The 69,605-nt window shown below is 58.1% G+C and overlaps 1 protein-coding gene across 4 annotated transcripts; it reads right to left on the reverse strand.

Moving 5' to 3' along the window:
- Positions 1 to 424: 424 nt before the first annotated feature.
- Positions 425 to 38,510, reverse strand: SLC9A3 (solute carrier family 9 member A3). Of its 4 annotated transcripts, XM_086362339.1 has the most exons (17): positions 38,167 to 38,508; positions 15,057 to 15,359; positions 13,191 to 13,351; positions 11,870 to 11,948; positions 11,096 to 11,273; positions 10,388 to 10,608; positions 9,187 to 9,389; positions 8,653 to 8,742; positions 8,499 to 8,569; positions 7,625 to 7,754; positions 6,481 to 6,596; positions 5,919 to 6,048; positions 5,558 to 5,734; positions 5,358 to 5,430; positions 4,835 to 4,945; positions 4,333 to 4,576; positions 425 to 3,503 (listed from the first exon to the last, which is right to left on the reverse strand). In XM_086362339.1, the coding sequence occupies exons 1-17, from the start codon at positions 38,381 to 38,383 to the stop codon at positions 3,500 to 3,502; spliced, it is 2,508 nt and encodes an 835-aa protein (XP_086218465.1). In that variant the 5' UTR covers positions 38,384 to 38,508; the 3' UTR covers positions 425 to 3,499. The 4 variants fall into 4 exon arrangements, 3 of the variants coding, with proteins under 3 accessions (XP_086218465.1, XP_086218467.1, XP_086218466.1); XR_015149104.1 differs by lacking the exon at positions 5,358 to 5,430 and having other exon boundaries at positions 38,167 to 38,509; XM_086362341.1 differs by lacking the exon at positions 4,333 to 4,576 and having other exon boundaries at positions 580 to 3,503; positions 38,167 to 38,510.
- Positions 38,511 to 69,605: the final 31,095 nt, after the last annotated feature.

Genomic DNA, 69,605 nt, shown 5'->3' on the forward strand with positions numbered 1-69,605 from the left:
CACACACACCCATCCAGACTCAGGCTCTGCCTGCAGGCTTTGCACCAGACCTGAGCCTCACACATACACACACACACACACACACACACACACACACACACACACACACACATATCTGGTGCTCAGCCTGTGTTCTCAGCCTCTGCACTAACCCTAAGCCTCACGCACACGCACACAGATGCCTCCACATGACCCTCACTCATACACACAGCCTGTGCTCTCAGCCTCTGCACTAACCCTGAGCCTTACGCGCACACACACAGATGCATCCACATGACCCTCACTCACACACACACACACACACACACACACACGAGGCGCATGCATGTTAATTTTAGTGCCAGAATACTATGCCTGCAGGAGAGGCGGCCCCTCAAGACCTTCTTGATACGATCTCACTTGTAAACAAAGTTTTCACCCAAAGTATCTTGTAATATTTTTAATAGACTTGATCAGGCTGCTGCAGGATCTGGGTGGGCTCTGCCCAGACACTTTTGACAGCACACGGGCAGTGCTTTAAGGCACGTGGTCGTGATGAGGGTCACACAGCTTGACAGGGTTAAATTCACAAAACCAGCATTCACAATTTTCACCACTCATGATGTAAAATACATTCCCATTCCAGCTTCAATGAAATTTCTCCATTAAATCTCCTCTGACAATAGAAATCAATAGTTCATTGAGCACTGCACTAAAATTATTTTCAAGAAAATGTAGAAGTGAGAGAATGACTCCTAAATTTGTGTACTTTGTATCACAAAGTCGGCCAAAGTTCAGTATTAAATAAATAATCTTCCTAATAAAAAATTTTACAACAGTTTTCCTAAGGAAATACATTCATAAGACTGTTTACATTCTGTTTTACAATGACAAGAACAGCTCAGATTCTCATTTATGAAATGTGTCCACAGTACTACGGTTTATAACGCTGTGTCACAGACCAAACACAGTCTCTCGGGCTGGATGTGTCGCTGGAACCTCGGACACTGCTCAGCCTGTGCATGTTGACAACAGGCAGTGCCTGCTGCCCACGGCACAGCTGGCCCAGGGGAGGTCGGCCAGGCAGAAGTTTAGTGTCTACAGTGTCAAGTGGTTGTCTCAGCCTCTGGCCCTGCAGTGAGGAACCAGATCTGGGTCCAGCGGTCCAAGAGAGTTGTTAAGGCAGCTGGAGATGCTGGACGGCTGGGCTGTGGCGCCTGGACCAGCCCGCCTGCTCCGGACGAACCACCCTTGCAGAAGTGGATGGAGAATGTGCCTTCCGCCAGGTTTGTGGGACAGATGAAGGCTGGCTCTTGTACTCAAGAGAGTGGGTCAAAGTGGCTGTGAATGTGAGAACAAGCATTGCAAACCACGTCACTCCTGTCCCGGTGACAGCTGAGCAAGCAACTTGGGTGGTGAGCAGACCTGCACATCAGCCTACAGACCGTCTCTGGGTTACATGGGCCACAGCCACCCTCCCTGCTGCTCCCGGTTTCCCTCAACAGCTCAGTGTAGACTTTACACCAGGGCCACTGGGGCCCTGCGAACTGCCATGGTCGGAGTGGCGGGGGGGCGGGGGGGTGGGGCGCTGCAAGGACCCACAGAGGACGTGGTCACAGCACAGTGAACAATTCCCTGAGCAGGGCTGAGCTGCTGCACAGAAGCTTCCGGGAGCCCCAACCCTCTGCTCCTTGACTGCCTCCAAACCCTCCTGAGAAGCGGGTGAGGACCAAGGCCTCTGTTCAAGGCCACGCACCTGAGCCCCTGAGGGTGGGGTGGGTGTGGTGCAGGGGGTCCAATCCCCCTCATTCCCTCTCTGTGGTGAGCAGACTCAGGGCCTCCAAGGGCCAGCTGTGACTCTAAAGAGGACTGCTTGCTGACAGGCCCACATGTCTGCTGGGGCTGTGTGGGCCTGCCCACTGGGTCACTGCAACCCCTAACCCAGCCTGGGTCATCGTCCAGCATCAGGTGAGGCAGCTCAGGCCACAGACCAGGGGCTTGGGGAAGTTTGGGGCCTGGTGCCCAGAGGCCCCCATTCTGAGGCTGGGTCTGTGCTGGGTGAGCAAGCATCACGCTCTGGGAATCTCAACATGAAAAGGACGAGCAAACAAAAGATGCTTCTGCAGCCGTGCCTACGGTCCCTAAGGTGACAGGTAGTTCAAAGACCTGGTCAGTAGTCACATCCCACCCTGGGGTCAGGGCTCCCCCCACCCTGGGGCTGACAGTCCAGGGGGGCTTTGGGAGAGGCCAGCCTGGGTGGGTATCACGGTGGGCAAGTCTCATCTGGGTCGTTTTCCCAGCAGAGCTGATGAGAATGGACACAGGTGGCAGGAACTGAAGCAGAAACTGTCCCTGAGTCAGGGGTGACCATGGAAACAGCAATACACAAACACCGGCTCAGCTCAAATCCAGGACAGGTGGACAGAGGGCCCACAAGGGAGCCTCCCAGACGGTGGGGAAGGCTCACGCCCACTTCCCACCCGCAGCAGGCCTCTCCACAGGAACCCCAGGGAATGCCTCGGCTCAGATCTTGCAGCTCATTTGGTCCCGAGTTCAGCTCCTGTACATCCCAGCACCTAACCGGATCAGTGATTGTCCATGGCTACTCCAGGTCACCAGAAGACCCCTTGGGAGTGAGGCTACGGAGGGCACAACCCCAAGAAAATATGGCCATGCGAGCAGACCCCCAGATGGGCAGCTGTGGCAGGAGTGGAGACCATGCGTGGGGGCAGGCAGTGACGGTGGCTCGGCTGGGAGGAGCAGGTGGAAACCCCTAAGAGGCGAGGTCGTGAGGGTCAAGGTCATCCCCTGGGGCGAGGTAATGGGTGCAGATCCTAGGAGGGTGGCCGTGATTGGGGCAGAGCCCCCCGGGGAGCGCGGCCGTGGCGGAGTGGAGCCCCCCGGGGGCGCGGCCGTGGCGGAGTGGAGCCCTCCGAAGGCGCGGCCGTGGCGGAGTGGAGCCCCCCGGGGGCGCGGCCGTGGCGGAGTGGGGGCCCCCGGGGGCGCGGCCGTGGCGGAGTGGAGCCCTCCGAAGGCGCGGCCGTGGCGGAGTGGAGGCCCCTAGGGGCGCGGCCGTGGGGGTCACCCCCGGGGGCGACGTCAAGCCTGCAGACCTCGGAGGGGGAGGCGGGCCAGCAGTCATAGCGGCGTCTCCTCCTGCTCCAGCGCGTGCGGCGGCGCGTGGCATGACGGCGGCAGCGACGCCAGCTTGAGCAGCGCGGGGCGGCGGCGCGCGCGGGGCCGCTGGAACGAGCGCCGGCTGTGTACGCGGCGTGCCGCCGCCGACCGCGCGTGTGCGCCCAGCAGCCCGCGGCGCTCCGGCCCCGCCCCCTGCGCGGGCCCCGCCGCGGGATCGGGCTCGGGCGGTGCCGCGGGCGCTGAGCTTCGCGGCGTGGGCGGGGCCTGAACGGGGCTGGGCGGGGCTGGGCTGGACGGGGCCGGGCTGGAGGCGCGCGCGCGAGAGGGCTTCTCGACGGCGGGCGGGGACGAGCGTCCGGTCAGCGGCGCGTCGGAGCCGGTGTCACCTGCGGGAGGAGCCGGCGTGAGCGCAGGGCGGCGCGACGCCCCCCGCCTAGTCAGGAAACGGGGGTCACGCCCCAGGCCCAAGTCGGGTGCGAGGCCCGGAGGCGAAGCTGCGGGAAGAAGACGGGCGCCTGCCTGAGGCGGCGAGCCGGGCCTCGGGGACCCCTCCCTGCTCCGCCTGCTGCACTGCCCTCCGAGTGAGGGTGTCTGCCGAGCCCGCTTCCTCCGGGCTTTCCGGGGCCGCGGGCCTTGAGGGAGAAAAGCTCGTGCCCTTCGGTGCCAGGGTCCCCGAGCCAGCGCTCTCCTAACCGACAGCCCGGAACAGGCGACCCTCACACAGCGGCACCCTCACACAGCGGGGACCCTCACTCAGCGGCACCCTCACACCCTCACATAGTGCGGACCTCACACCCTCACACAGCGGGACCTTCACACAGCGGCACCCTCACACCCTCACATAGTGCGGACCTCACACCCTCACACAGCGGGACCTTCACACAGCGGCACCCTCACACCCTCACATAGTGTGGACCTCACACCCTCACACAGCGGGACCCTCACTCAGCGGGACCCTCACACCCTCACATAGTGCGGACCTCACACCCTCACACAGCGGGACCCTCACACCCTCACTCAGCGGGGACGCCCCGCCCCCCGCTCGCGGGAGAAGCAGGAAGTCAGATGCGCCTGAAGAAAGAAGCGCGGCTGGAAGAGAGGCTGAGGCTGGTGAGAGCAGAGTGAAGCGGAGGCGGCGGTTGAGAGAGCGACGCGCGGGGCTGAGGCGGCGCTGAGAGGAGCGGGGGACAGAGCGGGGGCCGGCGGGCCAGTTACATGTGTGTGGACTCGGGCGGGGCGGCGTGCGGCTGCTCCTCGGGGCCGTCGGCCAGCAGGAACGAGTCCACGGACTTGCCGCTGAGGCGGAAGGGCGCCAGGCGGTGGAAGTTGCCGGGGGAGTGGGGGATCTGCAGGCGGGCCCTCTGGGAGGGCACCACTGCCTCCCCGGGACACAGCCAGGGCGGCACCCCAGAGAGGATGCCCGGGCTCTCCTCCGGGGAAAACGCAGGGTTGTCAATTCCTAGGAGAGAGGGCGGCGGTCGTCAGCTTCCCTCGCTCACCGGAAGGGCAGAGAGGGAGGCAGCGGCCCTGGGTCAGACAGCAGCTCGTCCTCGGCCACACGGAAGGTCACCTGGAAGGTCTCGGGCCTCTGGGGTTCAGGCCCTGCGCCGGCTCTCGCTCTCCTCTCTCAGAGCGGAGGCCTCTGCCTGTGCCCGCACACCGCCTGGGCCTCCCGCCAGGGATCACCTGTGGGTAGCGGAGGGCCGTGCCCCCTCACCTGAGGGGGAGTCTGTCGCTGTGTCCTGCGCGATGTTTGCCAGGAACTCGATCCCGCCACTCATCTCATCATCATAGTTGGGGGCTTCCTCAGTGTCTGAGAGTTCCAAATCTGGTGACAGGGAAGGGACAGCGTAAGGGCACAGGCTGGAAGCGCAGATGACCTCGTCCGAGCCCTTGACCAGCTGCCCCGGACCCGTTCACTGCCACCCGCCCCCCCCCCCACCTCTGGGCAGCTCAGTGGACCGTGGTGCCCACCTGGCCACACCACGATGGAGCTGGGCAGAGAGGACCACGCTCGGTCTTCTCGAGGAGGGGCAGGAGCAACTGGAGAAGGGGGCGGGCCACAGAGGAAGGGGATGGGAAGCCCAGGTCGCGGCCCTGCCCCCAGAGTGGCTGCAGCCTGTGGGGACAGCCCTGGTGCTGAGGGGGCGGGCTTCCTGGAAGTACAGCTGTCGGCACCCGGCTGCCCTCAGGTGCCCCTCAGCTCCTGCTGACCAGCGTCCAGCCATGGCCCAGCCTACCTTTCTCCTTAATGGTGAAGTCCTGCAGGGAGCTCACTATCGGCAGTTTCCCATTGGGAATGCTGCTGTTTCTCTGAGGAGCAGAAGGAAACCGCTCACAGCTCTGGGTCCTGTCTGATCTGCCTGTCCACCCCAGGGAGGCCTCTGCCCTGCCGCCAGGGTGCCCCCTCGGTAGTGCCTGCCCAAGTGTGCCCTCTCACCCGCTTCTGGGCACGCTCCCTCTTGAGCAGCTTAGCGGCCTTCTTGTGGGGGTTGATCCCCAGCTTGGCCGACTTGAAGGACTCCAGGCGCTTCCGCATGGTCCTGTGGAAGATCTCGGTGTCCTGCTTCTCGTCCTCATCTGCGGTCAGCCCGTGCCGGCTGTAGAGATGTTTGTACTGTGCAGGGGGGGTGGGGGAGGCAGGGTGGTTAGGGTGAGCTGGTCGTGTCCGCAGGGCCTGGGCTGCCCCCGGATGCAGGCCTGAACCCCTAGTCTCCCAGGAGCAACCTGCACTAAGTAGGGACGTGCTTTGCCCTGGGGCAGGACGGGTGGGGTGCCGGCTCTGGCGAGGGCACACCCACCTCCTGCCGGGGCTTGTACAGGTACTGCTGCAGCGTGTGGTGGGTGATCATGTCCTCCGCGTCCCGGATGCTCTGCCGCCGCTGCTCCAGGGACTGCATGTCCAGGCGCACAGCGCTGACGTTCTCCCTCCTGTGGGGGCCTTGGTGAGCAAGTGGGCACAACCACCTGCCCTCCCGCCTGCACCTCTGGGGCCTGGGGTCATCCCGGTGAGACCTTCTCCGCCTCCGGTTTAAGACTGACCCCACAGCGTGCCTGCCCCTCCAAAGCACCAGCAGTGATGCCCAGAACTGCCCTGCACTGGCAGGACAGAGGCTGGAGGCCTGGAATCTGGGACCAGCACCCCTGTCTTTGGTGGTGGGGGAGGGGGCGCTCCTTAAGTAGGCTGCTGGACCCTGGCTTACTGCCTCACTCCAGCCAGCCAACTGACACGACAGGTGACAGACGCCACCGGCTCTGGCCCTGTTTCCCACGTGGGCAGCCCTAAGAGGCCCACTGGCCATGCCTGTGGCTTGGTCGGGGAGCCTGGAAAGAGCTTGGCCCACAGCGGCTCTGGGGACCTACAGGAGGTAGGAGACAGAGGCCTCCACAGTGGAGGGGCGTGGGGTGCTGAAGTCCACGTTGACCATGTTGTCTGTGCTGGGGGAACGGATGAAAGCCAGGGACCCACGGCGCTCTCCCTGCAAGAGGAGGTGGCCTTGTCAGTCACTGGCCTGGCCCCAGGGAGCCCCACCCTGGGGTGCTGTTCACTGACCCCGAGGCACCTGGGAGAGCCAAGACCCCAGAAACCACGGTGGAGGCCTCGCTGGAGCTGGGAGGCTCACAGAGGCTTGTGCAAAGGACTTGGTGCTTTGGGAAGCGTGGGGAATCCCCACAGGATGGGAGAAGAGGCCCTGTCCCCATGGAGGCTCCAAACCAGCTGCCCTAGTTTTCCCCAGAAGAAAAACCCCAGCCTCCAGAGACAGACGAAAACCAGGCAGAGCAGAGTCCACAGGCGTGGAGGTCACACTGCCGAGTGAGGTGCCCTAGGAGAGCAGCTGGCCCTCCAGGGAGACGGTGGAGCTGGGGAGGGCAGCCAGGTGAGGGCCAACCTGCTATGGCAAAGCTGGTGCTGTGGGGATTGCTCACGGGCACAACCACGGTGCAGAGGAGCCCACAGGCTGCATCATAGGCACCAAGGTGGCAGGCGGCAGGGGGGGAAGGGAGGCTGGTGCCCTGCTGGGAGCCTGTCACCAGTGGGGACTGGGAGCCATAGAGGGTCCCCAGGAGAGGATGCAGCCAGCAGGGGTCACCACCCACCTTCCCAGCCCCAGGGAGGCAGCGAGGCCTCAAAGGCTTGTGGTCAGAGGGGCTGGGATTCCTGCTCTGAACTTCCTCAGCTGGTCGGAGGTGCAGAAGACAGGCCTTCCACCCATGGCCTTGCCCCGGCTGGAGCCTGGAGCTTGTGCTCACTGGGGTCTGTGACCTCCGACCCAGCACCGCAGAGCGGGAGCTGTGGTGAACCCCACTTTCAGGGTGCCTGAGGGCCCTTGAGCTCAGGTGAACTGCAGCTGGGGCAACAAGAAGACCGTGTGTCGCCCACCAGCTGCCCCCACCCCTGCCCGGGCCTCAGGGTGCAGACCCCAGCACTGTCCACACACGGGTCTGTCTCGCCTCTTCCCGCCCTCCCCCCACACTCCTACAAAAGAGCAGACGAGACGGCCAATACCTCGGCCACGTAGCTGATGGCATCCTTCAAGTTGAGCTCGTGGAAAACGTTCAGAATCCGATCTCGAGACTTCTGAGCCGACCTTCTCATGAGGATTTTGCTGAGGAATTTCCTATCAAAATTGGACCACCTGCGAGGACGAGTGGGTCAAACCAATAGTGGTCAGCACTTGGACGGGTCCGGGTGAAGCCCTGGGATGGAACCCTAGCAACATCCAGACTCGTGGTGGACACAGCATTGTAGCTGCTGGGTGGGATACTCAGTTTCTATTTACTGTGACAGCCACACAGGCAAGCTTTGAAGTGAAAGAGATGACCCTCCATGTGCCGCTGAACGCTGCCTCACGGCCCTGTGGCCGCTCTACCTTCCTGTCCGACGGCAGGGTCATGGTGTGTGCATGAAAGTGGGATTAACCTTCTTCTGTAATGCGGTCATGCAGATTTCCTCTGACTGCATAACCCTGTAGGAAGATGGGAGGAGGGGGGGATTTAAAGGGGGGAATGGGGTCCCAGGAGGAGAAGTAGGATTCTAGGAGGAGAAGGGGTTTAAGGGGCTCCAGGGGCAGGAAGGCGGAAGGGGAGTCCCAGGAGGAGAAGCAGAAGTATTTAGGAGAAGGGGCTTGGGGGGACTCCGGGGGCAGGAGGGGAGAAGCGGGGACCTGAACAAGGTGGTGAGTGGCTCTGGGTCCTCCGAGGGCAGTATTCTGAGGTCACTGGGGCTCAGTGGGGTTAGGGTCATGGTGATGCCAGAGATTCGCTCTATAGCCTGTGGGTCCTACAGTCGCTGGTTAAAGAAGAAGGGGACTAACAACTGAGATGAACGTGCCTCTGAATTTTCCTGTTTCAGTTTGTCAGGGGCCACTGCAGCCACTCACTTATCTCTCAGATAATTGTGTCCAATTTGCCCTGATATGTCCTCGATGGCCGAGAGGATGTGGTCGAAAGCCTTTGGAAGGAGAGGCAAGTGGGTCAGCGTCACCTGGACAGCCCCTTCCTTCTCCTCCCTCCTGCCTCGGCCCTTCTCCCTACCCGGCCGTGCAGCTTCTCGTTGAGCTTGGGGTCTCGCTGTTCACTTCTCTTCACCTTCAGCCACTGCACCAGGGGCTTGATGGTCAGGCCCTGGAAGATAGGCACCCTGACCCTGAGGCTGGGCCAGGCCTCACCCCAGACCCACACCCCACTGTGGCCCACTGATCCTGAGCCCACCTACCCCAAAGGGGCAGAAGGGGCCACCCCTTGGCCAGGACCCAGGTGATCTGGGCCCACCTCCTGGCAGAGGAGGCCCTGCCACCTGCGGGTCACTGGACGTCCTTGGACGCCCCTGGCCAGCTCCTTAGAGTAGCCAAGAGCCAGGCAAAGCGGGGCCCTTTCCTTCCTGGTCAATGAAACATTAACTGGGGCTCTGTTAACCAGCAACGGCCAAGGAAGGAGGTTTTGAGGCCAAATCGTGCTGTACCTCCTGTGGGGCCACATGAAAACCTACAAAACTGCACCTAGTTACTAAAATTATCAACCCAGTTAGGCCTGGCACCTGGGAGGGTGAGGCCTCTCCACCACCTGTACCTGGAAGATGACGGTGAAGAAGATGACAATGATGGTGGTGCTGACAAACAGGTTCTTCTCCTTGACCTTGTTCTCGTCCAGGAGGACCACCAGGGCATAGGCCACAGCTCCTCGGAGGCCGCCATAGGACATGACCACCTGGTCTATGATCTCCAGCTGCACCATCCGGTACCGATTCAGAATCCAGGTCTGCAGGATGACCCCTGTGGGTGCAGCGTGCACTCAGCACTTGGGGGAGATGCAGCACCTCTGTCCCCGCCATCACCCCCTGCAGCCGCAGTGGGGGAGGAGTCACACTGGGAAGCTGCCTCCTCCCACGAGCGAGCAAGCAAGAGAGCTGGACCAGCAGGCACCACCGTAGCCCCGCCCACAGGTCCCTTGTCCTCTTTGGAGCTCTCTGGGCCCCCACCTGCCTCTGCACCCCAAGCTGTGCTCCAGCTGCTCTGGAAATTCCTAGGTCTCAGTGTGACCATGTATGTGACTGCCCAGCAGCTCCAGGACAAGAGGCCACCCAACCACAGGGCCTCTGTTTCCCTGAGCCCTCAGTCCAGCGACTGCAGCCAGAGTAGGTGGGGGTCACCCAACTGCCTTCTCCCCTCCCCAGCCCTGGGTCAGCACTACACACCAGGGACCAGGGACCAGGGCTGGGTGGGGCCGCAGGGGCTCCTGCCTCTCATGTGCCATGGTGACTGACACTGTCCCCAAGTGACCACATCCAGAATAAGTCAGTGGGAAGCCACGTGGGTTCCCCTGGCTTCTGGAATCTTCCACTTGTACCTCAAGATGGTCTTATTTCAGTGATGAGGCTATAAGACTGAGAAGGCCTGTCCATTCACTGAGGGTGACCAATGTCCTGGCCAGCCTTAGGTTCCCCAAGGTCTCCTGAACCTGTCATTCACTGTGCTATAGGGCTGGAGGCTGGGGGCCAATGTGTGTCCCTGGTTCTGCAGACTCCCCGTGGCCAATCCCTGCTGTTGGCTGACTATGTCCCTTCACCCCTCTGTCACCCTCCATCGTCCCCCCATCCCATCACCCTCCATCATCCCCTCATCCCCATCACCCTCCATCATCCTCATCATCCCCCTCATTGTCCCCACTATGCTCATCACCCTCCTTTCGTCCCCTCATCCGCCCATCATCATCATCCCCCCATCATTCCCCATTGTCCTTCCGTCACCCCCCATGCTCTGCACACCCTCACCTATGGCCCTGTACACGGAGATGAAGAGCAGTGTCAGGAGCACGAAGGCTGTGTTCCACTTCCAGATAAGAGGGTCCACAGCCGAGATGCCCAGGAACATGAAGATGATGGTCTCGGCCCCACTGGCCAGCATCTTCATGGTGTAGCGCACGGTGGTGGCTGACTGCTCTGAGATGTTGGCCTTCACGTACTTCTGACAGCAGATGCCACAGAAGGTGATGCTGCACATAGGACAGCCTGCCATGAGCGCTCAGGCCAGGGCTAAGCTCCCACCAGACCCCGTGGGGCTCAAGCCCGTCTCCCGGAAGGCAGCACCCTGGGGCCCCTGCATCCGGGGCAAGCATCCCCTGCTACTCATCAGCACTCCTCTTTGTGAGCACAGGGCTCCTCCTAGGGCCTTGGTGCCCTGGACTGGCTACCCTGACACTGTTTGTGGGCCTCTGGGGGCCTGGGTCCCACACTGGAGGGAAGGGGGGCAGCTCTGAGGGTTAGAGCCCTGGGAAGGGCTGTGTGGGGGCAGAGCAGGCGCTGCAGCCCCTGGACCGCTCTATGAAGACGCCAACTCCTTAATTAAAAGACTAAATAGATCAAATTCTTCTCCCCCATAGGGAGTTCCCGCCCGCCCGGGGAAGTGGCCAGGCCTCCCCTGGGCAGGTCCGCCGGGCACGCAGCGGCTGGTGGGTGGCGGGCCAGTGAGGGGGCACTCACGCCAGGATGGCCGACAGGGACAGCATCTCAGACGTGAGGTAGGACAGGTAGGAGAGGACAAACACAAAGCCAGGCTCGATGATGCGCACGTGCTTGGTGAAGCGTGTCACCAGGGAGAGCAGGAAGGCGAACACGATGCCCACCAGCGTGCCCCCCAGGCTCACCACGAAGAAGGACACTGCAAGGACAAGGAGTGCCGCTGGCCTCTGAGCGGCCCTCTGTGGCTGCGGCGTGGGCGAGCTGGCCTGACTGACTGACCGTTCCCCATTGAGGTCCCGGGTGACCCCAGAGGCACCAGCAGCTCAGCAAACAAGAGGCTGATTCTTTCAGCGGACAGAGGCTCTGGCTCCACGGGGAGGGGAGAGCACTGCACCAAACGAGGCCCAGCTGCCCCACCGCGGGGGCAGTGCTGAGACCAGGAGCATTGGTGGGGGGTTGACAGCAAGGACCAGGCCCTGGGCTCCCAGGAATGCCATCTGTAACTGTCCCTGCCCAGAGGGATTCCCAGGACCCCGGAAACAGGATCCACGTCCTCCCGTGGGTCTGTGGGGGCAATGATCCTCGCCGCCCAGGGTGGCTGGGGCCTAGGAAACCAGATTAGTGGAACCTGCCGGGGAGGGAGGGGGCCTGTCACCGAGACTTTGAAATGGAAGCATGTTTCCCTGCACAGGCTGTGGGTTCCAGCCTGGCACAGATGCTGCCCCATGGGGTCCATGTTCCGGAGAAGACACTGGCCCTGGCTCCCCGCTGGAACACAACCCGCCAGCCACACACCTATTCCTTTCACGCAATCCACGCCGGTCACCTTGTCACCACCCAGCGTCACAAAAGATTCAAACACGTTGTACAGGACCTGCGGGGACAGAGACAGACAGGACCCCGTCAGCCTGCGGTCAGCACTGACTCCTCCCCGTCTTGGGCCCCAGGCCTAGTGAGACTTGGGCCGAGTGAGGAGACCATGGCAGCAATCTGAAGGGAAACTGAAAACCGCTGGGGGAAACTCATCTGGGGCAGTAGTGTGGGGTCTGGGGCGGGAGGACAGTCTGGGAGGAACAAGAACTCTCAGAGAAAACCTGGCCTTTCCCGCCCTCAGTGAAGCAGGGCGGCCACAAAGCCAGCCTGCTGTGATGATCTTTAGTTTGCTTCCCAAGACACACCCAGAGTTTCATTTGCAGTGACTTTGCCGTTATGTGGCCCCCGTCAGTGGGGAGGCACCCCTGGCATCTTTGCCTATTGACATTCAAACCTCATCCTGCTATGACGTGGCGATAAATGCCAAACACCTCATCCAAGGCTGCGGGGCTGTGTGTGTGGGAGGTGCCCGCTGTGCTCTGAGCAAAGCTCCTGAAGGATGCACTGGCTCCATGTCCAGGGGAGGGGCCTGGGGGCGACCCAGGTCGGGGGGCTGTGGGGCCCTTGGGAAGAAATGTTTCTGTGTCTCCAGGTCTGTGCTCTCCAGGGGGGAGAAGGCCCTCACGGGACAGATCGCAAAGCTGTGTTTATGGAAGGAAATCTGGTGGTGCTGCATGGGGACTGTGTGGGAGGGATGCCACAGCTGTGAAGATTGGGGGAGCAGAGCACAGCGCCCTGCTTCTCCCGCTTCCTCCTTCGTAAGGAAGACGAGCCTCATAGGAGCCAGGGAGGAGCTTCCTGGCTTGAGCAGAAGTTCACGCGTTTATGGGACGTGGAGGCTGAAGGGCTTTTAGAGCAAAGAGGAGACTGGACGCCCACTAAGTCTGCGAACCGGCAGGGCTGAGGAGACCCCAGGCAGGTGCTCAGCCACACCGCTGACCGGCCCTCTGTGCTGCCCCTGGGACCGCACTGCTCCAAAGCCCATGGCCAGCGTGGGGAGGATGGCCTCTGATATCCGGACAGGCTGCCCTTTTCTCTGGGCTACCCAGAGCCGACATGGACCGCCAACCTTCAGGCCGCGGGCACACTGGGCCTGGCTGAGTTCCCCTCCTTGATCTCCATGACACCGTGATCACCCACAACTCCACAGTCAAGGGCAGACACCCGGTCTGCAGCTGAAGCTGGGATGCCAGCAGTGAGACCCTGAAGCAGGACCGGGAGGTGCATCCTGCTGGGCACTCACCACGGTGACAGCGTCGTTGAGCAGGGACTCCCCAAAGACGATGATGAACAGCACCTCGTTGACGTGCACCTCCTCAAACACGGCCAGCACAGCCACCGGGTCCACAGCGGCGATCAGGCTGCCGAACAGGAGGAAGTCCAATAGCCCGATGTTCAGGTCTCCTGCAAGACGAGTGGACCGTCAGGGGGAGCCCTCCTCCCTGGAGGGCCAGTCCTCCCTGCACCGGCCCTGCCAGGAAGGTCCCAGGGACGGGACTGTGGGCTCAACGGCTGCTGGACTGCGTGTTCCAGGACCCTCCCCCACTTCAGCCTTGCCCACCCGTGGGGCCTCTTGGTGGCCCGGGGTTTCTGGGTGCTGGGCTGCTGTGCCCAGATGCCCCTAGGACGTCTGCTGCCTGGCCCACCTGTGGCCACCCAGGCTGACCCTTCCTTGGTGGTGTGCCCCAGCCTTGGGGCAGACCTCAGAGCCGGGAGCGGGCTGACAGCAGAGACCAATCCCTGTCCACCGGCTGCAGGGCCGGGCTCCGGGTGTCCCCTGGGTGCTGCCCTGCTCCATGACGTTGGCTGACACCCAGCCGTGACCACTCCATCCCAAGGACGGAGCACAGGCCTCAGACGGCTGTGGCCCCTCAGGGAGCCAAACCCCAGAACGTTCCCTTGGGCCTGGGGGCCAGAAGTGGCCTTAGGTTGTCCCAACTACCTGAGGGCTCCACCAGGGATGGCAGTCTAATGTCACCTGCGTGGCCCCTGTGGCCCGGGCGTTGGGGAGAACTGGCCAGGTGTGTTTGGCATTACGCCAGCCTTGCAGGGCTTCCATGGCTGGGCTTGGGGGTGGTGCTGGATGGCTGTGGGGACTTGAGGAAGCCCGCACTGTCCAGAGGTGAGGACAAAGTCCTAGGTGACTCCTGCAGATGGGGTGCCTTAGCCCTCAATGTGTTTCTCAATGTGTCTTCTTTGTCACTGTGATTTCAAGGGAGGTCGTGAGCCCCACTGGGAGTGCTGGGAGTGCATGCTCTTCTGTCAGAGGGCCTGTCCCTTGTCTGGTTCAGCTGGTGGAAGTGTTTGAGGCCAAAGCTGAGCCAAGACTGCTGCCCAGGGAGGTGCCAGCACCCCCACCTCCCTTGTCACCCCCAACACCAGGAGCTCAGCCCGTGGAGCCCAGAGGCACATGGGAACCAGGCTGAGTTCAGGGCCGTGCCATTCGGCACGTATCCTCGGCCTTAGTGAGCAGGGCCCCACCTGCTCATTTCCCGGGTGGATAATGACCGACTCCCAGGTGGGTGGGGTGCACCTCAGAGGTACGCCAGGGCTGAGGTTAGTAACCAACTGGCAGGAAACACAGGCAGGGGAAGAGCCGCAGACACAGATCCCACATGATGGAGGAGAGGCTTGCCCGCCTTCTCCCCGCCGGATTGAGTAGAAACGATACCCAACCTTCTGCGCAGGGGCAGGTTTACCTGGGCTCCATGGGCGTGGGGCTCAGGTGTTGCCCTCTGCCAGAGGTCGCCTCCTCCTTCCCTGGGGTCTGAGGCTGGACCCGACCTCCCTGTCAAGGGGGAGGGACAGCAGCCGGCTCGTTCCCAACACCCCACCCACCAGCCAACCTGGTCGGACCAGACTTCATTCCCAAGCAGGACACATGCCTCGGCCTGAGGATGGGCGTGGACTGGCTGTTGATGAATTAAAACCCAGGAGGGTTAAGTGGCCACTGGTGACATCTCTGAATGACCCCTACACTCACTCTCCTTTTAAGTCTGTGTTCTTTGTCTTGTGCTTTATTAGACGCAGCTTCTGGGAGCCTACCCCGAGGACCCCCAGGACCCTCCAAGAGCACCCCACCCCTGGGCGGGTGGTGGTACCCACTCACCCATCAGGCCACTGAGGAAGACACCGTAGAGGGACAGCCCAGTGGTGGCCGCGTTCCACACGGTGCCGATGACCGCGTACAGCAAGATGGTGCCCAGGTTGCCAAAGAAGAGCCGGTTGGGCATGAAGTAGCCAGCGTCCAGCACGATGGGTGGCAACAGGTAGAAGAAGAACACCGTTGGCGTGAGTGAGAAGGAGGCGATGTGGTCGGCTGCCAGGACAATGCCGCCCAGCAGCAGGCCCAGCACGATGAGCAGGGCACTCTCAGGGACCACACTGGTGACCTTGTGGGACAGGTGGAAGCCTGTGGGGGGAGCGAAAGTCAGGGGGCCAGCCTGGCTCCACGGAGAGGACTTGAGCTCAGGAAACAAGGCCCCAACCTGGGGCTGTGGCCACCTCCCTCCCGCCCGCGCTCATGCAGCTGAGAGGCCCTGCTGGTCCACCCAGCCCTGGGACACTGTCCTCAGAGGTCTCCTGCCTCCTGCTCAGAAAATGGCCCCCTTTCACAGGGAGTCCCCCTGGTAGAGTCAGGCTGGAGGGGCTGCGTGGCTGCTTTGACAGAGGCCAGGTGAGCAGAGCCCCCACGCCCCAGGCCCCACGGACCCCCTCTGACCTCACCCCCCATGCTGTATCTGGTGCCCTGGACCCCCACCCTGCCTGAAGCCCCACCGTATCTGCATGGGAGTACCCCCATGCAGGATGTCCCCCTGCCCTCCAGGAAGACAGCCTATAAGGCCAGGCACTCCAGGGCACCCCAGCTGCAGTCACCCCCACCACAACAGTCATGTGCTTGGGGACAGCAGGACTCCAAAGGTCTGCCCACGAACAGTCAGACCCCTCGGCCCCCTTGCCCATCAGCCCTGCCAGGACCTCAAGGAAGGTCCCACTATTGGGGCCACTTCTCCTTTGTTTTAAGACTCCAAGGAAAAAGTGGTAAGAATCTTGTGTTAAGTCTGATTTCAAAATAATTGGAATATTGACAGAAGAGATGGGTGTTTGAGATAGTTCTCTTTTTCACTCATGCTCAGATCAAAACTCCTTCAAAATTCGACTTTAATTGAAAAAAGAAGGGAAAACCACTAGACCATTCAGGTATGACCTAAATCAAATCCCTTACGATTATACAGTGGAAGTGAGAAGTAGATTCAAGGGATTGGATCTGATAGACAGAGTGCCTAAAGAACTATGGATGGAGGTTTGTAACATTATACAGGAGACAGTGATCAAAACCATCCCCAAGAAAAAGAAATGCAAAAAGGCAAAATGGTTATGTGAGGAGGCCTTACAAATATCTCAGAAAAGAAGAGAAGTGAAAGGCAAGGAGAAAAGGAAAGATATACTTATCTGAACGCAGGGTTCCAAAGAATAGCAAGGAAAGATAAGAAAGCCTTCCTCAGTGATCAGTGCAAAGAAATAGAGGAAAACAATAGAATGCGAAAGACTAGAGATCTCTTCAAGAAAATTAGAGATACCAAGGGAACATTTCATGCAAAGATGGGCACAATAAAGGACAGAAATGGTATGGACCAAACAGATGCAAAAGATATTAAGAAGAGATGGCAAGATTACACAGAAGAACTGTACAAAAAATATCTTAATGACCTAGATAACCACAATACTGTGATCACTCACCTAGAGCCAGACATCCTGGAATGTGAAGTCAAGTGGGCCTTAGGAACCATCACTATAAACAAAGCTAGTGAAGGAATTCCAGCTGAGCTATTTCAAATCCTAAAAGATGATGCTGTGAAAGTGCTGCACTCAATATGCCAGCAAATTTGGGAAACTCAGCAGTGGCCACAGCATTGGAAAACGTCAGTTTTCATCCCAGTCCCAAAGAAAGGCAATGCCAAAGACTGTTCCAGCTACCACACAATTGCACTCATTTCACATGCTGGCAAAGTAACACTCAAAATTCTCCAAGCTAGGCTTCAACAGTATATGAACAGAAAACTTCCAGATATACAAGCTGAATTTAGAAAACAGAAGAACCAGAGATCAAATTGTCAACATCCATCATAGAAAAAGCAAGAAAATTCCAGAAACCATCTACTTCTGCTTCATTGATTATATCAGAGCCTTTGATTGTGTGGATCACAACAAACTATTGTGGATCCCAACAAAAAAATTCTTAAAGAGATGGGAATACCAGACCACCTTACCTACCTCTGGCAAAACCTGTATATACATCAAGAAGCAACAGTTAGAACTGGCCACATGGAACAACAGACTGATTCAAAATTGGGAAAGGAGTACATGGAGGCTGTATATTGTCACCCTGCTGATGTAAAGTATATGCAGAATACATCATTCAAAATGCTGGGCTGGATGAATCACAAGCTGGAATCAAGATTTCCAGGAGAAATCAATCACCTCAGAAATGCAGATGACACCACCCTCGTGGAAGAAAACGAAGAACTAAAGAGCCTCTTGATGAGGGTGAAAGAGGACAGTGAAAAAGCCGGCTTAAAACTCAATATTTGAAAAACTAAATCATGGCATCTGGTCCCATCACTTCATGGCAAATAGATGGGGAAACAGTGGAAACAGGGACAGACTTTATTTTCTTGGGCTCCAAAATTACTGAGGTTGGTGACTGCAGCCATGAAATTAAAGGATGCTTGCTCCTTGGAAGGAAAGCTCTGACAAACCTAGGCAGTGTATGAAAAAGCAAAGAGATTACTTTGCCTACAATGGTCCATATAGTCAAAGCTATGGTTTTTCCAGTAGTCATGTATGGATGTGAGAGTTGGACCATAAAGAAGGCTGAGTGCCGAAGAATTAATGCTTTAGAACTTTGGTGTTGGAGAAGACTCTTGAGAGTCCCTTGGATAGCAAGGAAATTAAACCAGTCAATCCTAAAGGAAATCAAGCCTGGATATTCATTGGAAGGACTGATGCTGAAGCTAAAACTCCAATACTTTGGCCACCTTATGAGAAGAGCTGACTCATTGGAAAAGACCGTGATGCTGGAAAAGATTGAAGGCAGGAGGAGAAGAGGACGACAGAGGCTGAGATGGTTGTTTGGCATCACTGACCAGTGGACATGAGCTTGAGTAAACTCCAGGAGGTGGTGATGGACAGGGAAGCCTGGTGTGCTACAGTCCATGAGGTGGCAAAGAGTCGGACATGACTGTGTGACTGGAAAACAAAGTTCTGTTTATTAAGAAGTCTTCTTTTGTATTCTAAGGATTGTCTCCTGAGATGCGAGGACCCAGGAGCAGCGGGGTCAGGGAGGAGGCAGAGCACAGGGTGTGGTCCACGAGGTCCAGCCAGCAAACAGCCTGGCCGACGGCCCTAGCCCCCTGGGACCTAGGTTCCGATCCCGGAGCCCCACACCCTGTCCTTGGCCTGACTCCTCACTGGCGACCTGTGACATTTGGGGGCTAGATGCTGGATCTCAGAAGGTCTATCTCTCTTCCCCAGGACAGTCCTCTCTGGGTCTGGTTGAGGCGCAGTGGGGCAGGAGTGGGCCCTGCTCTGTAGCTCAGGGAGCCTCAGGTCTCAGCCAGTGGGGCAGAATGGGCCCTGAGGCCCTGAGGACCCGCTGGGTGTCCCCCAGGAGCCCGCAGGCCTCCTGGGCTCGGGCACCGCGGCAGCAGCAGGTCATCTGTATGTCAGGACGAGGTCCCACTTCTTTCTCTGATAGTTTTCATGGGAGTCCTGTGAGGGCGGCCACCCAGGAAGACAGGGTGGGGTCCTGCCTTCACAGACGATCTCAGAGGCTAGGAGGCTGGCGCCTCATTGTTTCCACGGGACACAGTTCCCAGCCCACAGGGGGGCTGCCAGCTGCATGACCCAAGGTGCCCACGCAGGAGACTGCCTGTGAGCTCGGGCTGGGGGGCCAGAGTAGGGGCCACGCTTCCTGGAAACCCTCTGGCCCCGCCCTGCCCATCAGCAGGAGGCCTGAGCTTGGTCTCCCTGAGGTCTGCAGGCTTTCGACCCCCCCAGAGGGCCCTCCGAGCCCAGGATGGGAGGGTCCCTGACGGGGAGACAGGCAGAAGCCCAGGAGCCCAGGCCTCGCCGCACCTGCTCCCTGCACACGCGTGTCCAGCTGGCTGCCCACCAGGGACGGAGGGATGCGTCTCTTCCTTCACGGCCTGCTCCCATGCCTCAGCCTGGCCCAGAGCCCTCCCTGCGGGCCCCGGGCCCCACCTGGACGCCAGGCTCAGTGGGCCTGGACCCAGGAGTCTCTGCTGCTCCCTTGGAGTGATGCCGTCACAGAAAGGCCTGGGCTCTCGCCTGGCCTCCCAGGGGTTCACTGAGTCCGCGGATGATGGCGTGTCCTCTCCTTTCCCTCTTGCCACTTGGCATCTGGGAGCTGAGTTACAAAGTCCGCCCAGAGCCAGAACCATGGTGCAGCCTGAGTCCCCTGCTTGCTGGGCTGCTGTGAGGCCACGCTTCTCCCGGGCTGCGCGTGGCCTCCGCTCCTGCACCTCAAAAGCCCCAATGAGCCCCGAGTAAGCTGCATGGAGGGCCGCCCTGCCAGTCCCAGCTGCTGTTCCCAGAAACCTGTGCCTCCTGCCCCGGCCAGGCTCCATGGGGCCACATCTGGTGACCACTGGTTGGGGGCCCCTCTGAAGAGGCCAGCACTGCAGGGTCGTCAGGTCCAGGGCCAGGTGTGGCCAGTGCCAGCCGACCCCAGCACACCCCCTGCCAAGACAGCAGGCTGGTTTCAACTCAGGCTCAGAGTTTGCTCTTCAGCCAAACATCTCCCCAAAGTAGACGTTCACGGCGGGTCTCAGATCACAGTTGTCTTTGGCAGCTGTGGGGCCAGCGGGGCAGGAAGGTTCCAAGGAGCCAGGTGACCCTTAATGACGACAACAACAAAACTCTGCCCTTTGGGACTCGGAGTCCTAATCCTCTGCCACATTCCTGTATGGTTACTAGAAAACCTTAATAATTTGGACAAAGGGTGGATAAGACATAGGCTAACCTCTGACCAGATGCTCCTGCTTGGACGGAAACCCTGAAAACCCACAGAAAAAGTGATCTGAACTTTTCACCCATTGAGAAAAAATACATGCACACACATACACTGCTGCTGCTAAGTCGCTTCAGTCGTGTCCAATGCTGTGCAACCCCATAGACGGCAGCCCACCAGGCTCCCCCATCCCTGGGATTCTCCAGGCAAGAACACTGGAGTGGGTTGCCATTTCCTTCTCCAATGCAAGAAAATGAAAAGCGAAAGGGAAGTCATTCAGTCATGTCAGACTCTTAGCGACCCCATGGACTGTAGCCCACCAGGTTCCTCCATCTATGGGATTTTCCAGGCAAGAGCACTGGAGTGGGGTGCCATTGCCTTCTCTGACACATATACGCACACATACACAAACCCACACACATACACACACATAGACATGCACACACACACTACACACATGCACGTATACACACCACAGACACATACGTACATATACACACGCGCACACGCACACACACACAATGTGGACAGATGGGCATGCCATTCCAATTTCTGTGCCCATCGACACTGGATACGCGCCTCTGAGCAGGGCAGGGCCTGCTAAGCGCTCATCTGTGTCCTGAACAGACACCCGCCTCACAGTGGGAGGCACACCTGTCCCTCATCCCAGGCAGGTGGGAAAGGGCATCTCCCGGAGATTTAATCTGACTGTCTCATTGTGAGTGAGGCTGAGTGTCTGATCTCATTTGGGAGACATTTCTTCCTATTCTGTGACCCGTGTATCGTGGCCTTTGCTACTGTTACTGAGTTATCAGCCTTTTCTTATCAACAGGTGGCTCTTCACGCACGTGCACGGGTGCATTTTCACTTTCAAAGGTCAGTACAGTTTAGTTCAGTCAGTCGTGTCCAACTCTTTGCGACCCCATGGACTGCAGCACGCCAGGCCTCCCTGTCCATTGCCAACTCCTGGAGCTTTCTCAGACTCATGTCCATTGAGTGAGTGGTGATGCCATGCAACCACCTCGTCCTCTGTCGTCCCCTTCTCACCTTCAGTCCTTCCCAGCATCAGGGTCTTTTCCAGTGTATGTAGTTTATTTCTAGGATCTCACTGCATTCGCTCTTCTCCAGTCTTTACTTTCGTCACTGTGACACTGTCTCAGTGTGAGCTTCTGCCCTACTGTGTCTGTGATGTCAAAACCCACGGGACCTTTCCCGTTTCTCGCTGATGTTTTTCTCCAGGAGAGCCCTCCATCCCCTGCTCCCGCTCCCACCCCATCACGTGGCTCTGTCCACCCCACTGCCCCCAACAGCAGGAGGCCGCCCTGAGGCAGGCTTGCCGCCATGTGGTCCACAGCCCATGCCTGGAGCTAGCGATCGGGGCAGACAGGGCTGTCCCTCCCTGTGGTCTGAGGGCTCCAGTGTATGGTTGGCCCCTGGTTCCCAGTTGGTCTTTCTGGTCTTGGGGAGGGGGAAGCAACAGTCCGTGGGGTGGGTGTGGGGCTCCTGTTCTCTGTCCTTGCCTGTAGCTCTGGGTCTCTGCATGATGGGAATTCCTTGCGAGCAATCCTCCAACCCGGCAGTCAGGCTGCGGGTGGCGCTCCCCTTCTCCCGTGACCACCAGACGGCAGTCTGCATGGTAATGAGCTAATTAAGCTGAAGACTTGATTGATTTTAAATGGCAATTTGTGAGTGGCTCAGCCATTAAGCCCATAATGGGTGTTTTAGAAGCTAGTGGGCCAAGCTCCAAGCGCCCTGGGCCAGCACACCTGCTGTGGCCAGCCCAGAGATGCTGTCCACCCACCAGGAGGGTGGCCGCTCCCTGTGGGGTCGTGTTCCCGTGGGCCAGACCCTCCCTTCAGCCTTGGCCTGAGTGTGGTTAGGACAGACACTCCTGCCACAGCTTCTGTGAGATGACTGGGATGACCGGCGGCCAGAGCACCTGCTGGGCCCTCTCCTTCCCGCCTCTGAGGCCCCAGGTGGCTGGGTCTCCTGGGGAAGCCGGGAGGATGGTGGGGGAGTCGCGGGATTGCCACTTGCTCCTCCCCACCGCCTCCCAGCACCCTGGTTTGCACTGGGGGGACCTGAGGGGGGCCTGGTGTCCAAGGGCCCAATCACCCTCCTAACCTTCATCTCCTTTACTCTGAAGACAGAAGGGCCCACAAAGCAAGTCAGAGCAGTGAACGTGGCACCTCGAGCCACACCACCGCGCAGTCTCCGCGTCCAGCACCCCAGAGCCTGGGCGGAGGACATGGAGCTGGGCCATGGACACAGAGGGCCCTTGTCCCAGGGGAGTGCCCTGGGAAGCGAGTGTTGGGGGCAGCCTTTCCCATCAGAGCCGAGTTTGCCAGGAAGCCCACTGGCTGGGAGGACAGAGACCACCCAAGGTTTCCAGGACTCAAGCACCTCGCGTGTCAAGGGCCAACATGGGGCCCGAGTGTGCGTCCACTGTGGGGCCAGGGCCAGGTCGAGACCCACAGGCCACTTCATGGGCAGGAGCTATGGGGGTGGCCAGGACCACGCAGAGCGCTGGTGCCCGAGGGAGACAGGACGGCTCTCTGTGCAGGACAGACCGGGGGCCTCGTGGAGGCTGCTCCCCAGGAACTCTGTGAGGCTGGCCTGGGGCAGCCTGGCCTTCCACAGGGACCTCCCAGCCCACAGGTCACTGACGGTGGAGGCCTGGCAAGTTACAGCTAATTGAGCTCAGCCACGCGATGGTCACAGCACGGGACACGTGCCTCGACCTGTAATTACAACCCTCGGACTGATGTTAAAGGTCAGAGGCACCCGCGCCAGCCAGCCATTCTGGAGGGGCCCCCGAGTAGGGCGGGCGCTGGGAAGTTACTGCCAACCATCTTCACACCCCCTTGGATCGTGGCCTGGGACCTCAGGCCTGGGTTCAGGCTGTCCGAGGCCACCGCCCCCAGGATCTCTCAGCAGATTCAGCTGAGTCCACGCAATGCAGAGGCACGGTAAATCCCTTGGTTTTACTTTAACGTGTACATCCAGACCTGCTTCAGAGCAGCCAAACAGTGCAACGCTTCCAGAGAGAAGGGGGGGAGGCCTGGGGCTCTGCCTGCTCCAGGGGACAAGCGGGTCCACGTGGGACCTCAGGCAAAAACACACAGACATACACATAGGACACAGACACATGGGGACACACAGACACATTCAGGGAAACCCAGACATAGGGACATCCAGACGCACAGAGACACCCAGACATAGGGACACCCAGATAAACACCCAGGGACACACACACTCAGGGATATCCAGACATGCACACAGAGACACTCAGACACAAGGACACCCAGACATATACACAGGGACACCCCCCCCACACACACATGCAGTGACCCAAACCCACACAGGCCCCAGTTCTGACTCTCCAGTCCTCTCTACAGCCATGCTGTGGTCTCCCTGAGGCCCCTTTCTGGACAGACACTGGCCCAAGGACCCTCATTCTGTCTTCAGAGGCATCCACCCAGATGCCGTCCCCTACAGAGCAGGCAGCAACCACATGGCAGTGTGACTGATGATGTCACATATAATTATACACACTCAGAATCAGTTCAGTCACTCAGTCATGTCCGACTCTTTGTGACCCCATGGACTGCTGCACTCCAGGCCTCCCTGTCCATCACTAACTCCCCGAGTTTGCTCAAACTCATGTCCATTGAGCCAGTGATGCCATCCAACCATCCCATCCTCTGTCGTCCCCTTCTCCTCCTGCCCTCAATCTTTCCCAGCATCAGGGTCTTTTTCAATGAGTCAGTCAGTTCTTCGCATCAGGTGGCCAAAGTATTGGAGTTTCAGCTTCAACACCAGTCCTTCCAATGAATTCAGGACTGATTTCCTTTAGGATTGACTGATTGGATCTCCTTGCAGTGCAAGGGACTCTCAGGAGTCTTCTCCAGCACCATATTAAAAGTAATAACAGTGTTTTCAAATGAAGCCACGCGTGAGCAGCCTTGTCTCTGCCCACAGGTGGGTCTGCAGCCACCAGCCCCTCTCCACAAGCTGCACCTTCTCCCCAAGAGCCCTCTCACCCGTCTTCCGCGTCAGTCTACTCTACAAGCTCCACATACAGAGGCGCACACTTAAGCTCTGCTTTCATATGATTTCATGACTGGCTCTAACTTAGAGTTTGTGACAGTTACACCTCACGGCACCAATGGAGCCGCTCCCATTGTCCCAGCAAAGGAACCACTGTCAAGAGTTGTCTAGCCATCTGTGCCCTGGTTAATGACTATGAGGTCTGGAATAAACACCCACAACACTGAAGAGAGCCCAAAGACAGAAACCAGAGGGACCTACGCTTTGAGGAAGAGACCAGCACGAATCAATTTCCATGTTTCCTTATGGCTGTTTTCCAAAGGGCAGGTCTTACTGGGGGTCATGCAGAGTAGCCGACACTCAAACAGAAGCCTATAGCCTGACTGGATTGAAAAATCAGAGCTCAGGGTGATCACAGTAACTGAAAAGGGAGGAGGCAGATCCCAGAAAGGAAAGAGCTTGACAGGCCAAACCCCAAATTCTGTATGAACTCTTGAAATATCTGGCTGACCCTTGAATCACACACAAAAGGCAGGTCCTGAGATGCCTGCAGAAGCTAAAAATCCAGAGATTTCAGCTATTGTCACCACAGGGAGACACACTTGGAGTTTCAGCCCAGTCTTGGCAAAATAACAGTGACCAACAGCAACCACAAAAATCAGTGCTCTCCAGAAGAGCTAACAGGATAGAGTCTCTACAGTGCCTCAGTTACGTGTCCTGGAAACCATGCAAAAGCACTAGACATATGAGGAAATGGAAACAGGACCCACAAACCAGTGGAGACCTCAAGGTGACCCAGACATTGCTAAATCCTTGTAGCAGACAAGGATTTAAAAAACTATTGCAACCATGCTCAAGGATGTAAAGGAAAATATATTTGTAATGAATTAACAAAGAGTCAATCTCAGCAGTGGAATAGAATAGGATTTGGTTTTTTTCTTTTCTTTTTTCCTAAAAGAGCCAGATAGTAAATTGTTTAGGTTTGTGGGCTATACATTCTGATTTTCAATTACTCAATTTGTCACTGTAGCACAAAAACAGCCATGACATGCATGAACAGACAGACACCATTGTGCTCCTATTGACACAAACAGTCAGCCAGCCCATGGGTGTAATCTGCTGGCCCTTGAAATAGAATATATCTAAAAGAACCAAATTGCAACTCTAGATCTGAAGAATTCAATATCTGATACAAAAAAAGTCAACAGGTAAGCTTAAAAGCAAATAGAGACAACAGTAGAAATTTCCCAAAGTACAAAGAAAAAGATAAAAAGTGGACAGAGCCTCAGTGGTGTGTGTGATGCTAACAGAAGATACAGCATGTGTAAAGTTGGGCCCCTAGAAAGAGGAGAGGGAAAATGGGGTAGAAAAATCTGAAGAAATGACAAGCAAAAGTGTCCCTGATTTGATGAAAAATATAAACTCAGAGACTTCAGAAATACTTAAGATTAGATGATTTCTACTGATCTGTCTTCCAGTGAAGCTGGAGCAGGTGTGAGGAAAAACTAGGGTGCAGGGCAGGTAAGCTTGAGGGGCCAGGGCCTCAGAAGAGGGGGTTGAGTAGCTGCTCCAGCTGGGCCCCGAGCCGGGAGCCATGGCAGAGGCCCAGGTGCAGACGGGTCATGCAGACAGTCACAGGGCGTGCTTGCTGGAGTAGCTGATGATCAGGTCACTGAGACCTCACTCCACAAAAGGATTCACTGAACACGAGCTATGACAGGCACACACCAGCAAAAACAGCCAAGGCAGGAAGAAGTAAGGTTTCCATCAGGGTCACACAGACCCCAGCACCACACGAACCCTCTCTGCACGAGATGTAAAAAGGGCCCAGAATGGCATGTACTCAGTGACTCTGCTATTATAGAATGAGGAAGCTAGAGGCTGGTGGCCCTGGAGGCCAAACAAACCAGAAAAGGCATTTTTTACAGTTCTACGATTCAAGAACAGAAAGTTAATTACATCACAGGGAGCCATCGTGGGAGGAGACAAGCCAACCTCAGTGGGGCTGGTGGTTGGCTTGGAGACTGAGGGTAACAATCAGATTTGCCTTGAAGTCCACTGGAGCCAGGACACAGGACACTTCACTTTGCTGGGGGAGGAGCGGGAGGAGGGGGTGGTGCTGGGCTTGGAGAATCTGCAAACATTTCCTGTAGGGGAGCAGGACTACATCTCATTGCCCTTTACCATCTGAGCCACCAGGGAAGCCCTCCATCGACCTTTATACTTTCATGTGAAAAATTTCAGCAAGGTGTTTTCTCCAAGGACATGTTTTCTGCAGATAAAGTGTGTGGTCAATGTTCCAAGGTGTCATAAACCATGCCTGCCGTTCACGTGGCGGCTCTGTCGCTGCAGCCACCACTATCAAGGTGCTCCCAGCATGGCCCCCAAAGCCAGGACTTTGTCATGGGCCACTGCCCGGAGCCAGAGCAGCAGGAAGCCGTGGGACTATCGATTTCTGATATGGACACCGCGCTGCAGAGGGCAAAGGGTTCCCAAGGCAGGGAGGCCATCAGAGGACCCCACATGGGCACCAGGTCATGAGAGAAGCTGGAATGAGAAGCTGGTTCTCATCCCCGGAGGAGAACAGTACTGCCAACACCCTCACTGGGACCACTCTGCACCCCCAGCACGCAGGAGGCTGAGGACCAAGTGCAGCAGCTGCCCCAGGACCCTTCCCTGGATGCTGCCCCTCCCACCAACGCTTCCCCCCGCTGGTCCCCAGGACCCCCCATGGCCCCTCACCCACCACTGCTGGCCCCCAGGGGCCCCCATGGCCCCCCTGCTGGGGCTGCTCAATGGAGCCCCACCTGTCTGAGGGATCAAGAGTCAGGGTTTCTGCACATTCGAGTGCTTTCTGTTCTGAGGTCACTAGCACGTTACTGTTTTATCCCTTGTAGACTAGGTTTCCTCATCATATGAGGATAAGGCTAGACCCTTCTGGGCGGCCATAATGATGAAAGTCAGATTCCTGCAAGGAAGGTGGATTAAACGCTTCTTTCCCAAGCCAGGAAAAAATAAAAGGGCGATGGTGTCATTTATTTTCTTTATACTTAGATTTTTGGTGGGGCCAGCAGGAAGGAGGGACCTGAAAATGCTGGCATCCCAGCCCTTGACCCACGCAGCCCACAGGCTCCCACTGGGCCCCGTGAGGTCTGGCCGCCCGCGGGCAAGAACAGCCCACTGGCCGCCGCTGGGGGTGGGGATGGGAGGTCTGGGGCCCGAAAGCCAGTGGCCGGATGACGTGAGGAAACCTGCGGGAAAAAGAGCTTCAACCTCGACCAAAAAGTGCGTTCAGCGATTACAAACCTTTTGTTAAATATGAGAAAATACTGGAGCAGAAACTGAAGACTCAACGGAGGAGCTGGAGGATGAAGCTAGAGGTTTCTCAGGAGACAGAGGACGAAGACAGAGGAACCAGCGCAGCGGAGGAAATTCAAGAGGAGAAGGCGCACACGTTCTCTCAGAGGAGCTGGCGGGGAGGTTGCCGCGGGCTCCGGGTGACCTGCCCACAGGGGTCCCGCACCGCGAGGCAGACACGTGCCCCTGAAGCGCACCATTGCCGGGGGGCGGGGGTCCCCAGCGTGAACCCCGTGGGTCACAGGCTGCTGGGGGCAGTCAGTGTCACCTCCACTGCACAGCCAGGCCCTGAGCAGTGGGAGAGTCGCGTCTGTGGAGAATGAGTCCACACAAAGGGGTCTCCCCAAGGCCGAAGGCATGGAGTGCCAGGTGAGGTGCCAGTGGAGGGCAGAGGCTGAGAGCAGGTGCTGGCCTTGCAGAAGGCTCGAAGCAGCGAGCAGGGGGCTGGAGGCCAGCAGCCTGGGTCGGGGAGAGGGGGGCATAAATAGGACATTCAGTGTCAATTCGGAGGAAACTGCACCGCTGACCCCGGACGGCACCGGCTTCAGGAAAAGGGACGGGCCCACAGGGGCCAGAACAGCGCGCGTGCTGCCCCCATGGCCACCTTCTGTGTCCCCAAGCGCGCGGGCTGAAGTCTGTGCCGCAAGCCTCCTCTGGAGGGGGTGGGGGGGTTCGGCTCCGCTCGGCAGGACCGGGGCGAGAGGGTTTCCAGGGGAGACGGTCCCCTGAGGCCCAGACCAGAGTCCACGCCTGCCGCCCGACCCTGGACTTCCCTGCCCGGACAAGACGCCGTGAGGCTGTGGCCCCCGCCCCGCACACACCTCAAGGGCCGCGACGGGAGGGGGGCCGGAGCGCGGACCAGGGCGTGGCCGTGGGCCGAGGACCTTGCTCCCGGACGGTGCGTCTCGTTTAACTTTAACTGCCCTCGGTAAGGCTGGGGCCGTGCGGATGTGGCTGACAACAGCCAACCCTGGCCCCGCGGCTCCCGGAGGCGGGCGGGGGCGGTGATGCAGGGGTCCCACGCGCCCCGGGCAGCCCGCCCTCGGACGCGGGCACCGCGGCGGTGGGCGCAGGGCCAAGCTCCTCCAGGGACAGAGCGCGGGGCTGGCCCCCCGCCGGGCCCTCGCCGGCCCCCTCCCTCGGGCCCGCCTCCCTCCGCGCGGAGATGTGGGTTAGGCTCCGACGCGTCATATCCGCCTCCAGAGAAGTTCCGCGCGTTGGCACCCAAAGGGGCCCCGGGGAAAACGGGGTCCCCATGGAAAGCCTCGGGGTGCCTCTCACAGCCAGTCCCCTGGGTGCCCTCTGGGGCGCTGCAGAGACCAGGGCAGGGGTCCCCACCCCCCGCACCAGCTGGACGCCGCGGTGGGGCGGGGCGGGGGAGATGTTGGGAAGAGGGTCCCAGAGCTCCGGGGCAGGAGCCCAGGACTTGAACCCTCTCCCCTGGTCTGTTGAGAAAGCTGGGCCTTGTCCTTGGGCGGCCGCCATGCACGCCCACCCTGCACCTTCCCGTGCGCCCTGCGCGAGCACCCTGGGGAAGGCAGAGGGGGTGCTGGGCCGGGAGGGCCTCTGGACCCCCCTGCGCAGGCCGGACTCGGAGCTGAGAGCGCCCGACCTGCAAAGCGTTCTTGGTTCTGTCGAGTTAATGAGTAAAAGCTCTCCACAAGGGGTGCCACATTCTCCATCCCAGGGCCTGCCCGGAAAAACCAGCCTCCTTTCCAGCTTGTCCTCTGAAGGTAGGGTGTTGGGGGCTGGGGGACCGCTGGACGTGGGGGCGTGTCCACAGGCCCCACCTCACAGGCTCACCCCTGAGGCCTGCTCACTAACTCTACTTTTAAATGGCAGTCAGCTGACCCCTCCCCCAGATCCTAGCAACAGGGTACCGGAGACCCCAGCACGGAGAGGGTCACTAGTAGTTGGGGTTTGAGGTGCCCCCGCGTGGGGCTGACGCGGGTCCACAGAGGTCACTCCTCACCTGGCTGGCTCCATGCAACACCCTCTCCAGCCACAGACTCAGTGGGTGAAAGCCAGCGCCCTGATGGGGCCGCTAAACCATCCCCACCCCCACCAGGGGGGCTGGAGCTGCAGGGACAGGTGTGGAGGCAGGAGTGCCCGGCCCCCCCTTACACGCACTGGAGGGCCCTGGCCCTGTCCTGGCCGCCACCGTGAGGTCCTGCCTCCCACCACTGACCTCAGACTTAGTGTCTGGAGTCATTGTGTCTGTTTTGGCATTTTCATTTTCATTCAGCCATCATTTGTTGAACTCTTATTAAGCTGGGCGCTGTGCAGGGTGACTACGAGTTCACGGAATGTCCACCAGGCACCTTCTAAGCACCTGTTAAGATGCTGGACCTGGCCGTGTCCCCACCGAGGAGGCTGAAGTTGACAGTGGACGGTGCAGATGGGACCAGCTGCCCTGTAGCCCGAGGCAGGTGCATCACGGCCTCAGACTGCCTTCGGCTTCTGGAAAGCCGGTGAGACCCCTGGTTCTCAGGCCAGTCCCAACACCCCACATCAGAGCTTCTGGGGTAAAAGGGGACAGCAGCTTGCCTGCAGCAAGGCCTCTTCCTGTCACAAGGCCTCTTACACGCAGTGACAGCCCAGGCAGGAGCCAGGCGTGGGGAGCCCTGCGGAGCCTCAAGTCCTGTGAGGCTGAAGGCAGCCTCCAGGAACTCAGCCCAGCCGTGCCTGCTCAAGGCAGTGCCCACTGCCCACCCCGAAGCCCTGTGAGCCTGGAGCCCCACGAGCCCGGGCCTGGCCCCAGCCTCACCCCAGAAGCTCTGATGTGAACTGTTGGAACTGGCCTGAGAACCAGGGGTCTCACCAGCTTCCCAGAAGCCGAAGGCAGTCTGAGGCCATGACACATCTGCCCGGGGCTGCTGGGTGGCCGGTCCCGAATGAACCGTCAAGGAAGGAGCAGGAGGACGGCTTTGCCACCTCGGGGTGTGGAGGGGGCGGCAGGCACACTTGATGTTCCTGGGCTCACCCCGCTTGGCCCCCGAGTCCCTGCAGGTGTGGCCAGGGTAGGACATGGGCTCCCGGGAGCCTCCATCCGAACTGGCTCTGCAAAGCAGCTGGAGGCAGATGGACCCCCACCCCGCCCGCAGGCAGAGCGACAGCAGGCCTGACTCTGTGCAGGGCCCTGCAGCGCCCCCGGGCACAAGGCCTTATGTCCCCCACTCTCTGGCTACAGGAAGCAGCCTTCATTCCGCCTCCATGACCTTCCCTGAGTTCTAAGGGGCAGATTCAAGCAGTTGTTCATTAGGGAAGGGAGGGGATAGAGACCAGGGAGGGACAATCAAGAGCAGCCTTGGGGCAAGGTCCTGTTTTCCCATCAAGGGACACACACCGGCGTCTCTGAGCCATTCTGCAGATACGGAAACCCCTCCAGGTGGGAGCATTAATGATTAACTATATGCTGCCCGCAAGCATGCAGACCCCAGACCAGTCGGACCTGAAGGCTGACGATGTGAACTCCTACTTAGCTCACCACCCACCCATCAGAAGAATGTCCATGAGCTGATCACGCCCTCTGAACAATTACTGTGAAACGTGTCACTGTCCTCCCCAGTGGGGACACATGGCTTTGGGAGCAGGAGCCCATGGTAGACCCCTTTGCCTGGCAAAGCGATAAAGCTCTCCTTTTCTACTTCACCCCAGACTCTGAGATTCGATTGAGCTCTGGTGCCGGGAAAAGCTAAGTCTTCGACATCAGCTCTGGGGTCCTGCCCTTGGAGGGGGTGTCCGGTGACTACTCCGGCTGGAAAGGCCTCTGTGAGCCCAGTACACAACTCTCGGGAGCCAAGCATCCTTCCCCTGCCTTCCCCCCACAACAGGCTCCTTGCAGCAGCCCTCCCTGAGGGCCAGCTTCTCCTGCTGCAGGGAGGTGCTTCATGTCCAGGCCAGTGCTCCTGACTGTGTTGGGGTATGTGCGTGCGTGCTAAGTTGCTTCAGTTGTGTCCGACTCTTTTCAGCCCCATGGACTGTAGCCCGCCAGGCTCCCCTGTCCGTGGGATTCTCCAGGCAAGAATACTGGAGTGGGTAGCTATTCCCTCCTCCAGGGGACCTTCCCCACCCAGGGACTGAACCCGTGTCTCCTGTGACTCCTGCACGGCAGGTGGATTCTTTTCCGCTGAGCCACCGGGGCCTGGGGCCGAAAGCAACGCAAGCACGCACCAGAGCCCGAGCCAGTCTCACACCTCTCGCGGACACTGGCAGGGAGAGCTGGGACCCAGAGGCACATGAGGGGACCTCAGGTCCCCAGGTCCACGGCCACACGGAAGCTAGATCTGAGCTGGTGCCACAGGTGAAACTCTCAACCCACGGGCATGAGTGCATGGCCCCGGGGTGGCCCTGTCCAGCCGGGCCCACGTCGAGCAGGAGCGGGGGCTGAGCTGCACCACGCCCCCTCCGTGCTAGGGCCACGTTCTAGCAGAGTGGCTGTGGAGGCTGAGGCCCCGTGTCCACTCCGGCCCGATGTCCAGGCTCGCTAAATCTGAGAAGGAGCAGAGCCCTGTGAGCTGGTGGCCCCTCACCCTTCTCCTTGTCCAGAAAGCTGCTGGAGACAGACGTTTCCAGCTTCCATGTCCTGCCTCTCTTTCCCGGCTGAGAGCTCACAACTGGCTGGACTTCGGCAGGGTATCTCTGCAGGTGGCGAGCTCCCTGGAGCTTCCCGACTTATCCAGGAGGAAAGGGAGCCTGCCCCGCCCTCCTCCGCGAGCCCACACCCAGCCTCCCCTGCCCGGGCCACGTCTGCGCCTGAAGCACAGAGTCTGACTGGGGCCTGGCCCACCGGGCTCAAGGCCGCCCCGAGGCCATGCCCCCAGCCTGTCCCCTTCCCCACTGACGCCCCGCAGGCTCCCCGGGTCCTGCCGGCCATCCCTCTCAGCAACGCTCTGCTCCCTGGTTGGCGTCTTCGCCCGAACCACCTTCCCCAGCCCCTCTCGCTTTGCCAGCCCCACCCTTTGCGGCCCGTCTTGACTGTCCCCCAGACAGGAAGCCTGCACCCTGGCCACCACCTGAGCCCTCAGCCTGGACTCTGAACCCCGTGTCCAGCGAGCCCCAGGGCCTCTCCATTCTTTCCCGAACGGGCACATAAACGCTTGGCCTGCAGGTGTGGACTTGAGACATAGCAGCTCCAAGGACAGACCCCACGACCTGGAGGCACCACCCGGGGCCTCAGCCCTGGCTCCACAGGCTGGTCAGACTGGCAGAGGTGAGATGGACCTCACCCCGCCCCAGGGCACGAGGGGCCTGGAGGCCAGAACGCGCCCCTGACAGCCACCTCAGGGCCTTCGCAAGACCCTGGAGCCACCTGAGGGCCACCTGGACCCTGGGCCACCTCAGGGCCACCTGGACCCTGGGGCCACCTCAGGCCCAGCTGGACCCTGGGGCCACCTCAGGGCCTTTGCAAGACCCTGGGGCCACCTCAGGGCCACCTGGACCCTGGGGCCACCCCAGGGCCACCTGGACCCTGGGCCACCTCAGGCCCAGCTGGACCCTGGAGGCGCCCACCAGCCACGGGCTCTCTCCTGCCCAGGCCCCTGCCCGCCCTCCCTGCCCTCGCTGGCACATGGTGCCAGGTCCCGCGGCTGTCGCCTGCCCCTGGGGACTGACGCACCCTGAGGGAGGTCTGCTCTGTTTTATCGGAAGCCGTGGCACCACCAGGCACGTGGCAGCATTAGTGTTGGCAAAGTGACTGTTAAACGAGCGCTAGGAGCTACAGCTGCAGAGAATCCAGCGCGTCGGCCTCAGCAATAAACAAACGCTCAGGCCCAGAGGTCATCACTGCGCGTGCACCCGGCCAGGATTCGCACGGGGGCGCGTGAGCTGGCCGTGCAGACGCTCTGGCCCGCGCGTCTGAGCCTGTGGGTCTGCTCTGTCCAGTCTTGTGCCAGAAGGCAGGACTGGGTGTGAATGCACAGAATTTCAGCTCGTGGGAGAGCTGCTATGGGCCAGGCCTCAGGGGTGAGCTGCCCCCGCCGCAGAACCCCAGAGCCCCGCCACGCCCACGGGGCTCTGAGTAGGTCCAGCCTCGCGAGCCCGCCAGGTGGTCGCCGGATGCACGCCTCACGGGAGGCTGTGTGATAATTCGGTTAAGAATTTGACTGAGGAGCTTCAGGAGCCTCTTGCTGGGCCAGCTCCTGGAGGGTTTGCTGTGTCTGTCCCTTCACTGTCCAGTGCTATCCGGCCAAGCACACGTGTCCGCGGAGACCTGCAGGAGCAGGGCCGGGCGGGCTGGCCTCCAGGCCTGGGGCTCTGTGCCGCCTCTACGGGGCTGCCCTGCCTCAGACAGAAGGCCTGGGTGCTGAGGGGTGACCTGAGGGCCCATCTGATGGGTTCTGCAGGCAGGACTGGTGGGGAGAGTGACCTTCGCAGGCCCCTGGGTTCCCCTGGCACCCCTCTGACCCCCCGCCCTGAACAGATAGAGGGAGACAGACTTCCCAGCATGAGAGGGGGTGGAGCAGGGACAGGAGACCATGGGCAGGGTCGGCGAGGGGGGTTTGGATGGAGCAGGCGCAGGTGTGTAGCCACCCTGGCGAAGCGGGTTTCTCTCAGGAGTGCACCCAGGCCACCCCCAAGGCTTCCTGGTGCAGGGGCGGGGCCCCCAGCTGAGCCCCCCTCAGCCCAGGGAGGACCCCACAGCCTGGGCCCCAGTGCGGGGAAGTCAGTCCCCGGGCCCAGCAGGGCGGAGACAGAGGAGCCCCTTCCCTGAGGGATGGCGGGGCGGGTGGAGGAGGGCCTGGGGGAGCTGGCCCTGGCTTGCGGGGACCCTGGCTGCTCCGTGCTCCCGCTAAGGGCGCTGGGACGCTGGGCAGACGAGGCGGGGTCCGGTCGGGCATGGGGCCGGGAGGGCCCAGCAGAGGGGTCAGCAAGCTTGGGCCCCTGTCTTATCGTCCCGTGTGGTTCTCTCGGACGCCTTTGTGGGAAGCTGCCAGACAGACGGCTCCCCAGGGCGTCCCATCTGCCGAGCAGGCAGGACCGGGGTGTCAGCACCTCCCAACCTTTGCCCCTCGTCCCCGGGACACTCCAGAGAGACACCTTAGCTCCAAATGCCGATTGTTTTACAGCCACAGTAATTCTCCTGCAGGCGGTTCCTGAGAAGGGAGACTTTACAACTGCAGCATAGGAACGCCGCTTCTGTGGCAACTCCAGGGAGCGGCCCTGATCCCAGGCCTTGGCCAAAGGGCCTTGATCCATCTGTCCTGCCAGGCTGGGGTCCACACCAGGGAGCACCCACCAAGCTGTCCTGCGGCTCACCCAGCCTTTCCCGGTCACCCCTCCTCCAGACCCTCTCACAGACCCCCTCAGGGGTTCGAGGAAAATTCAGTGGGAGCCGCAGGAGGAGGGTGCTCCCCAGGAAAGAGGAACAGGGGCTGGACACAGCAGTGGGGTGCTGATAGGACCGGGGCCCTCGGCTGTGAGAGCAGAGCCCTCACTACCGCACCACCGGGGAATTCCCACAGGCGCCTGGTTTCGACTCCAGGAGGTCAGCACTGTCCGCCACTCCCCAAAGCCCAGGAGCACGCCTCGGGGCCCGCGCTGGTGCCCAGGGCCCACACCAGCGCCCGGGGGCCACACCAGCGCCCGGGGGCCACACTGGCACCCAGAGGCCCACACTGGCACCCAGGGGCCCAATTGGTGCCCGGGGCCCACACCAGCACCCAGGGGCCACACCGGCGCCCGGAGACTGCACTTGAGAGAAACCATGGACATGGCATCCAGTCAGCACAGAGGCCCTGGGTGTCCCAGTGCGGGGGTCTGTGCCCCCTCCCCTGGCAGGGCTGGGCTGGACCACAGTTGCGCTGACCCGATGAGAAGCTGCGGTGACAGTGCTTTCCAGGTGACAGGCACCGGGGCCGGGGGAACAGAGCCTGGGCGGATGAGGAGCTGTAACCCCAAGGCTGGAGTCCAGCGGGCACACGGACAAGAGAGGGGCTCGCGTCTCCAGGGGCCAGGCTGCTGCGGCCTCTGAGTCCCAGGTCTGGGCGGGGCTGGGTGTGTGTGTGAAGAGGGTCACACCCGAGGCCCCCAGCTACTCCTCAGGGTGCCCAGGGGACCCTTCTGATTAGGAAAGACTCCCCCTGAGCCCCCTGCAGAGCCCCTTCCTCCCAGGCTGGTGAAGAGGGAGGAGGTGACTGAACCCCTTGCAAACCCAGGGGCCGCGTGGGCAGGGCCAAGGCCTCCGAGGACCACCGCGGCTGGGGTCTCCGCCCCTGCCAGCCCCCCCCCAAGCCGCCTCCTCTGAAGCCAGGAGGGCCCATATGCACTCGTCTTCCCTGGAGTGTTTCTGCTGGGGTCGGGGCGGGGGGTGGCTTGGGAGACGCCCTGAGAGAGGCGGTGGGGAGGGAGGTGGTGAATCCTCGCCTGCCCCTGGGGCTCCTGGCTCAGGAGGAGAAATCACACCTCCCAGCAGCTCTGGCCAAAAGTCAGTGCTGCCCTCACCCCCCGCCCCCCGCCCTGGGAACACCGCGTCCAGGGGGGAGGGCAGGGAAGGGGGGTCCTGCTCTCTGCCCACCTCTAGGCCCTGGTTCTGGAAGCTGCCCGAATACCCCATCCCAGGCGGACTCCCACTCAGTGTGGCCCCAGCTTCAGGATCCAGCTCGGTCGATGTGGGCCCACGGAGCATCGGCCCCCAGGGGAGGCGAAGGAGACAGAACGGGAAGAGGAAGAAGGAATCCAGCCTGCTCCGAGGCCCCAGTGGGTCCTGGTCAGTGGCTGCAGACTCAAGACCCCCGGGGAGCACGTCACCCACCCAGGGCCCTGGGCTGGCCGAGAAGGAGGACTTGCCCCCTGCGGGGTCCCCGGGCACATGGGTACTTGGAGGTGGCTGGGTGCGGGTGGGGAGGCCTGGCGGGGCTGCAAGGGGGGGACCAGCTGAGGGGCCAGGAGGGGACAGAGCCGGAAGGAGGGGGCTCCGGAGGTGGGGGTCACAGGACGCCCAGGCGCGGGCCCTGGGGACCCACGGGAGTCAGTGCAGCAGGTCCCAGAGGACGGGGCGAGGCTGGGAGGGGTCTGGGCGTGGGGGGTGGGCCCGGCTTGTGTTCTACGATGAGAAAGCAGGGAGGGGGAGCCACCAAATGCAGGGCAGCATGGGGGCCCAGGGCGGAGGGCAGTCCCTCCGGTCTCTCTGGGGCCCCCCTCAGTTTCCTTGGCATGCCCACCCAAGCCTCCCCCAATGTCTGCCTCGCGCCCCCTCAAGTGGAACCAGCAGTTCCCCTCAGGTGGAGCTGTTGAAAGGGCAAGGGGTGGGGCAGGAAGACCCCCCTCAAGACTCAGGACGGAGCAGGCTGGAGCAGGCAGCACCCCCCCCCCTTCCCCTCCCCCTTCCCCCCCCCCCCAGAGAAGGTCCCCTCAGGAGGAGTGCCCGGAAGACAGGGGGCAGGCTCTTCCTGGAGCGTAACACCAGCCCTCCACGTGCATGCCCCTCGTCTGGACCGGGGCTGGACTTGCACAGAAAGTTTTGTGCAATTTGCTCCCAGAGGAGCCTCAGGTCAGGGTGCTCCTAGAGCCCCGGGGAGGCTGGACCTGCCCAGCAAGTGACCAGTGTTGGCAGGTTCCCCGAGGCGAAGACATCCAGGGCAGACTTAGCATGTGAGACCATATCCTCTTGCTCACATTTCACTTCTGACATCAGGAACTCCCACAAAAAGCCAGCGAGTGGAGGGCACTCAGGGCCGGGTAGGCATGGCCAGGGAACTGAACAGACATCAGAGTGGTAAGGAAGAGACCAGAGAGCTTGAAGAAATAGAACGACGTGACGGACTTAAAAGGAAGCTGGTTGGCAGAGCGGACACACGCAGGCGAGGCTGAAGCAGAAGCAATCTGTAACCAGCCGCCACCAGGAACCCCCCAAGCCAGGTCCAGAGTCCTCGGACAGACTCTCCCCAGAGCCTGCCCCTCCCATCCTGCTGAGGAGGCCGTGCCCCCCAGACCCCCATTTGGAAACCACTGCTGACCCGTCCCAGTCCCGGCTGTTCTGTGAGTGTGTGGGGTGTCCTCAGACCCCCCGCCGACAGAGTTTCCCCCACTTCACTTGCTAAGACACACACGCCATCACATGTCCACCACCCCGGAAGACCCTCCCTGGTGTGGAAACTTTCGTCCTCAGCTGCTCCTGAGAAAGCTGACCTTCCTGTCACCTTGCCTGGAGTTTCCTGCAATTCCCACTTTGCCGGCTCAGTGGAGCAAGTCAAGAGAAGAGCGATCTTTCAGACCAGGATTTTTAATAGAGAAACACTGTCAATGGAAAACTCGCTCCTGTAAATAGGATTTCACTGCACTTCGTGTTGAGTGGCACCGTTTTTCTTTCTGCACTGGGGACGGAGTGCTCCGGCGCTGGAAGGCAAGGACATTCCCTCCGTCCTACACTAACCCGGACAAGCCCAACACACAGAAAAGCTGGCTGCCGGAGCCCCAGCGCGGAGTAACCATGGGCGTCTGCGGGCAGAAGCAGCCGGGACTGCGGAGACCGGGGAGCCAGGGACGGGAAGAGGCTGCGCCCGCCCGGCCAGGACCAGGTTACTGTCGGCCACGCGCAACGCGCTCCGGGTCCGGCCAGGCTCGCCGGTCTCTGAGCCTCTGCCTGCGCTACCTGAGTCCCGGGACTGGCCGCTGCGGTCCCCGACCTGACCTCCCGGAAGCCGGCTGAGACGCGCCCGTTCCACAAGGAAGACCGCGGAGCCGGCGGAGCCGGGGAGGAAGGCGGCGCGGACGGCCAGCTGTTCCCTGGGGGCGCAGGAGGGGGCCTGCCGCCGCGCCCGCGGAGCCCCGGGCAGCTTACCGATCTTGGCCAGGCTGGCCACGAGGATCCACAGCGCGATGATGTACGGGTCCTGGACGTGGTGCCATTTGAAGGTGACCACCTGGAAGCCCTGTGTCCCCCCGTGCGCGCCGCCGGGCTCCTCTTCCACGCCCCGCGCTCGCGGCAGCTCGCCCAGCGCCAGCAGCAACGCCAGCAGGACCCCCCATCCGGGACCCGGAGCCCAGCGCCCCAACATCTCTGTGGTCGCTCAGCGCCTTGTCCGGATGCTCATGACGCGGGAGCCCTGGTGCGCTCGGCGGGACGCTCGCGGGACTCGCGTTGGGCTGCGCGGAGCCGAGCGCGCTCTGGGCGCAGGCTGCTGTCCGGATCCCCGCCCGCCGGGGTGGCCTTTAATCCGGCGGCCCCCTCCCGCCCCGGGGCGGAGCCTTCCCGCCCGCCCCGCGCTCACGCGAGCGCAGACCCAGCCGCCGGCTCGCCGCCAGCCCGCCCGCCGCCGGCGCACACCCACCCGGCCCGGCCGGCCGCCGGTCCCAGCTTCCCACCGGCGCGCCCCCTGCCCCTCATCCGCCGCTCCGTCCTCGCCCCGCGCGCTCCTCCTCCCGCCCTCCTGGGACCCGGGCGGAGGGCGCAGCCTCGCTGGCCGCCTCGCCTTGACGGGGAGGGCAGCGCGGGAGGGGCTGGGGGCGGGGGCCCGGGATCCCCGCGGCGGGGTCGGGGCGCGGTGCCTTGGGCGCCCCTCGGCGGCCCTTGACCGGCCTCCAGAGGTGCCCGGGCCGCTGTGGGCACCACTGCGGGCGCTCCTTAGCCCTCCAGGCCGGGCGAGGGTCCCTCCGGATCCTCCCGGCAGCCTGCCGGGCAAGGGCCAGGCCTCCAGCCACCTGCCGTTGTGTCCACCTGGAACCTGTGTTTCCTGATGGGAGCCCCTGGGCGACAAACCGGGGCCTCCCCCCAGAGCCTCAGGTGGGCGGAACCAAGCCCCTCTGCCCTCCCCCCGGGGGCTCCCCTCCTCCTTTCTTGAGGGCCCCTCCCTCTGACCTGGGAGCTCCGCGCTGCCCCCCATCCCTGGACCTCCAGTGGAGGGACTCTGGGGCCCTTTCTCCCCCAGGGCTTGGCCAGCTCCACCACCAGGCCTCAGCCCCGGCCAGCCTCTGCTGCCAGCTGGACGGCGCATCTGGCCCGGGAGAGGCACACGCCCCACCCTGTCTCCCAGAGCCCACCACGGCTCCTCTGCCAGTGGTTCCCCCAGCACTCAGACGCAGGCGCCCACCTCCAGGCCCCCGGCCTCCAATCCCCCAGCCTCCAATCCCCCAGCTTCCAGCTCCCTAGCCTCCAATCCCCCAGCCTCCGGTCCCCCGGCCTCCAATCCCCTAATCTCCAATCCCCCAGCCTCCAATCCTTCAGCCTCCAGTTCCCCCCGCCTCAAGGCCCCCAGGCCCCTGGCCTCTGGTCCTTCAGCCCCCAGTCCCTCTGGCCTCTGGGCCCCCAGCCTCTGAGCCCCCAGCGTACCCTCCACAGCACCTTCAGAACTCCCCAAAGCCTGCTGGCTGCTCAGTGCCCGTGGCCAGCCCACAGAGGCTCAGAGCCCTGCGCCTCCTTCAGTGGCCCGTCTGCTCCTGTGGGCCCCGCTCTGAGAGGACAGGCCCCGGCCCCTCCCTGAGCCCCTCAGCGCCTGCCCTGGGGACCCCGTCAGCGTCCCCGCTGCTTCCTGAGGCGCCTGGTCTCATGTCACCTTCTGCTCCCGCCGCCGCTAATCTCAGCTCACGGGGGTGACTCGGGCCCCCCCTCCTCCAGGCTCCGGGCAGGTCTGCTGTCCCCATGGGAACATCTTTCCACGAGTGAAGGGCTCCACAAAGGCCCTGAAACTGCCCGACACACAGAGCCCCTGGGAGATGCTGGTTGGATGCAGGGACAGACGGGTGGGCAGATGCATGGGTGCAGAGGTGGGTGGGGGCATCTTTTAATACCTGAGTCTGTGTCAGGGTCCCAGGAGACTTGAACACTGTGACTATCCCTTGGGTCCTCTCCTGTTTCTTGCTGGTGGGAAGTGGCCACCAGTGGTGTGGTGGAGAGAAAGCAAGTTCAAATTCTGCTCCACGGGGGAGCTTGCTGAGTGGCTGAGCTCTGAGTGGTGGGTGAAGCTGGCTGGCTCTTTGGGAAGATGCTGCCAAGGGCCTCAGTGCTCCCTGGGTGTCCCTCTGCCTTGAGGTAGCCTGGGGGTCCTGGCAGGGGGAGGAAGGCCAGCCTCAAAGGTTGCCATGAGCACGGGGTGGGGGCGGCCCCCAAGAGCAGGAACACGGCCCAAGCACTGGGCTGTGGCGGCTCAGCCGTGGCCGTGTGTCTGTCCCCACCTCCACCCTCAGCCTCCTTGCAGAGACAGCCGCCGAAGCAGCTCGGGTGCTTGCAGCCCAGTCCACGCTGCTCCTTTCTTGGGGCTCCGGGCGAAGCCTTCAGAAGAGTGGCCTCTGCGTGTTCCCATCACACAGGACACTCCCATCCCTGCTGGGATGATGCGTGCCCCGCGTGTCCTGTCAGCCCCTGGGGTTTGGTCCCCCGTCCTAAAAACTCACAGCATTCCTCCTGAGAGGGGCTGTTCTGAGACCCACGGAGCCGTTCAAGGGGCAGAAGAGCAGAGTGTTACTGTGCGGACTCACAGATTCTGCAGTGCCGTCGTTGGCCATGGCCAGGGTGTTACAGAGGTGACCACAGGCTGCCAGGGACAGAGGAAGGGAAGCGAGCCCCTGCAGTAGTGGGTGAGCCCTGGGGCAGCTCGTGCAGCAGGCAGCGCTCAGGTGAGGAATCTGGCTGCGTGGCTGTGTTTGTGGGCATCTGCAGGATGAATGCATCTCCAGGATGGATGGTCTGAGAACCGTGCCAGCCTCCCCAGAGAGCCTGGTCAGCATCACGGTGTGGGGTGTGCACCGTCCCCTCCTGACCACTCCCGACCCTGCGCCCAGCTGCCGGCCCCTCCCCCTGACCACTTCTCCAGTGTCACCCCCTGGACTGCGGCCGTGGGTGGGTGGGCAGCCTCTAACAGGGTATGTGGTTTTAGGCAGGGTTGCAGCCTGCCCTGGTCCCAGGCTGCCATCCACAGAGGGACAAGTGGCGAGACCAAGTGCACCCAGAGGGCTGTTTGCATTTTGGGGGGGTGCCTTGAGAAGCGTCCTCAGGACCCTGATGACCGCCCTGCTCACAGCGGCCTTCAGACAGCCATGAGCCGCCCCCTCTGCCCGCCTCCCCTCTGTCCCCCCGGCCTGGGTCACCAGGGGGTCTGCCTGCAGACACGTGGCCTCAGAAAGAAGCGCCCCAGATGGGATGGGGTAATCATCAGAAACCTGTTTTCTCACAGGACTGGAGTCTGGGAGTCCACGGTCAAGCCCGACGGGCTTGATTCTGGTGATGAGCCCCCACGTGGCCTTTCCTCAGCCCTGGGGTCGGACTCACACTCCCGTCACTGCCAGGTCCCACCACCAGACCCGGGTCCAAGGTGGGATGGAGTTTCCAGGGCTCGTGGGCCCCCCAGGGCGATGCGCAGTCCGGCCTTCAGGGGCTGGGCTGAGTGCAGACCCTGACCTCGACCAGGGGTCATGCTGATCCTCCCCCTCCCTGGACCCTGCCCACAGCCCGTGCTCCTGGGACCCATGAAAACCCCTCAGTTGGGGGCACCTTGGACCTCATGCCTGGTGACCTGCCCCCCCAGCCCCCAGGCCAGCCCATGGAGCCCAGGACAGCCTGACTTCTGGACTTACCCTGTGACCACCAACAGAGGCCAAAAGAGCCTTCGCTAAAATTGAAAATCCACTCTGGCCAAGAAAGGCAAGAAGAAAAGTGTAGCAAACTTAGAACCGAGTGAGTTTTATCATTCGTCTGACATCATAAGTAGTATCTTCAATCACTGAATAGTTAGTGGAGAAGCTCTGAGAGGCTGTCCCAAGGCCAGGACCTGTCAAGGGCACCTGCCCACTGTCTTCAGAGAGAGAACAGAAGGGCTAGGAATGGTGGGGAGAGCAAACTGGCCGTCTTGGCAGGTGAGATTGCTGCCCACAGGCAACGTCCCAAGAACTTGGACACACGGTTAGAATTAAACAGTGGCTGTGCAAGGCTGCCAGCTGCAAACCGCTTCCAGCTCTGCCCCCAGCAGCAAATTCTTTAGGAAGTGAAAGCTAATTGAAAAGTACTATTTACACAACATCAAACGTAAGAAATACCTCTGGAAAACTCCAGACGTGCACAATATACAAGACGCTGTGGGAGAATCCTCCAGGGACTTTTCTAGGCGCAAAAGCTTTATAGATTTAATTTCATCCATAAATCTCAGACTGTTCAGACTTTGTGTTTTGTCTGTGTCCATGTTGGTAAATTGAATTTTCAAGGATTTTGCCTTTTCATCAAAAACATCGTGTTTATGTGATGCAAAGCTCACCAGAGTGTTGCTTTTTTTTGTTATTTGTTTCTCTGCGGCTGTGCCTGGCCGTAGTGCTGTGTGGGCTCTTCTTCAGTTGCGCTGAGTGGGGCTGCTGTCTCGACGTGGCGCGCTGGTGTCTCACGGTGGAGCCCAGGCGCCAGGACTCTCGGGGCTCAGTAGTTGTGGCTCCAGGCTTGGCTGCTCCACTGCTGTGGGATCTTCCCGGACCAGGGACAGAACCCGTGTCTCCTGCATTGGCAGGCGGATCCTTCACCACTGAGCCACCGGGGAAGCCCCCATCGTGTTTTGCGATCCCTTTTGAGTCTGTACGTTTCTGGGTGATGTGCCGCTCTGCTTGCTCGTGCTGGTGACTCCCGTCTCCCCCCTCGAGGGGGTGAGCCCTGCTGGGGGCTTGTCCACACCAGAGCCTGCTCGGCGCCCCGGGCTCCGGCCCTGCCGACGCTCTCTGCCGTCCTCCTCCTGCTTCAGAGGCATGGCTGTCACTCTCTTTCCTTCTCTGATTTTCTCTGATGCTCTCTTTCTAGCTTCTTGAACTGAAACCTTAGTTCACTGATTTTCAGTGTTTCTCTTTTTTAATGTATGACTTTTCCAGTAAAAAAAAGTTGTAAAGCTTCCCCTGAAAACTACTTTTCTGCATTCTGGTGGATTTAATATGTTGTGCTTTTCCTTATCAGTTCAAAATATTTTCTGATTTCCATTGTCGTTTCTCCTTTGACAAAGGTCACTTAGATGTGTGAGGCTTATGTGGCAATCGCTAAGTTCCCAAATATTTGGGGGCAGGGTGTTTCCTGCTGTCTTCCTGTCACTGAAATCTAATAAAAATCCCAGCATGGCCAGAGATGTACACCGCGTGGTTTCAGCCCTTCTACGCTTGCTAAACCTGTTTGTGCTTTAGAGTCTGGGCTGTTTTGGTAAATATTCCACGGACGCTTGATAAAGGTGTGTGTTCTGCAGTTGAAGGATGTAGCATTCCATTATTAGTCCATTTGGTCAAGTTGATTAATTGTGCTGTTCAAGTCTGTGCTTTTACTGATTTCAGTACCTGAGAGAAATGCTAAAACCGTCTTCTCTGGAGGCGAATTGTCTGCGCTTCAGTCTGTAGCTTCTGCTCTCCGTGTTCAAGCCGTGCCGCAGGCGGCTGTGCCCTCGTGGAAGGCCCTCCTCTCTCCTACCAGTCCTGCCTGAGGTCTCCTCTGGCGCCCTGCAGACACTTCTGATGATGTGTGCGTGGAGCACCCTGCTCCTTTCTTTGGCTCTCAACCTGTGTCTTTATTTTCCAAGCGCGTCGTTGGCTTTTTCGTCGGGTCTGACGGGGTTTATGTTCGCGCACATACCTGTAACCAGCAGTGTGTGACTGGCGACCGTGGGTCACGGCCCAGGCGTTGCCAGGGGGCCTCCTGCCGCACGCTTGGGCAGCAGGCGTCCGTCTCTCGGCCACCACAGCGCTCACCCGGGGCTCAGCTCCACTCTGTTCTGTCGCTTGCTCAGGCTTAGCTCAAATACCTCCATGCGCACAAATGTTTTCTTCTGCCTTTGGGACTCACTCATTTCCCAGGAGTTTCTTCTTTATTCACTTCCCGTCAGCAAAGGTTATCTTGACCCCCTAGGCTGTGTGCGTAGCAGCGACACCCCAGTGCCCAGTCAACACACAGGAAGTGGGTCCTTGCACATGCGTGTCAGAATGGCACGGCAGAGCCCTGGAGACACAGGCAGGGCTGGCCTGGCAGCAATGGCCACACGGGGACCTCCCGTCCGAGTTCCCGTGGTCCCTGCTTGCTCGCCCCTGCCCTGCTGTGTTCCGAGTCGCTGTTCATGCAGATCTAGGGTGTTGTTATATTCTTTGCAGCCAAAGACGGAGAAGCTCTATCAGGGAGAGATCAGTCGCTCAGTCGTGTCCAACTCTTTGCGACCCCATGAATCGCAGCACACCAGGCCTCCCTGTCCATCACCAACTCCTGGAGTTCACTCAGACTCACGTCCATCGAGTCAGTGACGCGATCCAGCCATCTCATCCTTTGTCGTCCCCTTCTCCTTTTGCCCCCAATCCCTCCCAGCATCAGAGTCTTTCCCAATGAGTCAACTCTTCGCATGAGGTGGCCAAAGTACTGGAGTTTCAGCTTTAGCATCATTCCTTCCAAAGAACACCCAGGACTGATCTCCTTTAGAATGGACTGGTGGGATCTCCTTGCAGTCCAAGGGACTCGCAAGGGTCTTCTCCAACACCACAGTTCAAAAGCATCAATTCTTCAGCGCTCAGCTTTCTTCACAGTCCAACTCTCGCATCCATACATGACCACAGGAAAAACCATAGCCTTGACTAGATGGACCTTTGTTGGCAAAGTAATGTCTCTGCTTTTCAATATGCTATCTAGGTTGGTCATAACTTTCCTTCCAAGGAGTAAGTGTCTTTTAATTTCATGGCTGCAGTCACCATCTGCAGTGATTTTGGAGCCCCAAAAAATAAAGTCTGACACTGTTTCCACTGTTTCCCCATCTATTTCCCTTGAAGTGATGGGACCGGATGCCATGATCTTCGTTTTCTGAATGTTGAGCTTTAAGCCAATTTTTTCACTCTCCACTTTCACTTTCATCAAGAGGCTTTTTAGTTCCTCTTCACTTTCTGCCATAAGGGTGGTGTCATCTGCATATCTGAGGTTATTGATGTTTCTCCCGGCAATCTTGATTCCAGCTTGTGTTTCTTCCAGTCCAGCATTTCTCATGATGTACTCTGCATAGAAGTTAGATAAACAGAGTGACAATATACAGCCTTGATGTACTCCTTTTCCTATTTGGAACCAGTCTGTTGTTCCATGTCCAGTTCTAACTGTTGCTTCCTGACCTGCATACAAATTTCTCAAGAGGCAGGTCAGGTGGTCCGGTATTCTCATCTCTTTCAGAATTTTCCACAGTTTATTGTGATCCACACAGTCAAAGGCTTTGGCATAGTCAATAAAGCAGAAATAGATATTTTTCTGGAACTCTCTTGCTTTTTCTATGACCCAGCGGATGTTGGCAATTTGATCTCTGGTTCCTCTGCCTTTTCTAAAACCAGCTTGAACATCAGGAAGTTCACGGTTCACATATTGCTGAAGCCTGGCTTGGAGGATTTTGAGCATTACTTTACTAGCGTGTGAGATGAGAGCAATTGTGCGGTAGTTTGAGCATTCTTTGGCATTGCCTTTCTTTGGGATTGGAATGAAAACTGACCTTTTCTAGTCCTGTGGCCACTGCTGAGTTTCCCAAATTTGCTGGCATATTGACTGCAGCACTTTCACAGTATCATCTTTCAGGATTTGGGATAGCTCAACTGGAATTCTATCACCTCCACTAGCTTTGTTTGTAGTGATGCTTTCTAAGGCCCACTTGACTTCACATTCCAGGATGTCTGGCTCTAGCTCAGTGATCACACCATTGTGATTATCTGGGTCGTGAAGCTCTTTTTTGTACAGTTCTTCTGTGTATTCTTGCCATCTCTTCTTAATATCTTCTGCTTCTGTTAGGTCTATTCCATTTCCGTCCTTTATTGTGCCCATCTTTGCATGAAATGTTCCTTTGGTATCTCTGATTTTCTTGAAGAGATCTCTAGTCTTTCACATTCTGTTGTTTTCCTCTATTTCTTTGCATTGATCGCTGAGGAAGGCTTTCTTATCTCTCCATGCTATTCTTTGGAACTCTGCATTCAGATGCTTATATCTTTCCTTTTCTCCTTTGCTTTTTGCTTCTCTTCTTTTCACAGCTATTTGTAAGGCCTCCCCAGACAGCCATTTTGCTTTCTTGCATTTCTTTTCCATGGGGATGGTCTTGATCCCTGTCTCCTGTACAATGTCACGAACCTCATTCCATAGTTCATCAGGCACTCTGTCTATCAGATCTAGGCCCTTAAATCTATTTCTCACTTCAACAGTATAATCATAAGGGATTTGATTTAGGTCATACCTGAATGGTCTAGTGGTTTTCCCTACTTTCTTCAATTTAAGTTTGTATTTGGCAATAAGGAGTTCATGGTCTGAGCCACAGTCAGCTCCTGGTCTTGTTTTTGCTGACTGTATAGAGCCTTTCCATCTTTGACTGCAAAGAATATAATCAATCTGATTTCGGTGTTGACCATCTGGTGATGTCCATGTGTAGAGAAGCTCTATACAGTCAACAAAAACAAGACCAGGAGCTCACTGTGGCTCAGATCATGAACTCCTTATTGACAAATTCAAACTGAAATTGAAGAAAGTAGGGGAAACCACTAGACCATTCAGGTATGACCTAAATCAAACCCCTTATAATTATACAGTGGAAGTGAGAAATAGATTTAAGGGCCTAGATCTGATAGACAGAGTGCCTGATGAACTATGGATGCAGGTTCATGACATTGTACAGGAGACAGGGATCAAGACCATCCCCATGGAAAAGAAATGCAAGAAAGCAAAATGGCTGTCTGGGGAGGCCTTACACATAGCTGTGAAAAGAAGAGAAGCAAAAAGCAAAGGAAAAAAGGAAAGATATAAGCATCTGAATGCAGAGTTCCAAAGAATAGCAAGGAGAGATAAGAAAGCCTTCCTCAGCGATCAATGCAAAGAAATAGAGGAAAACAACAGAATGGGAAAGACTAGAGATCTCTTCATGGAGAAGGCAATGGCACCCCACTCCAGTACTCTTGCCTGAAAAATCCCATGGACAGAGGAGCCTGGTAGGCTGCAGTCCATGGGGTCGCAGAGAGTCAGACACGACTGAAGCAACTTAGCAGCAGCAAAGAACTCTTTAAGAAAATTAGAGATACCAAGGGAACATTTCATGCAAAGATGGGCTCGATAAAGGACAGAAATGGTATGGACCTAACAGAAGAAAAAGATATTAAGAAGAGATGGCAAGAATACACAGAAGAACTGTACAAAAAAGAGCTTCACGACCCAGATAATCACAATGGTGTGATCACTCACCTAGAGCCAGACATCCTAGATGTGAAGTCAAGTTGGCCTTAGAAAGCATCACTACGAACAAGGCTAGTGGAGGGGGATGGAATTCAAGTTGAGCTATTTCAAATCCTGAAAGATGATGCTGTGAAAGTCCTGCAGTCAATATGCCAGCAAATTTGGAAAACTCAGCAGTGGCCACAGGACTGGAAAAGGTCAGTTTTTATTCCAATCCCAAAGAAAGGCAATGCAAAAGAATGCTCAAACTACCGCACAATTGCTCTCATCTCACACGCTAGTAAAGTAATGCTCAAAATTCTCTAAACCAGGCTTCAGCAATACGTGAACCGTGAATTTCCTGATGTTCAAGCTGGTTTTAGAAAAGACAGAGTAACCAGAGACCAAATTGCCAATGTCTGCTGGATCATCTAAAAAGCAAGAGAGTTCCAGAAAAACATCTATTTCTGCTTTATTGACTATGCCAAAGCCTTTGACTGTGTGGATCACAATAAACTGTGGAAAATTCTGAAAGAGATGAGAATACCGGACCACCTGACCTGCCTCTTGAGAAATTTGTATGCAGGTCAGGAAGCAACAGTTAGAACTGGACATGGAACAACAGACTGGTTCCAAATAGGAAAAGGAGTACATCAAGGCTGTATATTGTCACTCTGTTTATCTAACTTCTATGCAGAGTACATCATGAGAAATTCTGGGCTGGATGAAGCACAAGCCAGAATCAAGATTGCCAGGAAAAATATCAATAACCTCAGATATGCAGATGACACCACCCTTATGGCAGAAAGTGAAGAGGAACTAAAAAGCCTCTTGATGAAAGTGAAAGTGGAGAGTGAAAAAATTGGCTTAAAGCTCAACATTCAGAAAACGAAGATCATGGCATCCGGTCCCATCACTTCAAGGGAAATAGATGGGGAAACAGTGGAAACAGTGTCAGACTTTATTTTTTGGGGCTCCAAAATCACTGCAGATGGTGACTGCAGCCATGAAATTAAAAGACACTTACTCCTTGGAAGGAAAGTTATGACCAACCTAGATAGCATATTCAAAAGCAGAGACATTACTTTGTCAACAAAGGTTCGTCTAGTCAAGGCTATGGTTTTTCCTGTGGTCATGTATGGATGTGAGAGTTGGACTGTGAAGAAGGCTGAGCGCCGAAGAATCGATGCTTTTGAACTGTGGTGTTGGACAAGACTCTTTCGAGTCCCTTGGACTGCAAGGAGATCCAACCAGTCCATTCTGAAGGAGATCAGCCCTGGGATTTCTTTGGAAGGAGTGATGCTAAATCGGAGACTCCAGTACTTTGGCCACCTCATGCGAAGGGTTGACTCATTGGGAAAGACTCTGATGCTGGGAGGGATTGGGGGCAGGAGGAGAAGGGGACGACAGAGGATGAGATGGCCGGATGGCATCACTGACTCGATGGACGTGAGTCTGAGTGAACTCTGGGAGTTGGTGATGGACAGGGAGACCTGGTGTGCTGCGATTCATGGGGTCGCAAAGAGTCGGACACGACTGAGCGACTGAACTGAACTGAACTGAACTGAGGGTGTTGTTGGAGTCCCCAGGGCTTCTCACAGGTGAGTGGTCATCCAGGGCTCCTCCTCTGTCCTCCCCCAGGCCCAAAGCCCCCTGTGGACTCTGGGATGTGTCCCAGCTGGGTGCAGTGGGTTTGTAGGGCTGAACTTTGGGTCGGCTCCATTGACGGATTTTCCTACATTTCAGAGATTGGCTCTGGGCCTGGTCCAGTCCCACCAAGCCCCCTTTGGGAGGGCCCGTTTACCCCAAAAGTCAATGCCACAGGACTTGCAGCTTGACCCCAAGGCTGCGTGCTAGCTGGGAACCCCCAGCGCCTGCCCCACCCACCATTTGTGAGCAGGGGGTCTGATCCTCCAGGAAACATGGCCCCCATGGGGCCATGGGGCTTTGCCCACCATGCGTGAAAGGGCGTTCAACATGTCTGGGGGCGGCTGCCAGCCCAATCCTGCAGGTCACACGGGGCTGGGCCCTGCTCGAGATGGCTTTCGCCCTCCCAGGCCTGGTCACTGCGGCTCCTGGACGTCACTGAAGAGGAAAGGAGTTGGCTGAGTGTGCCTCCGCCCTCTGGGGCAGGGGAACCGGGATGCTCCTGAGGTCTCTACCTTCACGCTTCCCTGGAACCAGAAGGCCTAGGGGGATCGGCTGGGCCTAGACCCCACCTGCCTCAGGCAAGCTCTTATTTGTGTTGAGCAGACTGAGCTCCCCAGAGTGGCCTCCTGCCCGGAGCACGGCTGTAAATGCCCTGCCGAGTCTGCACCCCGCACCATGCCCCGCCGCGGGTCCCTGTCCCGGGAGCCGACGGTGATGGGGGCAGGTGTGACAGCCATGCACGGCTCCTCTGACCTCCCAGGGCGGCGTGTAGCACCCGCGGCCATGGGTGCCGGAGCCCGTGGCCCGCCCCTTGGGCCTGAGCGCCTTGCTTGCCTGGCCCCACCCTCAGCCCCCACCACCCCGGCCCAGCAATCAATAGTGTCAGCCCAGGCTGAGCGCAAACCCTCGCCGGGAAGGCCAGGGGACGACGGCAGGGTGGGACGGCCAGGCTTGGTCCCGGGGCTTGGTGTGTGCGTGTGCAGCGGGCTTGAGAGGCCGGGGCTCAGAGCCAGCGTTGCCCCCAGGCCTCCGTGCTCCCAGACAGGCCGCTGTGCTCCACGGGCCACAGGCGCGCGCGCTCTGGGGATGAGCCCCGTTCCCCGAGAAGGGGTCAGCTTTTTTTTTTGTAATTTATTGATTTAATTGGAGGCTAATTGCTTTACAATATTGTGGTGGTTTTTGCCATACGCTGACATGAATCAGCCATGGTGTAATGTGTCCCCATCCTGACCTTCCCTCCCACCTCCCTCCCCATCCCATCCCTCAGGGTCATCCCAGTGCACTGGCCCTGAGCGCCCTGTCTCATGCATCGAACCTGGACTGGCGATCTATTTCACATATGATAATATACATGTTTCAATGCTATTCTCTCAAATCATCCCACCCTTGCCTTCTCCCACAGAGTCCAGAAGTCTGTTCTTTACATCTGTGTCTCTTTTGCCATTTCACAGATAGGGTCATCGTTACCATCTTTCTAAATTCCATATATATGCGTTAATATACTGTATTGGTGTTTTTCTTTCTGACTTACTTCATTCAGCCTAAGGGGTCAGCTTTTTAAACACTTTCTCTCCTGATAGCAGTTCTTCAAACAGCCTCCAGGGTGGTAATTCCCTGGGCGGCTCAGTCCCTAGTTGTGGAACTAAGGTTCTGCCAGCCACACGGCAAGGCCGAAAAAAGAGAAAGAAAAGAACCTGGAGATATTCGTCTGGGAGTAACTTCAGAACGCCTGCTGACGTGCTGGGAGAGGGGCCTGTGAACACAGTCGTGCACTTGCCCTTGTGGCCTCATTCTTAAGTGTGAGCAGCATCTGCGTGGCCGGCTTCGGTTTCAGAGTCAGAGGCCTTCTGTGAGCCTGGAGTTCATGGCCCCCGAGGTGCTGGGTTGGAGGGGCCCTGGCACCTGGAAAGATGGGGCCTGGGGTGGCAGAGGCTGCTGGCGCTGGGAACAGGACCAGACCCCCATGCCCCCGTTGCAGCTCAGGCTGGCGCCCTGGCTAACTTGGGACCTCCACCTGTGGGACTGACCATCAGCAGGGGCGCCACGGGCTTTGCTGTGGGGGCATCCCCCTGTGGGCTCAGGGTGGGACTCGCCGGAAGAACCGATGAGCAGAGTCTGAGTCCTGAACCCTGGAGCCCTGCTTCCCTGGGCCTCGGAACTGCTCCGTCCCCCGAGCGCCTGGTCAAGTGGCCCTGATCGGCCCTGGTACCGCCTGGACCCAAAGGCAGACAGATGCCACGCGGGGAGCCAGCTTCCCTGAGGCCGGCTCTGGGCCCCCAGCAGGCCGGCTGAGGATGGAAAGTTTCCGGGAGAGGAATGTGTGCGGCGTGGTGGGAAGGTGCATTCCTAGGCGGAGGCCGGTGAGTGGAACACTCATTTGCACAAATTAGCCTTTTAGATGGCGAGGCCGCTCACGCAAGACTGCTCGGCACAGGGCGGCTCCTGGGGGACTCGGTGTCCGGGGCACGGCCGCGGCCCTGCCGGCCCCCACGCGGCCTCTCCCCCCTGGCCAGGAGGACAGCTGGGGGACAAAGGGCGCTGTCCGTGGGACGGTCAGCACGGGGGGGGGGTTGCCACGCGGGCCCCAGTCCCCCCGGCCCGACGCCTCTGCTGGGGCTTTGATGACAGAAGCGCCGCTGCCCTGCCCGGGGAGGCCGGGACGCACCGTGCCCGCGGTGTCCCTAATGACCCCCCGAGAGGCCAGCGGTGGGCAGGGGCTGGCGCAGCGTGGGACGCTCATCCGTGTCCGGGCAGGAGGTAGACCCCAGCCCCAGCACCCCCGTGCACCCAGGCCGTCCCGTGCCTGCTCCTTGGCCTCCCGGTCCCTGGGCCCTTCAGAGCGTCCTGCCCCGGAATCTTCGCTGGTCACAGGAGGGGGGCCGTTGCGGGGGGTCCTCTGTCGAGATGCTGCAGGCCACAAGCACTTCACGCAGCCCAGGGTCTGGGGACCCCTGTGGCCTCTTTGAGGGCGGCCACCTCTGTTGGCCCAGAATCCCCTGAGAGACCCCCCAAACTGAAGCGAGGTTCCTGGAGGAGCCTCCCCACTGGAGGAAGACGACCCAGGGAGGCCACCTGGCCCCGGAAGCTCTTGGTGTCTCCCGCAGGCTAGGGAGCCACAGGGAGGGGGCGGGGGCGCTGGGGCCTCTGGCCTTCTTGGTGAGGGGGTGGAGCTGGCAGGCAGGGCAACCTCAGTCTCCAAACGCTTGTCCCCAGGCTCCCAGATGCCCCTGCCTCAGCCCTGGCAGACCGCTGCCCTCTCGGGGGTGCACTGGATTCCGGGGGACACCGAAGCCCAGGTGGGAGCTGGCCAGGCCCCATGGTGAGCCAGGACCTGCCTTTGTTCGTCTCCCGCAGGACTGTCCTGAGTGAGGCTGCAGGCACGGCCGTAGCTGGGGCCCCGGCGGGCACAGATCCCTCCCCTGCACCACCACTCAGGGCCTGAGATGTCCCAGGCCCTGGACCCTCATCACCTGTCACCCCTGCCAGGGACTTCCCAGGGACGCCACTCACCAGCCCCACAGCCAGGTTCGTCAGGATGGCCTCCGAGTTGCCCTTGGTGGAGACCAGCGTTCCCAGGCAGCGAGTCGGCCTGCTGCCCAGCAGTGGGCATACTCCCAGGCCTGTGGGACGCTCTCTGCAGTGCTGCCCGGCCCTGGTGCATCCTCCCTGTGTCTGGTGACCGGCTCTGGGCACGAGGTTTACCAGGCGCCCTGCGTGCCAGGCTCCCGGGACACAGGCGCTTCATGGGGCTGGGGCGCTATTGGGCACGTGGGCTTCCGGTGGCTCAGTTTCCCCACCTGTGAGACGAGGGCGAACGTGGCTCCAGGAAGGACAAGAGGTGGGGAGGCCACAGAGACAGGTTCGCCCCAGGCTGCCCCACGGGCAGGAGCTGACACCCCTGGGCTGAGTCCTGGGATCCCAGGCGCTCACCTGAGAAGTGGCCGGAGAAGCTCTCCTGCCATCCGCAGCTCAGGGGTGGGCGCTGTGGGCCCTCCGCTGGGTTCAGGCGGCTCCGACTAGCTCAGGGGGCCCCTCCCTGGGGGCTTGCTCCATCCTCACCAACGCCCCCTGACCCGGAGCCGGGCTGGGCACTGCCCAGGGCCAGGCACCGAGGGTGCCAGTGGGTCAGGCCATCCTGGGGAGGCCCTGGCTGGGCCGAGGTCAATTGGGGGCTATAAAGGAGACATGGCTGTGGGACTTCTTTCCAGAAATAGGAGTTGCCGGGTTTATGGAGTGTAATTCTAAGGAAGAATTGGGAAAACTGTACCATCTGAGTCACTCTTAGTGGCTCCAGAGAGGGTGTGGAAAGGCAACTCCCCACGCCTCCTGCAGCCCCCCGGCTGGGCCAGCTGGGTGCAGAGGTCACAGCACAGATTTGGGACTCTGGGGACAGGATGGAAATTCAAGGTTTTCTTCCCCAGTTTGAGCTTGCTTCCTCGACCGGCTCCAGCCAAGCCCAGGGTGGACCCTGGTGCCCGAACCTGAGATGCCCAAACAGCCACTTCTAGGGAACGCCAGCTGCAGTTTAGATTTCAGGAATATTTTCAAAAATCAATCTTTCATGCTCTCGTGTTTCAGCTTGTGAAAACAAGGCTGTTTTTCTTGGCTGCTCGCTCGGGGTCCTCCTGAAGAACTGCTGGGTCAGCCCCCTCCCGGCCGGCTCACCTCCCCTGTGGCCAGCCTGAGAACAAGAGTGGACACTGACAGTATTTTCTCAGCAATCCTGCGATTCTGACACTGTGTCGAATGCATACCGTCTGCTCATGATCAGCTCCCAGGCTGGACAGTGTGGGGAGTTCCTCAGTCCCCTGGGTTTCCCTCTGTGCTGGGACCGCAGTGTCCTTTATTTAACACAGTTTGGCATCTGTGAAAACGAACCAGAAAGAACAGAGGCAGCCACGCTGCTCTGTGGTTGCCTGGATGCCCCTGCCCCCAGTGCTGGCCGCCCCCACGTTTGTGTGGAAAGCTGCCCTCGGCCAGGTGTGTGTGTGAGTGTTCGGAGACTCGGGATGGTGCCTGGGCCCCCTGAGAGCAGTCCATGGGCGCTGCCCTCTGACACGCGTGCATGTCTCCTTTTCCTCCCGTGTATACCGAGAAGGGCGGTGGCAGGGTGTGCCCCGAGAAGGAGGGTGGAGGTGAGGCCTGAACACGGCAGAGGCCCCGGGTGGAGGGCAGGGCCGGAGGTGCCCCAGGAGGCTGCACCCACCGGCAGGAGCACCTGGGGAGCTGCAGGCGTGGGCACTTGGTCACCAGCCCCTCCCCTGGCCATCCGGCCGGGAACAGGCACAGCTGAGCCCTCCTGCTGAGCAGCGTGTTCCTGCTGAAGCCCCGGCGTCCACACTCCGCACGACCTGCTGCCGGGACGTGCTCGGGAGGGAGCTGCCTGCAGGCCGATGGGTCACCTTACAGCCTCTCGCCCCGGCCTTGCTTTCCAGCACTGCTGTCTGTGAGCCAAGAGGGAAAAGCCCGTGGAGACGGGAAGGCCTGGGCTCCCAGGGGTGACCTGAGTGACCGGCCCCTCATCAAGGCTGTGGCCTGGGGCAGCCATTGGTGCAAAGTAGTGAGAACAGGCAAACCTCAGCTTTTAATACAGACGGCCATGGAGACATCACCCCACAGCTCTCCAGGGGTGGTCCAGATGTTGGTGGAGCGTCAGGGGTCCCAGCTCCAGGGGTCCCAGCACCAGGGGTGCCGGGAGTCCCAGCATGGGGGGGGGTGGGTCTCAGTGTCAGGGGTCCCAGGGGTCCCAGTGCAGGGGGTCGCAGCATGGAGGGGGGTCTCAGTGCCAGGGATCCCAGGGGTCCCAGGAGTTCCAGCTCCAGGGGTCCCAGCGGTCCCAGTGGCAGGGATCCCAGCAGCAGGGGTCTCAGGGGTTCCAACTCCAAGGGTCCCAGCACGGGGACCCTGGCCACCCCTGTGGCTGGCCCCCTGTGGGTGGCTGGGGGCGGGTCTGCACCCTCCCTTTGGACCTTCCTCCTGACCTTGGTGAGGCTCACAGTGAGAGGAGGCTCTTATCAGGTGTTTTCCTGCTTCTCATTAAGTCCTTATCAAACAGTAGTGCCAGTGCTGGTGAGATACCCACGGGCACGGGGTTACGTATTAACTCTGCTAATTGATGTGTACGGCAGAGGGTGGATTAGACCGCCCTCCACAATGGGACAGCAGCTTCCAAGGAGAGGTGGTCCCTCAGGACACAGAGCCTCCCCTCTGGTCCAGGCCAGAGGCCCCCTCCCCACACTGGCCACTCCCCTCCCCTCCAGCCCAGCAGGAGCGCTGGGGAGGGCACCCGCGGAGTCCTGGAGGCCGGTCTCCCAGGCCCTGTGGCTGGAGAAGCGGCCCCTGCCCATCTCTGAGACTCAGCATGGGCTCTGGGCTCCCTCTGCATTCCCCGCTTTCTGTCCTCCCGCCACGGGGGACCCCCAGAGGCCAGCCTTGACCTCTACACCTTCCATTTTCTCCTTGTCCAGAGCCGGCTCAGCCCAGATCACCTCCTGGCTGCCCTTCCCTTGGCCTGTTCAGGAGCCAACCCAGACCTGTCTTACCACTGTGAGGACCACGATGGTCCACAGCGCAGCCTCAGCACAGGCCCCAGGCTTGGAGAGTCTGCTCAAAGGCGCGTCCTGTCCCTGGATCACTGTCCCTAGCTGTCCCGGGCCGCACCCGAGCCCCGGGTGTGCCCACCGGGGGGACAGGTGTGGACCAGCCCCACCTGGGGTGGCTCTGGGCCCCGGATGAGCTGGGGCCTGTTCCTGAGTCTGCAGGGGCCTCCACGGAGGAGGCTGGCTCCAGCTGGCCCGTGGAGGGAGGCTGGAGCTGGGCGTGGGGGCCATGGGAGTTGGGGAGGTGAAGTGCGGAGGGTGAGGCGTCCCTGCCTGAGAATCAGCTCAGTGAGACCCAGGGTCTGGGGCAGCAGAAGGGACGACAGGCGCATTGGGAACCGCCCCTCCCCGCCCATCACAAGTGGGCTCCCTGCCGGTCGAGTCAAGTGCAGGGAGCTCGGCACCCTCAGTTGGCCAGGCGCTGTTGTGCCAGCCTTTCGACCCTTTGTCCCTTGTCCTGGGGGCTCTCAGGTCCCTGTTCTCCATCCCCTAAGCAACGCCCCCCATTAGAGCCACAGGAGAGGGCGGGGCCTGGGCTGAGTGGGCGGGGCCTGGGCTGAGCAGGGGCAGGGCCCAGCCCAATCTGGACCCGGCTGCAGGACCCCCCCAGTGCCCATCCTTTCAGCTGCAGGCAGATTGAAATTGGGGGTAAATCGTGGGGAATCATGGTGCACTGCTGTAGTTTTACTGCCCTGGTGGAGTTGCATGTTTTTTGTGGGGTTCAAGTGAAAAGCAGTGGGCCCTATTGATGAAAGTGAAAGAGGAGAGTGAAAAAGTTGGCTTAAAGCTCAACATTCAGAAAACGAAGATCATGGCATCCGATCTCATCACTTCATGGGAAATAGATGGGGAAACAGTGGAAACAGTGTCAGACTTTATTTTTCTGGGCTCTAAAATCATGGCAGATGGTGACTGCAGCCATGAAATTAAAAGACACTTACTCCTTGGAAGGAAAGTTATGACCAACCCAGATAGCATATTCAAAAGCAGAGACATTACTTTGCCAACAAAGGTCTGTCTACTCAAGGCTATGGTTTTTCCAGTGGTCATGTATGGATGTGAGAGTTGGATTATGAAGAAGGCTGAGCACCAAAGAATTGATGCTTTTTAACTGTGGTGTTGGACAAGACTCTTGCGAGTCCCTTGGACTGCAAGGAGATCCAACCAGTCCATTCTGAAGGAGATCAGCCCTGGGTGTTCTTTGGAAGGAATGATGCTAAAGCTGAAACTCCAGTACTTTGGCCACCTCATGCGAAGAGTTGACTCATTGGAAAAGACTCTGATGCTGGGAGGGATTGGGGGCAGGAGGAAAAGGGGACGACAGAGGATGAGATGGCTGGATGGCATCACTGACTTGATGGACATGAGTTTGAATGAACTCCGGGAGTTGGTGATGGACAGGGAGGCCTGGCGTGCTGCAGTTAATGGGGTTGCAAAGAGTCGGACACGACTGAGTGACTGAACGGAACTGAACTGAAGACGTGCATCTGCAGATGAATGGATAAGGAAGGTGTGGTACGTAGGCACAATGGAGTATCACTCAGCCGTAAAAAGGAGCTCATTTGAGTTGTCAGTTTTCTAATGAAGTGGATGAACCTAGAAACTATTACTCAGGGCATCAAAGGAAACAGACGTAAGAACAAACTTTTGGACTCAGTGGGAGAAGGCAGGCTGGGATGATTTGAGAGAATAGCATTGACACATGTACATTACCAAATGTAAAATAGATGGCCAGTGCAAGTTTGATGTATGAAGAAGGGCACCCAAAGCCGTACTCTGGGACAACCCAGAGAGATACCATAGGGAGGGAGGTGGAGGCAGGGTTTAGGCTGGGGTGGACATATGTATGCTTGTGAGCGATTCGTGTTGATGTATGGCAAAAATAATATTGTAAAGTAATTATCTGCCAAATAAAATTAACTAATAAATTTTAAAAAAACAAAAGAAAAAGCAGTATGCCAGGCCCACCATGCCACCCTGGATCCCCAAGTCCCAGGAGAGGACCAGGCCCTAGTCCTGCTTCCTACTTTTGGGTCGCGGGGGGGCCAGCTGGCCAAAACCCCTTCGAAGAGGAGGCGGTTGTTAGTGCAGGAGGCACCCCAAAAAAGATACCTTCCCCTCAATTTTGCTCTGAATCTAAAACTGCTCTAGAAAAATAAAGCCTTAAAAAATTTAAAAAGATAGCAAAAGTAAGAAAAGATACCACCGTCCTGTCTGAACAGGACATGCGTTTAAGCTTGAGGATGAGCAGGACTTGGCGATGGTCTGAGGCTGTGCAGGGTTGTGACACTGGGCTGGTGACACCTCCCTGGTCTGGTCCAGGCCCTTAGCCTGCAGGGGGCCAGGCTGGCCTTTTGACAGCTGGGTGGGCTGTCTGTCAGCCTGTGGGGCCAGGGCAAGACGAGGCAGGGGCTCAGGGGCTTTGCTCTCCCAGCCTCATACCTTCCTCCAGGGACACTTGCTGGGGCCTTGTCACCGCCAGACCTGAGAACCAGTGTGGTCAGGGCCATGCTCATGGGGTGAAGGGTGTGGGGAGGTGATAGCTGTCCCCAAGAACTGTGACCCAGGCCACACCCCTGCCCTCGCAGCCCTGAAGTCTCTGCTCTGTGAAGTCTCTGCTCTGTGCTGCCCTGGGCCCTGAGTGGGTTATGGCACCCTCATCAGCAAGGAGAAGTGATGAGCCGTCAGGAGCAGTTGACAGAGCTGGACATCGTGTCATTCGAACAGCGAGGAAAAGCAGCGGGGCTGGGAACTTGTCAGAGCAGAGGCTTGTCCCCTCCTGACAGCGGGAGGGGCTCCTGCCTGGACTTGGGTGGGCAGGCGCAGTGCCTGCAGCTCAGCGATCAGATACAGGGCTTCCAGGACAGAGCCTGGCATGGCCGCCCGCCGGCTACTCCCGGGGACCCACCGCCTTACTGCAGCTGATGTGCAGAGCCAGCCTTCCCAGGGGAGGTGGCAGCCCCAACCACCCACGGAGGCCTCCTTCCTGTCCCCGGGCCCTGTCAGGCCCCATCCGGGCCCCCAGCCCCACTGAAGGCCCAGAATAGGAGAGCCTCGGGTTGCCACCTCCCCGCACCCCCAAGGCCATGAGGGCCACCTCCCCAGCCTGCAGATTCGGCCCTGGACCCTGAGGGGTGCGGGTGGGATGTTCCCACAGTCCCACAGCTGCTTCCTGGCTCCCGCAGGCTCAGCCTCCACGGCCGCTGGCAGCTCTGGGCAGGTACCGGGCAGGTACCGGGCAGGCACCGGGAAAGTGGTGCAGGAATGTGACTTTGTCCTGCCAGAGCCAGGAGTGGCTGCCAGGGCCTTGTCGGGAAATCCAGCCCCACAGGCCTGCCCGCCACTGGGTGACCCTGACTCCAAGGAGCCGGCATGAGGTTTTTCCACAGTGGAGGGGGTGAGACCACAGGAAGTGGGCAGCCAGCCTGCCCAGGCTGTGACCCACCAGCACCCTCCGCTGGGGCTGGCCTGTGGGGTCCCAGCAGGCCTTGGGCCGACCTCCGCCCTCGACTTCACTGCGGCCTTGTCGCCACACTGTGGCCTTCTCACCGTCACTGCGGCCTTGTCACCTCACTGCAGCCTTGTCACCATCCCTGTGGCCTTCTCACCATCACTGCGGCCTTGTCGCCTCTGTGGCCTTGTCACTGTCACTGGGTGATGCTGCTCCGGCTAGGGCAGCCTGTACATGTGCTTTTAGAAGACAGGTGAGTGGGTCTGGGAGATGGCCCCTCTCCACAAGTCAAGTCCCTGGAGTCACAGGTGTGACTGGCCCCCACCTTCCAGCGTCTGGGACCAGGCAGCCGCTGTCTCTAAGCTCAGGCTGGGCCTGGCATGTCCTGGATGGTCCAGAACGCAGTTCCCACCTGCACCGCCACCCACCCGCTCACATCCAGAGGGGGTACCCAGGATCCCCGGGCAGAAGAGAGGGCCTAGCATGGGGCCTGGGAAGCAGAGGGCATGTTCTGGGGCTCCCAGGAGCCTCCCCAGTCCCAGGTCTCCCTCCTGCCGCCCTGACCCCAGCAGAGAGAGCTCCCTCAGGGCTGTGGTCCAGGCCCTAGGCCCCAGGCCCCACTGGGCCAGGGAGGGGAGCTCCCTGTCCCCAGGTGCAGCTGCAATGCCGTGGGCACCTGCTGGTCTGTCGTGTGCAGGGCTGACATCAGGGGCTCAGGGCCAAGGCTGTTCATGCCCAGCCCCAGTGAGGCGACAAGCCTGGGTCTGGCCTGAGGGAGTCTGGACTCAGAGACACGTCTGTTAGAGGGCAGCCTGGCGAGGCAGGGGAGGGGGCTGGGTTGGGGCAGGGATACCCTGGGCAAGCTCTGTGCCCAGGCCGCAGGGCCAGCCTGCCCCTGGGAGCCAGCGGAGCGTGGCTTGTCTGGGGGTGCTGCCCAGTGCTGTGGAGGGTCCTGCCCTTCCCATCTGTGCGCTGCCTGGCCCAGGGCATCCAGGCCCACGGAGAGGTCGGGATGGGATGAGGCTCCTGCTGGCAGCCTCCCCTGGGGCAGCCTGCTCTGCATGGTGCTGCCGTTCAGGTACATCCAAGGGGCTCCTTGCTTTGCTCACCTGAGGCCAGGCTCCAGGTGGAGCAAGCCCTTGGCCCTGCCCCCACCTGCACTGGGATCCCAGGCTGCTAGCCGTCAGCCATCGAGCTGGGGCTGGGGTCCTGCCCCTGAGGCGATGTGAGCCACAGGGAACCCCTGCCCCAAATACCACACTGGGCAGATGCAAAGCACAAGTGACCCAGTACCTCTGGGGCTGTGCTCTGTGGGTCCCACCAGACACCTGACATGGTGGCCTTGCCCGATTCTGCAGACACCACCTGCCCAGGGTCCTTTAGCAAAAAGTGCACGAGGAATAAATATCCATTTTGTGCCAAGTTTAATATTGTTGCTGTTCACTTGCTAGGCTGTGTCTGACTCTTTGCGACCCCATGAATCGCAGCACAACAGGCTTCCCTGTCCTTCACTATCTCCTGGGGTTAGCCCAGACTCATATCTATTGAGTCAGTGATGCCATCCAACCATTTCATCCTTTGCTGCCCCCCTCTCCTTAAGCCTTTAATCTTTCCCAGCACCAGGGTTTTTCCCAATGAGTTGGCTCTTCTCATCAGGTGGCCAAAGTATCAGAGCTTCAGCTTCAACAGTCCTTCCAATGAACACCCAGGACTGATTTCCTTTAGGATGGACTGGTTGGATCTCCTCGCAGTCCAAGGGACTCTCAAGAGTCTCCTCCAACACCACAGTTCAAAAGCAGCAATTCTTCAACACTCAGCTTTCTTTATAGTTCAACTCTCACATCCATACATGACTACTGCTGGAAAATCCGTAGCCTTGACTAGATGGACATTGGTTGACACAGAGACATCACTGATGTCTCTGCTTTTTAATGTGCTGTCTAGGTTCCTTCCAAGGAGCAAGTGTCTTTTAATTTCATGGCTGCAGTCACCATCTGCAGTGATTTTGGAGCCCCCCAAAATAAAGTCTGTCACTGTTTCCATTGTTTCCCCATCTATTTGCCATGAAGTGATGGGACCAGATGCCATGATCTTAGTTTTCCGAATGTTGAATTTTAAGCCAGCTTTTGCACTCTCCTCTTTTTCCCTCATCAAGAAGCTCTTTAGTTCCTCATCACTTTCTGCCATTAAAGTGATATTATCTGCATATCTGGGGTTATTGACATTTCTCTTGGCAATCTTGATTCCAGCTTGTGATTCATTCATCCTGGCATTTGGCATGATGTACTCTGTATAGATGTTAAAGAAGCAGGGTGACAATATACAGCCTTGTCATATCCTTTCCCAAACTGGAACCAGTTGTTCCATGTCTGATTCTGTCGCTTCTTGACCTGTATACAGGTTTCTCAGGAGACAGATAAGGTGGTCTGTGTTCCCATCTCTTTAAGGGTTTTCCACAGTCTGTTGTGATCCACACAGCCAAACACTTTAGTGCAGTGAATGAAGCGGAAGTAGATATTTTCTAGAATTCCCTTGCTTTCTCTATGATCCAACAAATGTTGGCAATTTGATCTCTGGTTCCTCTGCCTTTTCTACATCCAGTTTGTACATCTGGAAGTTCTTGGTTCATGTACTGCTGAAGCCTGGGTTGAAAGATTTTGACCATAACCTTGCTAGCATGAGTGTAAGTGTATGGTAGTTTGAATATCCTTTGGCATTGCCTTTCTTCGCAATTGGGCTACCCTTGTGGCTCAGCTGTAAAGAATCCTCCTGCAATGTGAGAGACCTGGGTTTGATCCTTGGGTTGGGAAGATCCCTGGAGAAGGGAACGGCTATGCAGTCCAGTACTCTGGCCTAGATAATTTCATGGACCGTCTGTGGGATTGCAAAGAGTCGGACATGACTGAATGAGTTTCACTCACTTCACTTCTTTGGAATTGGAAAGAAAACTGACCTTTTCCAGTCCTGTGGCCACTGCTGAGTTTTCCAAACTTGCTGACATATTGAATGCAACACTTTCCCAGCATCATTGTTTAGGATTTTAAATAGCTCAGCTGGAATTCAGTCACCTCCAATAGCTTGTTCATAGTAATGCTTCCCAAAACCCACTTGGCTTCACACTCCAGGTTGTCTGGCTCTAGGTGAGTGACCACATCATCATGGCTGTCCAGGTCATTAAGACCTTTTTTGTACAGTTTTTCTGTGTATTCTTGCCACCTCTTCTTAATCTCTTCTGCCTCTGTTTGGTCCTTTTTTCCCCTGTCCATTATCATGCCCATCCTTGTACTAAATGTTCCTTTGATAGCTCCAATTTTCTTGAAGAGATCTCTAATCTCTCCCATTCTATTGTTTTTTTTCTATTACTTTGCACTGTTCATTTAAGAAGACCTACTTATCTTTCCTTGCTGTTCTCTAGAATCCTGCATTCAGTTTGGTATATCTTTCCCTTTCTCCTTTGCCTTTCACTTCTCTTCTTTCCTCAGTTATTTATAAAATCTCCTCAGACAACCACTTTGCCTGCTTGCATTTTTTTCTTTGGGATGGTCTTGATCACTGCCTCCTTTACAGTGCTATGAACTTCTGTCCACAGTTCTTCAGGCGCTCTGTCTATCAGATCTGCTCCCTTGAATCTGTTTGTCACCTCCACTGTAGGGCTTTGATTTAGGGCATACCTGAATGGCCTAGTGGTTTCCCTACTTTGTCCAATTCAAGTCTGACTTCTGCAGTAAGGAGCTCGTGATCTGAGCCGTAGTCAGCTCCTGGTCTTCTTTTTGTAACTGTATAGAATTTCTCCACCTTTGGAGAAAATTTATAATCAATCTATTTTATGCAAAGAATATGATCAGCCTGATTTCAGTATTGACCGTTTTGTGATGTCTATGTGTTGTCATCTCTTGTGTTTTTAGAGAAGGGTGTTTGCTATGACCAGTGCATTCTCCTAACAAAACTGTTAGCCTTTGCCCTCTTCACTCTGTACTCCAAGGCCACACTTGCTGTTACTCCAGGTATCTCTTGACTTCCTGCTTTTGTATTCCAGTCCCCTATGACGAAAAGGACATTGTTTTTTGGTGTTAGTTCTAGAAGGTCTTGTAGGTCTTCATAGAACTGGTCAACTCCAGCTTCTTAGGCATCAGTGGTTGGGGAATAGACTCGGATTACTGTGATATTGAATGGTTTGCCTAAGAAATGAACCGAGACCATTCTGTCGCTTTTGAGACTGCACCAAGTACTGCATTTCAGAGTCTTCTGTTGACTATGAGGGCTCCTCCATTTCTTCTAAGTGATTCTTGCCCACAGTAGTAGATACAAAGGTCATTGAAATTAAATTCACCCATTCTGGTTCGTTGTAGTTCAGTGATTCCTAAGATGTCCCTGTTCACGCTTGCCATTTCCTCCTTGACCACATCCAGTTTACCTTGACTCACGGACCTAACATTGCAGGTTCCTGTGCAATATTGTTTTTACAGCATCAGGCGTCATAGATGAAGTCGTTTCTGCTTTGGCCCGGTCACTTCATTCTTTGTGGTGCTGTTCGTGATTGCCCTCTGCTCCGCCCAGTAGCACAGTGGACACCGCTGACCTGGGGTGCTCATCTTCTAGCGTCAAATCTTTTTGCCTTTTCGTACAGTTCATGAGGTCCTTGCAGCAAGAGTACTGGAGTGGTTGCCATTTCCCCCTCCAGTGGACCACACTTTGTCAGAACTCTTCACTGTGACCTGTCCGTCTTGGGAGGCCTGCACATATGGCTCATCATCTCACTGTGTTCCCCAAGCCCTTTGCCACAACCAGGCTGTGATCCATGAAGGAGCAACTTCAACGTGGGCCTGGGACAGTCTTGTCTTTGGGTCAGGTGTCATTTATACAGCTCCTTTGTTACCAGAAGTGTGAGGACATCTGTGGGATCTGTGCTGGGACTGGGGTGGGTGGGGCTGAAGGGCATGTGCACTCGGACATGCACTTAAGTCCATAAAGTGCTTTTCAATGAGCGGCCTGAACAAGGAACTGATTCAATTACAGTGGAGTCATCTGATGGATGTTATGCTTCCTTTAAAATTGGAAAGAATTTTAACGACATGGGAAAATGTTCACTCTGTGACATGAGGTGATAAAGTCAGGACCCTGATAGGCGCCACGCGGTAGTGACGACCGAGGAGAGGTGGTCACGTGTGAGTGCGGACTGCCGTCTTGTCCCCACAGCGCTCCAGACCTACAGCTTGGGATGCTTTTATTTCATTAACTTTTACTTCTCCACAGCTTCCAGATCTTTTACGGGGAACATCTGTGGCTTACAAATGGATAGAATAGAGTTATTCGGACAGTTTGTGCCCAGCATCTGGTCTAGACTGAGCTGTGGGTAACGGCCAAGAGTGCTCTGAGGAGAACCCGAACCAGCCACAGGAGGGGGCACAGCCCCTGGTTCTGCAACTTAGGGTGTCTCCTCCCGCCCCCCCTCCAACCCGTTTGCTGTCTTGACCAGCCACGCAGCACGTCCTTACGGGAAGGCCCTAGAGGCGGTGAGGTCCCGGGAGGTGCCCACCGCAGAGCGCTCATTCCATAGCCGGTTTATGGCGTGGGGAATAAACAAGCCTTTACCTTTCACCAAAGCACTCTGGTTGTTATTTAGGGTGGACGCCCCATCTCAGCCGCTCATGTAATTATGCTAGACCCAGCAGGGAGCTCCTATAAATAGAAAGCCCGAGAGGCGGTGCCCGGGAAGTTGCCTGAGAGGCCCCGGTCCTCCGTCTCAGGACCTTGGGAGGCTTCCTTAACTTTTATGAACCCACGGCAGACCTCACATTGCTGTCTTGTGAGTAACCACATGAGCACCGAGCCCCAGCACGCAGGGCAGCCGCCCAGGTCCCCTTCCAGAGGGGGCAGGGCCCCCACCCTCACTGGGAAGGTTCGAGGCCCCACCTTAAGAAGGCAGCAAACTGCGCCCGAAGATGGTCACTGGGCCAGGTGGCAGGACACCCAGGGTGTCCACAGCTGCGGGTCCACTAGCTCACCCCAAACATCTCGACCCTGGGGCCCCTCCCGGGACCCCGCCGCACACAGCGAGCCATGTCCCTGTTCCCGGGGCCCACACCCAGCTCCTTGCAGAGAAGGCGCCAGCCACGTGGTTGAGGACTGGACCAGAGCTTCCCTGGAGCACGAGCCAAAGCCAGACGTGCCTCCTGCTGGGCTGGATGAAGGGCGACAGCCGTGTCCTGTGGATTCTTCTGTTCAGAACATCTGCTATAAAGGACAAGCGTGCAGGCTCGATCGCGTCCGACTCTGTACGACCCCATGGACTGTAGCCCATCAGGCTCCTCTGTCCATGGGATGCTCCAGATGAGAATGCTGGAGCGGGTTGCCATTCCCTTCTCCAGGGGATCTTCCCAACCCAAGGGTCGAACCCACGTCTTCTGTGTCTCCTGCACTGGCAGGCGCATTCTTTACCACTGAGCCACGGGGGAGCCCAATGTAAAAGACACAGCCACCAATACTTGAAGGGAAAAATTAGTCAGAAATGGGAAAGGGGGTGCCCAGGGGCTCACTGCCTGGCAGGAAGCCGGTGGTGCCGGGGCCTTGGTGTCCCTAGGGTGAATCTCTCCTCTCCAAGGTGCCTGGGCCACATGGGCTGTGGCCAAGATGCAGGTCAGGCAGAGAGCCGCATGGACACTCAGGGATGTGACCAGCAGAGCGGGGGGAGCCCCGCACAGGGTGGGTTCCACCTCCTGGAAGTGCCCAGAGCAGTGCCCCGGGCCCCCCCTGTGCTGGAGGGTGAAGGGACAGAAGACCTCCAGCTTCTCCACTGCTTATCACAGAGACACACCCCTCCATCTTCCCTAAGCTGAGGATGGTAAGATGCTGAGAAGTGGCACGTGGGGGACTTTGATGCCGAAAAGGAAGGTACAGCTATGCATCTGTCTTCCTGTGGAGTTTGGGGGTGTCTCTCCTCTCTGTGACCGAGTGGAGAAGTGAGGGGAAGATTCAGGTTTCTGGAGACCAGAGTTGCCCAGGAGCCTGACCTCTGTGCCCCTGGGATGTCTCTGCATCAGGGGTCAGCAGAAGAGGCAGAGAGCCCGCTCCCCTGGGACTCTGGGAAGTCCTCATCCAGGCTCCCTCCTCCTGACCTTGCACCTTTCCTCCCAACTTGGGGATGGGGTGGTGGCCCTCGTTCACCTTTCAGGGACCCAGGGCTCCTGGAGCTTCTGGGGGAGGGTGCTCAGCGGTGTTCTCTGGATTCTGACCTGCTAGCCTTTTTTCTTATTAAGTGTAAAAATCTTGTAAAAATAAACTGAAGGAGCATGGATATTCCCACGATACAGGAAAGTGATTGGGATGACAGTGTCCCTTCTGTGTGGTGGGTCGAAAAGGAGGGAGAAAGCAAAGGACCTCGGGGCCAGCGGCCCAGCAAGGAAGTGACCGGCCTGCCACCTGCTGGACAGCCACTGCTTCCCAGGGCACAGGCCGAGGGCAAGGCCAGCAGAGCAGCCACAGGTTTGAGAAAATGCCCAGTGGTTACAGCCTGGCTAGGATGCCAACCAGCCCCCAGAGCAGACCTGAAGTGCACTCAGCAGCCTTGCTGGAGGAAAAGAGCAGAGTTTGGTGACTCCATGGTCATCTCCCAGTTGCTGAGACCCCACACTGCCCGGACCACCCACGCTGCATGGACCACCCACACTCTCTGGACCACCCACACTCTCTGGACCACCAGCACTGCATGGACCACCCACCCTGCATGGACCACCCGCACTGCATGGACCACCCACTCTCCATGGACCACCCGCACTGCATGGACCACCCACACTCTCTGGACCACCCACACTGCATGGACCACCCACCCTGCATGGACCACCCACTCTCCATGGACCACCCACACTGCATGGACCACCCACACTCTCTGGACCACCCACCCTGCATGGACCACCCGCACTGCATGGACCACCCACTTTCCATGGACCACCCGCACTGCATGGACCACCCACTCTCCAAGGACCACCCACACTGCATGGACCACCCACACTGCATGGACCACCCGCACTGCATGAATCACCCACACAGCCTGGGCCACCCATGCTGCCTGGACCACCAACACTGTTGAGAGTCCAGTGTAATGCCCTTTAGGAAAACAGCACAGTAGCTGACACAGTGGGGCACACAGTGTAAGCAGTTGTATCAGCTCATCTTTATCCTAGACAGTGAGATAGGCGCTGTCACTGTGTTATTTCATAGATAAGAAACACAGCTTGTGCCACTGCCTGGCCAAGCGGTCCTTCCCAAAGGTGAGCTGTGCTGTGGTCCTGGGAGTGTCTTATGTTCCTGCGATGATTGAGGAGAGACAGGCACCCACACCTGCTGCATGGAGACCCTCCCCTCTGGGGCGGAGATGAGCTAGATGCTTCGTAAGCGTTATTGTGACCAATTCAGGATGAGGGTTTTACTGTCGACACCTTTGAGGTTACTTATTAACCTTTAGCTAACTGACTACATGTTTACAAGTTTGCTTAAACAAAAGCTAAATAAGAATCATATCATCCTCGAGGTGGAGGGGAAATACCATAGAAAAAATAAAACAACTCAAAATGTAGGTTTAGCAGTAAGTTAACTTCAAATTTTCAAAACTTCTCTCCAAGAAAATATACCTTAAAATGAAAAAAGCAAAAGCAAAAGCTATAGATTGTGAAAAGATATTTGTAACTCATAGAATCGGCAAAAGATCAGCATCTGGAAAACTAGAATTTCTGTAAATCAGTATGAAAAAGATAAGTAATCCAAATATTTTGTTTGAAGTAAAAACCTAATTCTGTTATTTACATATTCCTGAGCCAAGGTAATACGCTCTTAATAGAGGATTTTATAATAAACCTTGCTATGTAATACAGCAAGTCTTCCTGACCTTGAAAATGGAAGTCAGAAGAAAACTGCATGTCACCTGAAAGGTGATGGAGAGAGAGAGCACCTGCCACCCCAGAGTCTTATACCAAGAGTGCCCTCCAAAGTGAAGCAAAATAAAGATGTTTCTAGGCAGGTGCCTTGGACCAAACCAGATAATTCTAAAGGAAATCAGTCCTGAGTATCTACTGGAAGGACGGATGCTGAAGCTGAAACTCCAATACTTTGGCCACCTGATGCAAATAACTAACTCATTTAAAAAGACCCTGATTCTGGGAAAGATTGAAGGCAGGAGAAGAAGGGGACGACAGAGGATGAGATGGCTGGATGGCATCACCGACTCAATGGACATGAGTTTGAGCAAACTCTGGGAGTTGGTGAAGGACAGGGAAGCCTGGCATGCTGCAGTCCATGGGGTCGCAAAGAGTCGGACACGACTGAGCAATGGAACTGACTGAGGCAAGGAAAGCAAATCTGCCACAGACACAGCCGACACCCCCAGGAGACAACCTCAGCCAAAGGGGACCCTCCATGTGGCCGCACGGACCACTGGGCCAAAGAGGAAAGGCGGTGTGGGGACGTGGGCAGGAAGACAGGCCACGAGCTCCACGAGGCAAGGGTTCACAGACACGGGCAGGACTGCTGGGGGCGTGGGCAGATTGCCAGGAGGGCTGGTCCAGGCCCTTAGCCTTGGCCTTGGTGTCGTTTGCCCCAAGTCCTTGCTGTGGTGAAACACATGTAACACGAAGTCTGTGGTCTCCACGCTTGTCAGTGCACAGCTCAGCGGCATTAAGCACCTCGGTCCAACCATCCCCAGCAGCATCCCCAGAACTTTCTCCTCTTCCCAAACTGAGACTCTGCCCCCATTAAACACCGACTGCCCTCCCCCAGTACCCCCCAACCACCATACAACTCTACTTCTATGAAGTGGCGTTCTCTAGGACTTCATGTAGGTGGGATCACGGGCTATTTGTGTTTTTGCGCCTGGCCTATTTTACTTGGCGCCTCAAGGTTTTATCCATGTTCCAGCAGGTGTCAAAAGCCCCTTCCTTTTCCACACTGAACAGTATTCCATGGTGTGGATGTCTCAAATTTTGCTCTCTTTTCTTCCGGACGTTTAGGTTGCTTCCACACTTCAGCGTTTGCAACTAATCCTGCTGTGAACGTGAATGTACAGACATTTCTTTGGAGGCTGTTTTCAGTTCTTCTGACTATATCCCCAGAAGTGAAAATCCTGGATCAGATGGTAATTTTATTTTTCACTTTTTGAGTAACCTTCCTAATGTTTTCCATAGAGGTGGCACCAGGTACCTTCCCACCAATTATACACAGAGATGTCAATTTCTTCACATCCTTGCCAATACTCGCTACTTCTTTTTGGTGGCTTTTTTTTTTTTTTGGATAGAAACCATGCTGAGTGTGCAGCGGTGTCTCACTGTAGTTTTGATTTGCGTTTCCTTAATGATTCATGATGTTGAGAGTCTTTTCATGTGAGTATGGGCCATTTGTGTATTTTCTTTGAAGAAATGTCTATTCAAATCCTTAATCCATTTCTG

The sequence above is a fragment of the Bos grunniens genome, chromosome 20 (assembly GCF_055505025.1).
Source record: "Bos grunniens cultivar Pamir isolate PY7600 chromosome 20, Bosgru_T2T1.0, whole genome shotgun sequence".
NCBI lineage: Eukaryota > Metazoa > Chordata > Mammalia > Artiodactyla > Bovidae > Bos > Bos grunniens.

Bases quoted from the DNA above. Each gene is read 5' to 3' on its own strand.
- SLC9A3 (XM_086362341.1), bottom strand. From the start codon at position 38,383: ATGTTGGGGCGCTGGGCTCCGGGTCCCGGATGGGGGGTCCTGCTGGCG. The intron at 8,570-8,652 runs GTAGGGAGAAGG...CTCCTTCCAAAG, and splicing joins ACGAGAAGCTGCACGGCCGG to GCTTTCGACCACATCCTCTC. The intron at 7,755-8,498 runs GTGAGTGGCTGC...TCGTCCTCGCAG, and splicing joins CACAATTATCTGAGAGATAA to GTGGTCCAATTTTGATAGGA.